General features: G+C 42.2%; 2 protein-coding genes across 2 annotated transcripts; one reads left to right on the forward strand and one right to left on the reverse strand.

Moving 5' to 3' along the window:
• Window positions 1-14,508: 14,508 nt before the first annotated feature.
• Window positions 14,509-19,693, forward strand: ETFBKMT (electron transfer flavoprotein subunit beta lysine methyltransferase). The gene is made up of 3 exons (XM_065658571.1): window positions 14,509-14,916; window positions 17,921-18,051; window positions 18,783-19,693. Exons 1-3 carry the CDS (start codon window positions 14,597-14,599, stop codon window positions 19,145-19,147), a joined length of 816 nt encoding a protein of 271 aa, XP_065514643.1. The 5' UTR covers window positions 14,509-14,596; the 3' UTR covers window positions 19,148-19,693.
• A 954-nt stretch (window positions 19,694-20,647) lies between these two features.
• On the reverse strand, window positions 20,648-44,696 carry AMN1 (antagonist of mitotic exit network 1 homolog). The gene is made up of 7 exons (XM_065642791.1): window positions 44,512-44,696; window positions 36,078-36,210; window positions 32,303-32,447; window positions 29,813-30,030; window positions 27,514-27,570; window positions 24,408-24,519; window positions 20,648-23,861 (listed from the first exon to the last, which is right to left on the reverse strand). Exons 1-7 carry the CDS (start codon window positions 44,679-44,681, stop codon window positions 23,788-23,790), a joined length of 909 nt encoding a protein of 302 aa, XP_065498863.1. The 5' UTR covers window positions 44,682-44,696; the 3' UTR covers window positions 20,648-23,787.
• Between the last annotated feature and the right edge of the window lie 27,393 nt (window positions 44,697-72,089).

The following is a 72,089-nucleotide window of genomic DNA, read 5'->3' on the forward strand; positions in this document are numbered from 1 at the left end:
TGTCCATAATTCCCTTTTCTCCATACTGAGATTTTTTTGCACTACTTTTTTTTTGTTGTGTTTTTTTGTTTGTTTGATTTGGGTTTTGTTGTTGCTGTTGTTTGGGGGTTTTTTGTGTGTTTGTGGTTTTTTGCTTGGTTGGTTGGTTTTGTTTGTTTGGTTTTTGTTTTTTTCCCCCCAGAATCTAGGCATTTCTGTCTTCTCACTATCCCAGCCTACCCTGTACTGGTCACCACTGCCTCTCTAGAGGGGCTACCCTGCTTTAGAGACATACCAAACACTTCTGTTCTGCTTGCGACATTGATTGCTTAAATTTCACAGCAGCCACAAGCAAGTCCACAAAGAGGCTGTGGAGCTTCTTTCAGGAGTGAGAGGATAACAAAAGATGAGGCCTCAAAGCATCATGAACTGCTGCACATACTCACTCATCAGCCAAATCCCATGGAAAAGCATTTGCACAGCCCAGGAAGAGGCAGTCACTGATAGGATTGTGCTGCGAGGCACATTTGGGATGATCAGCAGTAACTGGGCGGGATTATGAGTATTTTTTCCTTTCGCCAGCAAAGGATGTTAAAGCTCCAGAAGCAGCACGGATGGGCTGGATGTCCCCTATTCGAAGCATATTAACAATGGCCCTAGGGAGATAAGGCTTTTCCCTGGCACAGCGGAGCACAAAGCAGTGTCAGAGCTCTAGAAGCTTCTTACATGTGCCTCCAAGGAAAAGGGATAAGGTAAGATTGAGAATTTCAGACTGGGACAAGAACGAAAAACTTACTGGCATAGACTTGGGACCCTTCTCTTTGATCTGCTCTCCTGTGGCAGCAGCTTTGTCTCCAGCTGGATTGCCAGTGGCGCAACACAGCAGGAGAAGGTTTTTGGCTTGACAGATTTGTTCTTGTTCCTTAGGTACTTGTGTCTTCAGTTGCAGTGAATGTTTTTCTCAATATCAAGTCGGTTCAGCTTTCCCTCTCCTTAACCTCTTGGCCAGTCTTTGTTTCTCAGAACCCGTTAGTTTAAACTGGATCAAATGCTAACAAGCGTGTCAGCCCCCTCTGCCCTTAGGGTCTGCCATAAAAGATCAGACTAGAGGCCCGTCAAGCTCTTTGTCCTAATTCTGCAAGGAGCCAATGCCTGCTGCTTCCAAGAGGTGGTATAACCCTTCTATTTAAAGGTTACATCCCTTCTTCCTTGCTGTGACGCTCTTGCTTCACTTTTTATTTTCTTCAACGTTCTTCAATGAATTGGAAATCACGCTGCTGGTGAGGGATTGCTCAACTCCTTCACACAGCTCTACAGTTCCCCCTAGAAGATCTCTCACCAGCTGCCAAGACACATTGGTTTTCCATTCAAAGCCTCTCCTGTTCTGCTCTAATATCTATGTGGTCACGAGATCCTGTAGGGTGGAAGAGAGTGATAACAACTAAGATGCAATACAAATGCTTTATGATGCTCAGAAGAACAGTTTTCTACTTTTGGCTGACTTTCAGTTGAGCAGTTCAGTATCGTGAGCTATTTCACGAGAAGCTAAGTGTGAATAGTCAGCTGAAAGAAATGGGATAAGGATGGACTGTAAGGCTGAAAGTGAAGTCATTCTGGCATAAAGCAGAGAAGACTATATAGTGGAAGTGAGAAGAAAAACAACAGCAGAAGATTTTATAGCGAAGTTCATTTTAAAAAAAGGATTTTTATTCTCTGAGCTTATGCAAAAAGACTAGTTAAAGCATTGGAGGTGTTGGCTGCCTTGGGGTTTTAAACCAAGTAGACCAGATCACTAGCCATAAGACATAAAGCAAAGGACATTTCCTCCAGCGCAATTCACCATTGCTTAGAAAGCAGATACTGCAGGCACATATTCTAACCTTAAATCAAATTATAATACCATTAATGCAAGTAGCTCATCTTCCATACTGGCCTTATATCTATAAAGATTAAGGTTGAATAAAAGCACATGGCTTTGCTCTGTCACATTGTGTAATGATTAATCATGCAGCAGAATATAGATAACAAAGTGAAAGATGACTAGTTTCTTGCCACTCTGCCACAGGACCTCTGAAGCTGCTGTGATTTAAAATTTAAAGGTTTAAAATCTCTGATCTCCTATTGTAGCTCATTGCATTTTATTAATTTTATGTACATCCATCACGCACATGCCCTTGAATTGAAAACACATATAGACACATTCTGCTCTTATCTACTTTCAGTGAGGATCCTTGGGGGAGAGGTTTCATGAGACAACTGAAATGATTTAATAGCTAAGCGCACCTTCTTCCCTGTTCCCTCCCACAACAGGCCTGATGTTCCTGCTGCCCCTTTCACAAAAAAATCTGTAGTTTTGTCTGCCTCCTCGGTGACTGCATTCAGTTCACAACCAGGAAACTTATCCCACAACATGGGCAAGGATGGACATGGGACAGGACGGTTGCCAGTCTTCATTCGCATGGTCACCATGCTGCAAACCAAGCTTTGCAGTATGCAGCTGAGCCCTCTGCTGAGGAGGCACCTCCTCTTCAGGGCTGGCTTCATCTCCTGTGTTTCAAACTCTACCCAAGCCTGAATCAGCCTTCTCTGGGAGTTCAGATCTTGGAGAGGTGGGGAGGGAAGTGGCAATGACACCCCAGGCAGATAGAGCACATGGACTTTGAACATCACCTCAGAAATTACTCCCAGGCAAGTCCAGCAGTTGCTGTGCCAGGTTCCCGGAGGTTTGTGTCCTTTGCCACCCTGCCCTTTCCTCTCCACGTGTTCAGTGGCACAGAATGGCAAGAATCCGTGGTGACTCCTGCCATTTCACTCCACTTCCGTCTCTGATTTTCTACTGAGCTCATGAGATGTGCCTCCTCCTGCTGAGACACCAATTAGGTGGGTTTTCCTTCCCTCTCTCATGAAGTCAGGAGCAGGAGCAGAAGCAGCCATTACCTTTTGTATGATTCAGTGCCAAGACCCAGAGGTCAAAGACCATATTTTGCTCAGTGAGGTATGCCTTCTGCTCTTTGCTTGTAGGAGATGCACAGACTGTTCCAGCCGCTACTGAGATAAAAACCTAATCAGCAAAGTACGCTGCTTGGATAAATCATCAGCATGTCACGCACTAATGGAGGTGTTGCACCGGGATCATCAAGCTAAAGCACCCACACAGAGATTTCCATCCATCTCTGACAACATCACTCACTCACTGCATGACCTTGGCCAAATCACTCATAGCCTGACTTGCAGAAGCAACAGCATCCTGGAAATCAAGTCAGTGCACTCCCTGTGCTTCAACTGCCCCCAGGAAGAGAAAGCAAATGCCGCTTCTCCTCTGCCTGGACATCTGCCAGGCACAAAGCTCTATTGTTCCCAAAGGCAGCCCCGTTGGCGTCGCACCGGGAGGCAGATGCACTTCTAAGCTGGCAGCAGCCCTGACGCCGAGTCCTTCCAGCCCACGCGTCCCAACTCCATAGTCTGCTGACAGATGCTTTCCACACCGGGCTTGAGATGAAGCAGGTTTTCAGTGGGGACAGCAAAGCTCTATTCTTCATTTTGAAATGATTTTTGCTCTCTGCTGAGGGTGCTTTGTTTCCCTGCCTTTAAACTCTGATTTCTCTGTTTTCAGTGCTCCAAGACTCCAGTACCTTACAATCTGTCTGCTTTGGGAAAGACCTGAGGAGGTAAAAGAGTCTTGCAACATAATATACCTGCTCATGTAAAGCACAAGAAACGGGCTGTGACTTTAAAAAAAAAACAGAAAAAAACCACCCCCCCCCAAACCAAACCAAACCAAACAAAAAAAACCCCAAAACAAAACAAAAACAAAAAACAACCAAACAAACAAAAAAGAACAACAAAAAAAACCCAAACACAAAAAAACCAAGAGCTTCATAGGTATATATTGTGGCAAGGAGAAAGGCAGGAGGAGATCCTGGCGAGCTGCTTGGACTACATGCTCCCAGCAATATTGTCTGCAGTGGCAGGGGTTCGGGCACAGCTGTGCCAGTGGCCTGTGCTCCCAGTTAGCTGATTTCTGGCGCTGGGAAAGCATCCAAAGGAAATGACTGTCACATCTACCCAAGTAACAACATTTCATTCAAAGCCTAGTCACAAATACTGTTTTCCATTATCTTCGTTTCCAAAAATCAGGCAGTCCCCTGTCTGCTGATACCAGTGGGAGCGGGAACCAACCCTACGCTTTCATGCACTCTGGACAAAATCTGTGCGTGAACAGCAGGTAAGCTTTTCGTGAGAAGGCCTTTGGCCTCTGTACAAATGTAATTAGAGTGTGATTTCGACTTCCCCGATTTCAATTTCTTACTTCCCTTTGAAGCCTTGTTCAGTAAGAAGTGCCAGACACCCTGAATCTACATTACAATGCATCCCAGCACACTCGAAAGCCCAAGGGCGTGCTAAAGAAATCCAAATCCAACAAATCCATAGCCAATATACAACATGAGATCAAGGACAGATGAAAAGTATTTCCTGCAATGAATATGCATGGTGAATTGTTTTGTCATTTAGCAAAACTGCTGCTTTGCTGCCTGCTGTTATAATACATGTCCACATCATTGCAGTGATGTTACATTATGAATCTAAAAGCAGTTCTTGCTAATCAAAGCACTAAAGGATCTGTTTTGATTTCCCTATCAGTGTTTTTAGCAGAAGTCTAAACGTTTATGTCCATAGGTTCAGCCATATCTCTCTGCCTCTTATTATTCATGCCTGATAACAGCACATGGCCTTGAAGTACCTGCTGAGACTTGCTACTGATGACATCTGGATTGTAGCTTTTCTGCGTTGGCTTAATGCCCTTGTGCTTTAGCTTAGAAATACTGGAAATCAGCTCATATGGAACAGAAGGACAGAGATCAAAGCAATTCACTTCTCCTTGAGGATCGTGTTTCTTGGTGACTTCCTTGCAAACCAAGAGCCACAACCTAGTGAAGCCCGGATCCATGCTGAGCAATTCCAGCAGTTCACATCAAGCACATCCTTTGGAGGTGGGAAAATTTGACACGTTCTGATATGTCAAAGGGCTAGCTCAGCATCTACTTCGAGGCCAGAATTCTTGGACTATTACTGAGCAATCCTGGTAAACAGTATTTCCCAGGCTAAATCAGAGCCATTGACTTCCTGGTGCTCACGCCGGGGTGAAGGCAGGAGAGCACTAGCAGTTTTTTGGTGCCAGGTACCATCAGTGTGTCCAGCTGCTGTGACTCTGCTGTCAGCCCGTGGGTGGGGGCCAAGATCAGGCCCAGCCAGGGGAACCAGCCGGGGAATATGGTGCTAGGATGGCTATGGGCGGGGGTGGATGGCTTGGTGGGGCTCACGGACAAGCAGGGCTGCAGGGAGCTAGAGACTAGCCTTGCTGTGGTGTCCCTAGGACAGGGACTGGCAGTTCCAGGGGCTGAAATGAGCCATGGACAGGTTGGGAGGAGCCCTGGAGAGGCAGAGGTCAGGGCAATCGGGGCCCATTAGTGCTGAGCTGAGAAGTGCTGATTTCAGTAATGGAAGTGCTCAGTTTCTTGTTTAGAAGATGACAGAGCCTGTGTGCTGTGTTATCCTTGGACTGTTTATTCAGATAGAGGATTAGCCTGCCTGCAGATGCTCCTGCCCTGGCTCCCCCAGAGCCGGTTCACAGAGCCGCAGCTGCGGCAGCTGTGCTGCAGGGTCACAGCGATGCTGTTGCTTCCACTCGGGCTGGATGCAGCTGTTTGCATGAAGCCTGACGCCTCAGCTGATAAAACCCGAGATGCAAGATCACAGAGTGCAGGGTTGGGGGTCTCTAGCGCTGCCTTCACTATTAGGAGCCCTGGGGCTGCGACAAGGAGGCACCTGAGCAACTCCACATCCAACCTGCCCAGCCCTGAAGGTAACAGGTCCAGCTGGAAGCGAGACCCCTCCCACCCAAGCCACATGGGTGTCACTGTCCCACGTCCTCTGCCACGGTGAATGAAATTGCAGTGCACTGCCAATGCACCGAGCTTGGAGAAGCTTGAAAGGCACAAAGACATTACATATGGACTAATGTCAGTTTAAGTTGTTCTGTAGGAAAGCCCCATGGATCTTGTCATGTGTGTATTTGGAATTTGTTGATACAGAAGTGACAAAAGTTGCCTGTATCCTAAAGAAGAGGTGTGCCAAGTGCCCCCTTCAGAGAGTGTGCTGCATAAGTATGGGTAGGAAAGCCAGTGGAACTAACACTTTGTAGGATACCACTGAAAACCCATAAGAGGTCCAAGGACTGAATTATTTTTTTTCCCAGCCCCTTCTGACCTTCCCATGCCTCCATGTGCATAAATAGTAACTATTCTGTCCTTGGTCACATTGAACTTAAGCTCCAGCCTGTTCATCACATGAGGGAGCTGGCTGGTGTTTCCATTCCTCTGAGCACCCTTGCAGTGGTATCACTTGTTTTCTATGTCCTCTGGGTAGTAGTGCAAAATAGTGAAGAGCAGATGTCTTGACACAGCACGACCCTGACTCAGAACTAACTTGCTTGAGGACCTCAAAACCCTCCCAAGATGCAAGAGCACACATTAGCCAAAAGAAGAGGCTTACTGTATCAGGCTCTTGGCAAACAGCTTCCTCTAGGAGCTCTAGAGAGTAAGCACCACCTGCCTGTCTTGTGTCTGTCGCAGATCTCTATCATTTCCTTTGTCCCCAGGTCCCTGGAAGAGTCCAAATGTTTGGCAGACTACCATGCGGAAGGTGAAAGGAAGATTACAGCTGTTGCCAGACTGAGCACCAGTGGGAAAACAAGAAATTTGAATTGGAAAGTCAACTGGCTGCTGTGAACTGATGCAGCCCCTTGTAAACTTGATTTCTTTACCTTATCCCCATCATTCATGGCCATTAGCATGATTCTTAAAAATCAGATGACCAGCCAAACTATGGCTTCAGGCTTTATTTCCAGAGCAAGCTGAAGCAATTGCACTGCCTGGAGAAAACAGAAGGAATTAGTCAGAGGTTTAAACACAGCAGTGAATCCAGCCTACCTGGCAACAAAGAGTGTCAAGCTTGGGAAGCATCACTTGCATTAGGGCCCCAACCCACAGTTGTATTCTCATGCTCCAAACTAAATGTTGGCATAGCGCTGTTGTTTGAGAGTATTTCTGCCTGTCTGGGAAAAGCTAAGGTCTAACAAATATACTGAAGTAATGAGACTTGCGTATGACCCTTGGTACATCACATGTGGAGGGGATGCGGGACAAAGTCATGTGGGAAAGGCATCCAGGATGGATTTTCTTGTCATTGGAGGTCAACAGGGATGAGGGCATGGAGAACACCTTCATTTAATTCAGGAAAGCTTAGACAGCTACCAGTTGTATGGAGAGCAGACTGGAGAGGCTCCGTAGTGCCTAAGCAGCCCATTTTCTCTCAGCTTCCACTGTCTTTCTGTCTCAGGACTTTTCAGGAAAGCACAGAAAAAAACCCCAAAACAAGAACAAAAATACCCCAAACAAATGCTGCGACACCAAGCACTGCCATTGCTCAGCTCTACAGCCCTTCCTTCTTCCTGTTGTGCCTCCATCCCACCTTGGGCTGGCTCCAGAGCTGGCCCAGGCCTCAGGGATACCCAAAAGCTTCCTGCAGACAAGACAATGGCATCCAGAAAGCTATTACAGATGACTGTAGTAGCATCATGACAGTACAAAAAGTACAACAGGGATGGCTCAGTTTGTGGAAGATTGGAGGGAGCTACAAACCGTCGTGTCCCGCCCCTTTCTCTTTCAGTGCACTAATGCAGGTAGTTGTATCACCACAAGTGGCTGGGCCAACATGGTGGCTGGTGCCTGTGCTGCAAACTTCTTGCTGTGCAGCTAACATCACCGGGGCATCTGATTTTTCAGGGCATATCTCTAGATGTGTTTGTTAGGTACAAATACATTCATCAGGCTGGACTTCTTTCCATTTAGTTTTCCTTCACAGTGAGGTTTCACTCGTGCTAGCTGATTGTCACAAAATATTGCTGGGACCCAAACCTCAGGAGCCCAAGTATCGTTACTGTAAGAGATATGTGGGAGTTAAAATCCCACTAGTTCAAGTAGAGTTCAGCTGTTCAAATACAGGGCTTGAAGATATGTACCCTCTAATTTTAACATCAAAACAAGCATCCAAACAATACACCAAAGGGAAGCACAAACCATCTGACTCTGTGTGTCTTTCTAGTCCTTATCTCTGCTACAAAAATTCTCCCATGTCTGACTGTATATGAACACAAACAACCAGCTAAGGCCAAATGTGCTTTAATTACACACATGAACAAAAGACAAAAATGAGCTCAGGGATTATAGCTTTCAACTTCTTGGTCTTACTATGAAGGCTCTTGCAGGGACTCCTCATATCAGGAAGACTGAATGTGCAGTTGCATGAGGGTCAGATTAATACAGCTTCTCCTCATTTCATCATCCCATCTCCACCCCCAAAAAAGATGCATCTTGCAGATTCCCCTCCTTGCATCCACTGCCAGAAGTTACTTGATGCCCTTACCTCTGCCAGCTGCCGCTCCTAACCTAATGCAGCTGGTAAGGCAGCAGGGAAAGGTAATCCTATGAAAAACATATCTAATGCTTTTGGGACATATTACAGGTAATGTGTGGTTTGTTTTGTTAGGACATCTATTCTTCAACTGCCAGAAATGTACAGTGATTCTGAAATGAGTAGGCATGGATTATAGCTGGGGGCACAACAGAACAATTAAATTGCCTCTCCCTTACCTGGCCAGAGCTCTCATCTTTAATTTTACCTTAGCTACTAGCTAATGTGCCAGCTGTGTTTTGGTATTGACTTTCTTTCGCAGCCTCCAGGTGACCACAAATTGATCCTGATGTGCAAAAACCCCTGACTGTTGATATGTAGTTGTCAGGATGCTCTGAAGCCATCCTTCTTCCCTTCTGTGAATTTTGCTGCAGCAAATTGCAGCAGCTGGCCTTGCAAAAAAGAGGTCTGGAAATTGGGGCTGGAGCTTCAGCTGTGACAGCTAGAAGAGAAGGAGTGAACTGGAGTGATCACCTGGCTGCTGAGCCACAGACCTGCTTTCTTTTGAGTTTAGCCTTTCTATCTGTGAAGACTCATGAGTTGTGGGCTTGTTAATGTGAAGGTAGCTCCTCTCTGCCTTCCCCTTCTCTCTGTCCTTGTGCATTTCTGTTTCATTGCTGTTAATTGGCTCAAACAAGATTTCCCCTGAGACTTGGGCAGTGGTATCATCAGCTAGTAATCCACTAATTCCCTTGGACACATGGAAGTCTCTTGTGTGCTACTCTACAATGGCATTTTGCAAGTGTTGCACTCCTCTGTGATACATCAAATCAATATTATGTTGTGATCAAAGATGTCCTTGTCCTCAGAGTAAATTCCAACACAGTCATGGTAGTTGGTTACACAGTATACCATCCATTTAAGCAGCAGAAATTCTCAAGATGTCCCCATCTAAAGCAAAAAGCCTTTGGAAATGAAACATTTTTTTCTCACAGGGAATAGGCTTTGATACTTTGTTGAAGTAATCAGCACAAAGCACGTCCTGGAAGTCTGAGTGGTTTACTCAGGCTTTCACAAGAGGGCTGACAGCTATCATTGTTATCAGAGCTTTCTTATGTCATGCTAGGAATCTATACAATAATAATTAAATATTGGTAGTCAAATAAGAATGAGCAGATATATGGCTTTAACATCCCAGGCAGTGTTATCGGGAAGCGGGGACTTCACCCCTCCTTTTTTACCTAAGCAATCCCTGGGCTGGAAGCAGCCAGAGAAGGTTGTGGTGTTTGTTGAGGGTTTTTTGTTTGTTTGTTTGTGGTTTGTTATTGTTTTTGTTTGTTTGTGTTTGTTTGTTTGTTTGTTTTTTAACTGCCCCAGTGTGGTGTCGGTCTGTACTAGACAGAAGTGACTTCACTGAGGTTCACATAGCTACTGGGTAATATCATATATCAGTTCAGGAAAAAAAAAAACCAACAACAACAACAACAACAACAAAACCCAAACAACAAGACCTGAGAAGTTACTTGTTAAAATATCCAGTCGAAGAGGCTGAAGATCCACATGAAAAAAGCTTTCCTGTCAGATTTCTCTGGGAACCTTCTCAGGCATAAAATAAAATGTGCAAGGTAGAGGTGTATCATCACCTGTCAGTGTGCCTAAAGCTGCTACCATGTCCCACATGGCATCCTGAGCTGATGCTGATAAAGATTCTCCTATTACTGAGTTCTTTTTTCCTAGCATGATGGTGAGTATCTAGAGGACATAAGGACCTCTGTCCCGAATTGCACATCTTGTGCACAGTTTTGGGTATTACAAGTGCTTTTGGCATCTCACTCCTTGGAGAGGACTGGCAAGAACTGCAGAAAGACTCAAGACCTTTGAAACTCTAATGGTTCCTCTAAGTGCTCCAAGAAATAAAGTTCTTCCTGAGCCTAAACCACAAAGTTCCACACCTTTATAGAAAATTTGAGGATCATGTCTGAGAAGACCGAGCGTGAGTCCTGCTTTACAAGAGTAAAAAGCATATAAATATCCCTGTAGCTTAACCTGTCTGTGAACTTCAGGCTCCTTCATGTGGCAGGTGGACATCGGTTTCTGTCTGGATCCTGGCCTCCTCCCAGTGCATCGCCTCCATCCCGGCCTCTCTGCAGCCCAGCACGGAGGAACCACCTTCCTTCAGGACACTGGGGATCACCCACATTTAAAGAAAAAGACCGGTTTTATAAGCAGCTTTCGCACCCTGGAGAGCACAGTTCAATTGTACTAAGCCAGTAGATCACTAGATGGCCTCATAACCTCAGCGATTTGGGCAGATCCCGGCTTAGGCTGTGTAATCGCCAGATTTATTCTTAAAAACCTCTCATCCTAAGTGCTGTAGGACTTAACGATCATCACCCCAGGCGATGCACAAGAGCCTTTTCAAACCTCAGCGTGTGAAATTTGGGACACTTAGTCCCAAAGGGAAGCTAGAGAAAACCACGTTTGTCGCTCTCGCTGTCAGCAGCTACTTGTATTCCCAAAATCCGGGCAGGTGGGACTGGAGATAGGGTAGAGACCTGGTGGGACCTACTGGAGAGCCACTAATCAACACAGCAAAACCAGCTCCTGCAGGAAGAGCGACCATGGGATTGCAGCAGCGGACCCGCAAGGTGGGAATCCAGGAACCCCCTCGGCCCTCACCTGGGAGGGAGGTGAGCCCCCATCTGGGGGATCCCTCTGTGGAGGACAGAGGCCGGGGAAGGGGGGAGACGTGGGAGGGTTTGGTTCCTTGCCCAGCCACCGCGGTCGCTGCCTGGTGAAAATGCACTTCGTGGCCTCAGAGGAGACACCCCGTCGGCAGGTTGTCTGGTGCTCACAGCAGAGCTGTGCCCTCGGGAGTCGCAACAAAACAGCACTTTAAGGGGAGACCCCTCCTGCACGTCCATACTGGAGAGGGTTTGGGGAAGAGAGAAGCAACGGCATCTTTAAAGCAGCAGAAATGGAGAGTGTTTCACAGAATAATTTCAGTTGGAAGAGACCCGAAGGATCATTGAGTCCAGCCATAACCCAGCTTAACTCTAGCACTAAACCTCGTCTAAACGCCTTTGAAACACCTCCAGGGATGGTCACTCTACCACTTCCCAGGGCAGCCTGTTCCAATGCCTGACAGCCCTTTCCATGAAGAATTTTTTCCTAATATCCAATCTAAACCTCCCCTGGCACAACTTGAGGGCATTTCCTCTTGCCCTATCACTTGCGACTTGGGAGAAGAGACCAACCCCCTCCATGCTACAACCTCCTTTCAGGTAGTCGTAGACAGCGATAAGGTCTCCCCTCAGCCTCCTTCTCTCGGGGCTAAACAGCCCCAGTTCCCTCAGCTGCTCCTCAGCAGACTAGTTTCAAAAAATAGACCCGATTCCAAAGCAACATGATTTCAGATTGGGTCCATCTTTTTGAAACACCCTCTGTTAACAGGATAGATGGGGCACAGGGAAGAGAAACACGTGGAGGGAAGACAGAGGTTCGGCTTGCCCAAGGAGCAGACCCAGCACTGGCTGGCCGGCACCTTCAACAGCTGTTGCTGTTACAAAGAGGTTAGGAAACCTTGGTTAGGCCGTAGAGCATTTTACAGTGGCCTTGATCTGATGCGCTAAAATTTAAAAAAAAAAAAAAAAAAAAAAAAAAAAAAAAAAAAATCGAATTTTCACTGCTGTCAAATTTAGATGTGTGTTATTACTCCTCTTCCCTTGTGGATTTTTATTACCGTTTTAAAATACAGAGCTAGTTTACATTGCCGCAAGTCTTCTAAAAAGTATTTGAAAGGAAGCGGGACCAGAGCGAGCACATGACACTGATCAGTGACCTGCATTCAGAGAGGGGCAGGCCCGGGCGTCTGCCCCCAAGCGCTGCGGTATTGGAAAAAACCAACTCCCAGCAGCAGCGAACACTTCAGCGGGGGAAGCTGCCGCCACCGGAGCCAGGAGCTCACGCTCCGCGGCGCTGCGGCTTTAAGGGCGGGCGGGGATCCCGGCCCCGATCGGCCCGGCCCCCGCGCAGCGCAGCGCAGCGGGGCGGGACGAAGCGGCGGCGGCGGCCGGGAGCAGCGGGTAAGTGAGGGCCGGGCGCTCCCCGGCCCCGGTCCCGCCCCGACGGGGGCGGTGCGGTGTGGCCCCGGCCTTCTCTTCCCCTTCCCGCTGCCCTCCCGGAGGCTCAGCCCGAGGTGGCAAACCGGGGACGCCGGGCTGGGGGCGGTGTGTCCCGGCGGGTCGCCCCGGGCTGCGGGCGGGTCGCTGGTGACCGCGGGGCTGGGTGACCGGGAGCTGAAGCGGGCAGCCTTTGCCCTTGGTCGGGTCTGGCTTCCTCCGTCGGGAAGCGTGCGGTCTCTGTGGTTATACCTTGAACGGCACCTGCTCCTTTTTTTTTTCATTTTTTTTTCTTTTTTTTTTTTAAAAAAAGCTTAAATCGCACTTTCTTTCTTTCTTTCTTGTTTTGGTTTGTCCCCTTTTCCAAGTTCTGCTCACACACTGATTGTATTCCCAATAAGATGGCAAGGCCAGGAGCATTAAAACACAAGGATATCCATCCTGACGCCCTCCCACACCGAGTGCTTAAGCTCGGTTTGGCGTTTTGAGCAAAGAGCTCTTGGCAGATGTTTCTCTACAGACCATCAATTTTAAAAGAGTAACCACCATGACAGGCAATGCAAAATACACACTGTCGAATCGCAGCCCTGCTAATTTGCAGCAATTCATGGGGAAAAAACAGCATAAGGTATTAGCTGACAAGATTTATGTCTCTGATTGATCTCAGTTAACTTCATGTTGTAACCTGAAAGCTGGCCTTGCGTGGTGTCAGAAGGCCTTTGAGTGTGAGCTCATCTAGACTGAATGTGTCGCCTTTTACAAACTTGAGGGGTTTTTTTGTATTTTTTTAAAATGTTTCTGTCGCTTTAGACTGCTTGGAGCATGTTTATATAGTTTCTCACAGGAAGTGGGCTGCAGTGATGGAGGTCTGCTTTCTTCTACAGCTGAGAGCATCCACATGAGACTATTGCACCATAAGACTGACCGATCCTTTAAAATATAGACTCCTTTCAGTGGTGCCCAACGATAGGATGAGGGGCAACAGGCACAGACTGAAGCATGGGAGGTTCCATCTGAATATGAGGAGAAACTTCTTTACTTTGAGGGTGCCAGAGCACTGAACAGGCTGCCCAGAGATGATGTGGAGTCTCCTTCTCTGGAGAACATTCAAAACCTGCCTGGAGTATCCCTGTGCGATCTGCTTTGGGTGAACCTGCTTTAGCAGGTGGGTTGGACTAGATGATCTCCAGAGGTCCCTTCCAACCCCAACCATTCTGTGATTTTGTGAAATGCAACAAACTGGGAATATTCTGATTAAGACCAGTTCTTGGGTTTGTGTGTCTGGGATTTATTTTTGTTTGTTTTGATTTGTTTTTCATTTTAGAGCTGGCAGCCTGACAAATCAGAGGGAGAAAGAGGAAAGTCTTTTGAGTAAGTTCTTCAATTGCTTGCCTTTAAAAAGCTGCTTTCATATAAAAGACTCATCACGATTACAAAACTTGTAATGAATAGTGCCTCTCAAACAACCTGCTGATAACCTTTGCTGTGTCCACAGGCCCTGCAATGCCAGAGCCCTACTGCAAAAGCTAAATATTCAATTGAAGAACCTTAAACAGGAGTAGTTTGCTGTGTGTGTATCTTCAAGACAGATGGGGGGAAGGTGTTAAAAGGCTGCATGTTTAATTTTTAGCTCTGTCAGCTGTCCCACTAACTGGTTGTTTGTCATGGGATATGTTTATAGCACTCTCCTGAATGGGTCTCTTGATAGCTTCTTCCTTAAATACCACTCCTTTCAGACTTCAAAGGCTCTTCAGGCAGGGGCAAGGCACATATTCACGGTGACCCAACAGTACGTGGACCTCTTCTTCCTAAAGCCTTGGTGGGGCATAGCCTTGAAGTCACTGAAGAAACACCACTTACGTAGCGTTGTTCTCCTTTCAGGAATTGTCTGTCTTGCGTCGTCCGTCGCTATGAAAAACAATATCCTGTGAGTTAGTTTTGAGCCTTCTGCCTCATCCCCTGCTGTGCTCATCAGATAAGGTGTGCTCAGAGCTCTCCTAGGGAGGGTTTGTCCTTGGGGAGACATGGCCTTGTGCGGCTGGAAGCGGCTCCTTCTCTTGGGCAGGCAGAGCACCTTTGCCAAGGCTTGGAGGAGCAGGAGGGGAGGCCCCTCTCTGCGCTGGAAGCGCTGCTGCCATTGGAGCACCAGCAAGTCTCTGGACCCCGAGGTGAGAGCGTTTTTGGAGGAGAACACGGAGGTCACCAGCAGCGGGAACCTCACGCCAGAGATACGACTGCGCCTCCTCACTCCTCGCTGCAGGTTCTGGAGGGAAAAACCTGACCTGTGGCCTTACGGGGACCCATTCTGGGCAATTTACTGGCCAGGAGGCCAAGCCCTCTCCAGGTACGCACCATGCATCACCAAAAAGTCCAACCTGCTGCAGGCCATGATGTCAGACCTGGCTCTGCTTGTAGTAATTTGTAGCCATGTGTATTTGCCCTGTATGAGAGCACATTATCCATACTCTGCTCTGCTTACACCAGGCAGATGCAATCTCTGGTGCTTGGCGGGGAAGTTTCAGCACCTGCGGCATATAAAATAACTTATGGCTCTTTAAGTTGAAATCTGTTGTCTTCAGTGGTGATGCATGTGTTGACAACAGGGCTGAATTTGGATCTGTGGAAGGGCTGTGCAGTTGCCATCAAAACCTAGCGAGGTGTTTAACTCTATCACTCATTGTCACTCCAGACAGGAGGATTGCTCTTTGTCATACGCATGGTTTGGTGGTTTTTTTTGTAGGAGACAGGAATGCAGATGTGTGTCTGGTCTGTTGAGAAAAGCAGGTTTATGCTGATGCACTTGGAGCGCTGGTTAGCCTGAATCACTTTCCTCATTTAGGATTTCAGCAACCTCATTGTTGAGCCTTATTGTGGCTGTCTTTTAGTGACATCAGAACCCAATTTTCATTTTGGCCACTTCCTGTCAAAATATCTTTAATGTTCCTGATTTCCAGGAACTAGTTAAAAGTTCTTTTATCCTGTAAAATCCAGTCTCTCGCTTTGAACAGCAGAAAAAGTTTCTAATTGTTACAGCAAAGAACAAGCTGTCAGACATTCCCCACATGGATGAAAGGCAAGGATCTGAATTGGCGTTTGTTGTTTTTCTGCAAGAAAGCATAAAATAGGAAGGCATTTTTGAGCAGGAGAAAGACGAGTATTAAATTGCGAGCTTGCCATGTAGATGAACTAGAGTGCTCCTGAATGCTGCATAACTGAATTAGATATCTCTGCATTTTGTTATCATATGATTCATATCCCCAGATATTGGGGTAGCAATGATAATTATCTGGCATTTCACCACTTTGTTGACTTATCGTTTATGCACTTGTTTTGATGTATTGGGAATCTCAGAAATCAGCTGCGTCATCTGGAGAAGAAAAAGGGAGCATGAGAACACGCTGCTTCCATAACTGTGCTCATTTCACAGTTGGCATTGCCACACCATCAGGAGTCTCCTGTTTCAAGCTGTTCCTCTTGGTGTAATCCAAGACACCCCGTTAACCCAGCACGGCAGACAGCAGGCTCCAGCAGCAGCGTAATGCGCTGTGTCTGTGCCAGGGGGTACAGTCGGTTCCAGCTGTCCTAAGTCACCACCATCATTAGCGGTAACTTGAGAACCGCTCAGCTGGAAACACAGCACTTGCAGCATTGGGCCAGGTCATGCTCTACACAGGTTACTGCTGGAAGGTCATTGCAGATCCAGGCATAGCCCCTAGAAAGGGGAAATGGAACACTTTTTGTGGAGGTTGCGCCCCTGCCCTCTGCGCTGTTGCAAAGCTAGGGGCTGGCCTCAGAGGAATGGTGGCCTCAGGGGGAGAGTTGCCAAACATCTGAAATGCTGAGCCTCTGAACAAACATCCTGCCTGGGTACCCTCGAGAGCATCTGTAGGTCTTCAAAGTAGCAAATAATGCTGTAGACCTCATAGGAGAAGGTGCTTTTTCATTAACACTGAGCCAGTTTCGCTCACTGGATCCAAAACCACATACTCAAAAGCACCAAGCTGTGCATGTCCAAGCTGTCTGGTAGGATTCCATGTGATGACATGTAGGACAAGACGCATGGAATGTCAGGCCTTCCTCATGTCTCCTGGGTTTCTGATCTGGGTATTTTGTAGCTTCCGTCCTGGTCTCAACCTTCCTGCTATCATCTCTTAATGGCTCAAACTGGTTAGTTTGACAGTAAGTTGTCTTTTGTTCTCCCATACTGTGCTCCTAGGAATCTGTATACAGATGTGCTGGGATCTAGGTACCATTAACACTTGACGCTCTTATTAGGTCTCCTTCTGCCATTCCTGATGGTGCTGTCAGGCCCAGACTTTTCCACCCATCCGTTTGCCATTTACACCGATCTTCACATTTCCATTACAGTTCTCTGCATTGGAACCCACCTGCAAAAGCTCTGTTTACCAGTAGCCCAGCGTGAGGAGTCAGCCATCACCCTCCATGCCAGAAGACGACACAAACATAGAATCCTCTCCTGTTTCTACTCTATGGCAATTGGTAGTAAATTTATGGAAATTGCAGTAATTTATGTTACCTGGGGTCTTCCCCCTGTCACTTCGGGCCTTTCCCTTTGCAGAAGATTGAATTTCAAGGCAATTGTTAAAGTTCTGAACCCTCAATAACATTTATATGATTTGTAGCATTTAACAATAACTGCTGCTTGTCTTCTGTCAGTTCGTCTCGTTTCCCAGCCTAGAGGTTTTTGCTTGTTGATTTCTCAGGCAGATGTCAGCAACTAGATGAAGACGCTCTTTCTGCTCACTGCTGCTCTATTCTCATTTTCTTCTTGCTACTCAACATTAAACAGACTAGAAGAAATTGCATCTGTGTCTGCACGGCTCAGGAAAAGAAAGAGGAGAAATTCCTCTTTTTCCAAGCAGTTGCACAAGCAGTATTTTAGATCGATGGGTAGAAGCCTTGTATTTTGATGGGTGCAACATTCTCTGCGAATACATCTTCACATTTCTTCAGTTAGATTCCTTTTAATTTCTACAAATCTTTACATCCTTATTTCTGATACCAAGCGTTTTAGTCACCTTGCAGTTTGTGTCCATTTATTAGATAAGATCACCTGTCAGAGAAGGAGCTGATTGAAGTAAAATGTTGCCTACTTGGCTGGATTTTTTCTAGTTTGGGGAATGAGAACTAGGGAAGAAAGACAATGGTTCTTAATTTTTATATCAGCAGAGACAAATAAGGAGCTACATACCAGTTGCACACGTGGAACACGGTTTTTAAGATACCATGCTTCATTACATGTATGACGTGAATTCTTCTGCAGTGTAATGCAAAACTGAGAAATGTGCATAATCTTGTTAATTGCTTTAACAGTTTTTTCTTTTCAGGTACATTTTAGATAATCCACGTGTTGTTAAAGGACGGTCAGTTTTGGATCTTGGAAGTGGATGTGGAGCAACAGCAATAGCTGCTGTGATGAGTGGTGCATCACAAGTCCTTGCTAATGACATTGACCCTAGTAAGGCCTTTTTTTTTCATCTCTGTGTGAAGATATTTATTATTTTTTAAAGGACATTTACAGTGGCTTTTCTTTGCTGCATTTGTGAGAAATTCAAGTTCTAAACAGACTTCTAAGAATGCTAAAATGATAAATGGATTTTGCCAGTAGTAGAAGCTGGGTTATGCCAGCATCTCTCGCATCGAGTATATTTCCATAGCTCCTTAGAATGAAGAAAAAAGCAAAGGTTCTGTCAAATGTTTCCTCTACACCATCATGGCTGTTTTGGAAGAGAACTCTTAGGTGCAGGCAGCAAGTTGGCTTCTCTGCAGGACCATGGCATTCTCCTGCACTTTATTATGTTACGGCCTAGATTTTTGCCTTTTCCCCCCCTAGATTTTGTTTTCCCATAATTGACTTACGAATTCAGTTTATTGATAATTTAATTTTTCCTTGGTTAAGAAGGAAGTATATCCATAGATTAAGGCAGTTGGATATTTTGGTTTGATTCCATGATTGGTTTCCATTGGTATTGATGCCACAAATAGTTCTTTCCTGTGTCATGGTGCAATGAGGATAAAATTGCATCACTTCATGCCAGATTTTGACCAATAATGAAAACTGTGGAGTCCCTAGATAAGAGGAACAAAAATATTTAGATGAAACCGAAAGATTTGTAAAGGAAATCTGTAAGAAGGCTGAATGGCAGAATCCTAAAATGTAATTTTCATTTTACTTTGACTCTTCTTCAGTTGCAGGAATGGCAATGATCTTGAACTGTGAACTGAACCACCTGAATCCCTTCCCCATCACTATTAAGAACATCATTAATTCGGAGGCTGGAAACTGGGACCTCATTGTTCTAGGAGATATGTTTTATGATGAACAACTTGCTGATGGTCTCCATCACTGGCTGAGGAAATGCATCAGGATACAGCAAACCGAAGTGCTGATTGGTGACCCTGGCAGGCATCAGTTTTTAAGCCACAGTATTCACAGTCAATTGCACAAAGTTATTGAATATTCACTTCCCGAGTATACTAGACAAGAAAACAATGGATTAACATCAAGTATCGTCTGGAGTTATCAGCCCTCAAATAGCTTGGAAAGCTGTTGAAGCTGGTTTTCTTAATGAATTTTGTCTCACTTGGTTGGCTTTTTTGTAAGTATGTAAAATAAAAATGGGAATTAAACATGGGACGTACCTGTTGATGCCAAGTAGATTACCTTCACTGTACTGATTTCAGTCATACTCACTGAGGCTTTTGCTCCATTTGAGGTACAACCTACATGCAAACTGTATTCAAAGGGGCCTACACTGAGCTACATGTAAGAGGTTGCATGCTTGATGTTTTTCATGTATATTCATGTATCAGTCTTGCTCTCTGACATGATTGTGAAATGTTTGAAGCATCCAGCATACCGCTGTGGGGAGAGGAAGAAGATGCCTGGAAGATTAATGCACTGCTTTCACAGACTTTTTTAGCTTATTTACAGAGAAAATTATTGCTGTTCTTCATAAATCTCTCTGCTAGACTATTAGCTCATACTATACTCAACTGAAAGTGCCTTGCTCTTTTTCTGGATATCTCTTCTGAATGTCAAAGTAACTAATTTGAGTCTCCCACCTCCCCTCTATAATAAAAATTTACTATTTCTTGAAGCTGCCAGAGTGATTATTTAGGAGTTGCACACAAATCTAAAATACTCTTCTTGAACTCCAGCTAAAGTTTTTAGTAAGTGGAAAGTTACTAAATATTAATAGCTACAGGGTAACTTTATCCCCTAGAGCAGGGGTGTCCAACTCATTTTCACTGGTGGCCACATCAGCCTCGCGGCGGCTTTCAAAGGGCCAAATGTAATTTTATGACTGTAGAAATGTAACTACTCCTACAGTCACAAAATTACATTTGGCCCTTTGAAGGCCGCCGCGAGGCTGATGTGGCCTCCAGTGAAAATGATTTTGACAGCTCTGGTCAAGAGAGTAGGGTCAAATGATTTACATTCACTAACTCTGCAGGGGTACAAAAGGCAATCTATCATCATGGGAAGCTGGTGAGGGATGAAGAAATTTTTCCTTCCATTAGTGTTTCTGAACAGAAGGTAATTAAATAAAAAGTAGGGGATTAGAGTCGGATATAATTATTTTTCTCTTCTCTTGAGGACATGCTGGAGAACAAGCTACAGAATCATTCTCAGCTACATCTGTCAAGGAAGAACCATCTGCAGGGTAAAAAAAAAAAAACAAAACCAAAACCAAACTCATCCACAGGAAGGGCTGTAAATGCAGCCATTTGAAGAAACCAATGTTTTCAGAGCAGTCTTGCAGGAACTGTCACCTTTAGCAGTTAACTATTGAAGAAGCAGTGATGGGGAACTAACAACTACAGAATGGAACAAGCTGCACCAACAACGATCCAAATACCGGGTGACGTGGTGGAAGCTTATAAAAGTGAAAAAGTATGTGGTACTCACTCAGAAAACTATGGTGTTTACGAAATAGGAGGTTTAGGAGCACACTCAGCTGTACATGGTCATAAAATATAATTTAACAAGTTTTAAAAACAATCCAAATGGAAGACTTAAAAACTTTAATCTTCAGAACCATATGTGAATATTCTGTAGTGTTCACCCAACAATATACAACAATAACAATATTCAAACAATACAGAATATGAAGTGGTAAGTGGACACATTATGTTCTTCTCCCACTTCACCCAGCACTTGTAAACATTTGTGGGAAATAACTGATTTAACCTGAATGAAAAAATATTCCCGTAGATTTACGCTAGCAACAAACCCATGACAGCAGACTCAAGCTCTGGCACTGAAGGATTTATCATGACTTAGATTAAACTTTCAAACCTGAAAGTACAATGTTAATTCATTGCAGTGTTGTACATATTTTTAAGCACAAGATGAGGATACACCTCTAAGTTACACATTTAGAAGAGGCTATAGGAGAACATGGTCAATCTACACACATTTAAGGACACAGTATAAGCCGCATTTTCCTTCAACATGACAAATCCAAGGTTACATTAGCAAGGGGGAAAAGGACATCTTTGCAAGTCAGGTTGGGAGTAGCACTGTCTCCTTTGCTGTTACAGAGGTTAACCGTCTTCCACCTTTAGCTGCTTAACATTATCTCCATTTACAATTTTCTTTTTGGATGTAGCAGTTGAGAGTCTGACAACTATCACCACACTATGTTACAGTCACATGTCTTACAATAACAGACTAAGGGAACGAGGTTTGTTACGTTTGGAAAAAAGAAGGCTTCAAGGGAGCAGCCTGCCCACACCTATGAGGAGGCTGTCAAGATAACAGGCAGGCTCTTCCAGCGAGAAAGGGTGTAAATTGAAACAAAATAGGGTCAAACAAGACAGAAGAAAAACCTTTTTCTGCCATTAATATAGTCAAGCAGTGGGACAAGTTGCCTCAGAAGGTTGTGAAGGCTCTGTCCATCTCCAGTTTTTCAAGACTTGGCTGGATAAAACCCTCACTAAGCTGCTCTGAGCTGTCCCTGCTTTGGGCAAGAGGTTAGACTAGGAACCTCCCACGGCCCCTTCCCACTTGAGTTAGCTTACAATTCTACTTACTCTTTTTGTAACACCCTTCCTGAAACCAGGGCTGGCAGCCTGATCCTTATACTTATTTGACATGATCACTGAGCATGTCAGTGCTGCTTTCTCATCAGCTAGATGGATCAATATGAAAAACAGTGCAAAACAAATTTATTGCCAGCTCATGTCTAAGAGTTCAAGGGAATGATTGGCCTTGATTGACACCAGGCATCCCACATGGCAAAACAATACACTACTCTTCAGCCAAAAAAATAATAAAATATGGTTGATTAAAACAGGGACCTAGGTATATACTTAGGTTCTTAAGCCTCTATCTCAGGGGTATCAAACTCATTTTCACTGGGGGCCACATCAGCCTCACAGTAGGAGCAGTTACATTTATACAGCCCTAAAATTGCATTCGGCCCTTTGAAGGCAACCGCAAGGCTGATGTGACCCCTGGTGAAAATTAATTTGACGCCCCTGCTCTATCTAGTCCACAGATTTGCTGCAATTACAGCCTTCAAATGCTAGTTGCTAATGCAGCAAAACCAACTTCTGTTTGCGGAAATGGCTATACCAATAAGTATCATAGGAACACATACATCACTGACGTGAGCCGTGGTACTGCATGCAACAAGAATTACAGATTTAGGCACCAGAGTTTGAAAATTATGCTTTCAGTCACACTTGAACAAGTTTTCTAAATGGACTTGTTCTTCCATAAACCATATAATCAACAGAAGAACAGAGATTGTTGTCAGACAACATAATATTCTTTAATATTACTGGATGCAACACATATTCTTATCTTCCATGCAATTTGACCTGAACTTTAAATAGATTAGTAGAAGACTGGTTTATTTCTGCAACACTTAAAATGAGGGTGACAAGCGTTAAATTATAAAGTAAACATATTCCTTATGGTTGCCTAAACTCATGGGTTCCCAAGTGTCATCACATCCATGTAAGATCACCCTAGCTAAACCCTGCCACTTCCAGATGCAGAGTATCAACATAGTGTGCTACCTATCCTGCATAATGCTGAAATTGCTAGCACTTAAAGTTTCACGTAGAAATCATAGAAGGTTCAAGAAAGCCAATGAACATGACTTATAATTGTGGTAAGACCACTGCTCCGCCATGTAATAAACTCATTCTACACTTTGAATTTTTTTTTCTTTAACATGACTACAATTGAACAATACATAAATGGTTGCTATTTTCAGCTTCTGGAGGCCACTGGAGATATAACAAAATGCATACAGTAGAACACATACTCGGCTAAACTCTATCATCCTGAGATTCCTGTGCTCAGACACTAAGTTTGGTCCTATTTCACTCAAAGCTATGCTTATGAGGACCAACGTTTTGTTCCCTAAAAGGATTTTCATGCAGGAACATAGGCAAAAGCCAGAGCAAATACGTATCTGCCCATATACAAGATTCTCTTATTGGTCATAGCTACTATTTTGAAAATTGTTAACTCACCACAATACTTTAAAAAGCAATTTTATGTTTACATATTCACCGACTGTATTTTCAGATGTGTAAAAATCCAGCAAGTATTTGATTTCACTGTTGATGATAAATAAAATCAGAAACCTGCAGCATCAGTAACATCAAAAGAAAGGTACCTCCAGTTTTTCTTCCAGACCTAGCAAAAGTACATGGTGAAAGGAGACTGTTACTACTTAAAATACATTTGCATTGCTGTTAATGCCACCTCCTTTCACCAGTTCTGTCCGTTGACTTTTGTCAGATTAAAGGTCCAACTTTACTTTTAGCTGCAACTACCCTCTCAGACTGCAAACTCAGAACAGAGACTTACTTGAGTTTGTATATTACTTGAGTTTGTATATGTAGCTAAGGAGCTAAAAGATGCTAAGTAGTAGCCAAATCTGATACTTCAAAGAGGCTGAGCGATGTCAGTGTAATACTAACTACAGTTTAACTTTCCTCTTAATGAAGTATGATCAGTGATGCAAAGACAGACAGAGCTCTAAGCAGAGACAACTGGGAAGCTCAGACTCACAGGCAAGGAGTGGAATGGCGATGGAGGCCTCTGGTGGGAACAAGGAGGGATGCAATCCGGTGGTACCAAAGTTACCAGCTCTTTCTCCAAGGTGCTTGTTTTCTGAAAGAGCTCTCCCATCTGTAAACTTTACACTCATACGTACATGATAAATAATCAGTAAACAGTCCATGATACTTGCTTGATTTTGTTTGATATGATTAGCTGCTCTAAAACATCTCGGGAACGATCTGCAAAAGAACCAAGGAGCTTCTTGTTATTCATTCAGAATTGTGGTGTTTAGAAACAAGGTAAAGAGTAGAATGATTCCATAATATATCTGCATTTATGCTTATCTTGCTATTACAATATCACACTTCAGACATACCTGTAGTAATTCAAAACCACTCAGTTCTTTCTCCAATCACATAACTGTAAAGCATCACCAACCAACTGAATTTAAATTTAAGATAGATCATAATCTCTCTTAAGTTTTGTTTGGTTTGGTTTTGTTTTGTATTTTTGTTTGCTTGCTTGTTTGGTGGTTGTTGTTTTCCACATCCTAATCCTTTCCACTGTTTCTTGAATGGACACCGTTCCACACTTTCAGAAGGCTGCCATGTTTCAAAGCAAAACTCTCACCTTGCTTGGAAAATCTCAATGTATGATTATTATTTTATCTATTAAGCTATTATTTGTTTGAGATTATTTACGAAGTATAGTGTGCTTTTCCAGAGAGCAAGAAGATACTATCAGGAAGTAATTACTCTTCTTACTCCCTGCATGATTTGACCTACCTGTCACCAATGGGCACCCATGGAACAGAAAAATGTGTATCTTTGGACAACAAGTAAGGACAGCTTCCACAGCAACATCAGTCAGATTTACACAGCGTTCCATGTGGATCTCCTGTTACAAGAATAGTAGTAACACAAGCCTGTCAGAGCACTCATATTCTTGGAGGTAAAGCTTTCATTTGCCCATTGATTTTCAGAGATCCCCACCCAGAAAAAATTATGATCTCCTATTCCTCTGCGCATTGACCCTGAATGTGGTCCTTCCTCCAAGACTAGACTAAAACCTGTTCTCTTCTTCACTTCTGTGTAGTTCTGTAACTAGTACCCACTAGAGAAAGAATAAATTCAGAATACATTTTTTCCTCTAAACTGCCTTACATATCAATAAATATACCAGAGGAAATGCAGAAAAGAGACTATCAAATCTTATGAAAATAGGACTTGGGCATGCTAGGGTAAAAACAAAAAAAACCCCATTGTTTTACAGTGAAAGTGTCTTTCCAAATTATAAACTCCAAAGACCTTGAAAGAGCACAGAAATGAAAGGGACTTTTTGTAATAAGTGCAACTTTGTACATAATGATGACACAGAAAAGAACTGTATTCATAGAAGCAAGATATACAAAAGCTGATATATGTAGAGTTTTGAGTTCTTTTTAATAAGTGAAATGTGGAATCTGAATGCCTCTGAATGAAGTAAAAAGACTTACAAATCTGCCTGCTAGTTACAGTTTGAGAATTTTAAGACTCTACTTTTTTCACCGTGTACCTGACCTTAGATAACTGTCAACAAATTTGCACTTTGATGACATGAAACAGAGGTATGAAGATTGTAACACAGACAAGAAAAGGGGCTACACTGAAGAACAGATTGTAGCAAATAATTCCATATTCTCTACTAAATTTATTTTTCTTACTGCTTGTAAACCAAGAGACCTAAACCATTCTTGCTTTTTATACTGACAGAACCAACTTTTGTTTTTAAAATTGTCATTCCATGGAAAACAATTAAATTTTGCCTTATTAAAACTGCACAAACTGCCCTGCCCCACCCCAAAAAAACCAAATGCAAAAGCACTTAAATCCATGCCTTTTAAGAAAGTGGAAACAAGTATTAAGCACAGGAAAAGGAACAAGCAAAATCCATACTTCTATTCAGTCTGGCAAGACTGAAATTTCCCATTAGTTCTCCTGAAATCAAAGCTTACCACCTCAACATTACTTTCCTGAACATTTATAGGTGGAGCAGGTCTTAGGCAAGTGACCTGACTTGTTCTTCCTGATCTAGTACGGCTTCCATAGGCATCCACATGCAGCACACACAAAAGAAAACCCGTGCACTTTCTAAGAAATAGTAACTACAGTGATGTGATCAGGAAACACTAAAGGTCACAATCTGTATGCTGGAAATTTTTATTAAAAATAAATGGAACTGCATTTCTATGATTTGAAGAAAAAGGGCTTACACATGAAAATACAATTCCCTGCAAACTGTGGACAGCAATAATACAGAAGAGGGAGATAATACTGACTGAGTAATTATACCAATATTGCTGGAAAATAGTTCAAAACCATCTAGGAACTTTACAGAACCCTGCTCTACTCAATAGCAAACCCAAAACTTATTACAATATATGTGTTTTACGACATATGTACTGAAGACTTTTGAGAGTGACCTCGTCCAAATGACCTAACTCAAATCACCATAGTACACATTCCTTTACATTTCTAGGCTGGATACCAGAGGTGTCTTATGAAGAGTGTCTGCATAGTCTTAGAGTTGCTTAGAAAATCTGGAATCACTGTTTTGCTACAGCTAAAGATGTAACCAGCTACAAGACAAAGATAATTTCAAGTCACTTCTAGTATCTAAAATTTAAAAAGATCTCTCATTGCTATGGTCTGAAAAATAATAATTTCATCTTGTACCACAAGACTTCTTAAGACTAAAAAAATTGCCCAAAATAGATACCCTCCAAATAAAACAATAACAGTTTTATTTTTTCCAGGTTATTAATATTGTCAGTTGACCCAGATTTGGTCTTTTCCTTAGGGTCGTGGTGTGTGGTTTGTTTGGTTGGTTTTTTATTAAACACTATAAACTAGCAAAGTATGACTTGTTTCCCATCTTAGTTCCTATATGAATAGCTTGGATTCATGTGGGAGACTACGGTGGTTCTGTGGATTCCCTGACGGGGGGCATGGGAACACAGATTGGCCTTGAAGATATTAAGGTGTACCCGTGAGAAAGAAGGGAGTAAAGGAGTATCTGGAGATAAAGTGTACCCGTGAGAAAGAAGGGAGTAAAAGAGTAACATTGACGATAGCAAAATTAGCCAATGATATGTTACTATTGCAGCCTGTAATCAATAGTAAAAACACACTTGAGCTGGTAAAGACTACATAAAAAAGCGTTTGTGGCAATAAATGGAGACTGCTGTTTGTACTTAAGCTCTTGGTCTATGTTGTTTGTCCGTCTCAACCGCAACAGATTCAGAACCAGCCTTAATGGAAGTAAAGACACACAGAGATAAGAAATGTACTATACAGAAAAGTAGATCACTTATGGTAAGATGTATGGGATGCCTCTTCACCATTTTACCACTGTTTCAGTCCCTAGATAATCTTTACACAAAGACAACTTCAATTTCACAATTGCTTTCATGAGTTAGAGATTTACCTACGCAGAGGTGCTGATTTCTTAAATCTGTGAAATTATCTACATTACACATTCTGCCTCAGTGTTCAAAAGAATCAAGAAATAACTACCCAAAAAATCAAGGGAAAAAGTTAAGTATTCATTTGCATTGATTTTACAGCTCTCTAAAACAACATGAGTTAAAATAAGCATACAGAAGAAAACTCATTTTGAAAATACTGAGGTTCTCAAAAAGCTGGACTGGGGCACTGCTACAGAGAGCCAGAAAATATTCAATTCCTAACCAAAATCAGGGCAAGGGTGTACACAAACAAGGTAAAAGTCAGTCAAAAACAACCTCTCAGAAGTAACACTGATGATGATGATGATAATAATAATAATAATAATTTTTTAAAATGCAGGTGTTTTCTTTTGTTCATTTCTTTGTTGTTTGGCTAAATAAGTTACCTTTAAATTCTTTGAACATTTTCCACTCACTAGTGCTGTAACGCCATCATCTGTTACCTAGAGGAAAAAGATTGTTATTAACACAATGGACTAAAGCTCAATTTTTTCAAACACAGCTATTTGAGAGAAAGAAAAATATTCACTCCCTGCAGTCATTGAATACACTTAACATTACGATATTTTCTTCCCAAATAAATATGCAGAGAAAATTATCCAAGTATGGTTTTTTTCAGTCTATTAAACACTGTTGCATTTTACTGCCATGTGATCCAACCTGGCGTTCTACCAGGATGTTCCCAGCTGCCTAAGCGCTATTTCTGCAGCTTCCTTGTCTCATTTAACAGTGGGTGCACTACTATGGTCGGAGCACTGCTGGTGATGTTCCTGAAGGAAGATTCTTGGGTTGGGGAAAAAAAAAAGTAATCACAGTGGTCTTTTATCTGCTGTCTTACTTATCTTGAAGCAAACCAGTTACATAAGACAAATATCCCTCAAACAAGCAGTCTTACAGCAGTTGTCACACACTCGCACTAAAAAGTTTATCAAAGTGACGAGCTACAGACAACCAAGAAGCAACGATTACCTGCAAGAGAGAGGAGAAAGACAAAAGACACTACTTTCCTTAGAAAGGCAAGAAAGGCCAATTTATTTGTTTGCTTCTGGGAAGCAAATTCATTAAACTTCCTCCTCGCTTCAAAAGGTGCGTTGGACATCAGATCTGTCACACGGGTTTTTTCACTGAGCTTTTATTAGAAGGCAGGAATAGCCATCATCAAATATACACAGTAAGGCTCAGACAAATTTGTCAGCTAGAATCCAGAGACCACAAGCTCCATTTCTGTTTAAAGATTTGATTATTCCCATTGCACAAAATGTCTTATTGCCTTCTGACCCTCTAGCGCAAGTCTACTGGACAGAACTGTCACAGAAGGGTCAGATCAGTGCAAAAGGAAAATGGACAGGAACATCCCAGCATGGAGGCACACAAAAGCCTATAAGAATGGCAGGTATTGTCAGTACCTAGCTTTGCTGGTCATCAAGATGACAGCACATTTAGCTCCTCAAGACACCCAGACCAGGAGACGAAAGGCAGTAAATGAATAAATTCTAATAACTCCCATCAGTGGGAGAGAATGCAGAGATTAATTGCTGACATTTCGTAAAGGGTATAAAATAGCACATACAAAACCAGTGCTTGGTCACCAACCTAAGAGCAACCCAAGTAATGTCATGAAGATTTGACAGCCTGTGTCCTTATCCTCCATGTCATCAAAACAAACCTGGACCAGATTGCCGAGTTAGTCCCTGAACAGTGGAGAGACCATCTGAATGCTACTGACTTGATGCTTGTGAGTATATGGTTATGACAGCGTGAGAGCATGAAACCCATTTTGTATTGAAACAAAGTCCCCTCACTTCCCTGTATGAGCTCACAGCAACTACCGTGCTTGACTCATGTTCAACATAATTGCTCACCATCACAGTCAACTGAATGCTACACTTACCACAAGAAAATCCTTTACCCCAACTATCTTACTGTAATTATGAAGTATGTTACAGTATTGCTGTTGCAGTTGATTTCTGCCTTCTCATGCGAAATTCTAACTGTTGTTAAAACCTCCTACCCGCCTTTTCTGACATTTTAAATGTCAATTCTTTCCATGTTGACTCCATAACTTTGACAAGCCATTCAGAAAGCACAGTCACTCTTGAACTGGGAATAGTTATGGAGTATTGTGACGGATACACTCAATGCCCCCGCAACCAAACCAGCAGCAGTTTGGTCTAGGCTTCAAAGGAGGCAAAGGCCTGAGCTGCAGCTGTGCCAAGAACTCCTTTAGGAAACTCACAAGGAAACAGAAGGGTGCTGAACACCGATCAGTTGTGGGTGCAGGGAGTCTCGTGCAGACCTTTCCCACTGTATGCAATTTGACTATGAGTCAACCACTTTATTCCATAAATGTGACAGTCTGGGTGAGCCTACTTTGAGTTCTCTCTCTCTGCTAAACATACATGACTGTAAGGCGATTATAACTTCTATCACTCGCAAATCTCCAACATTAGGTAGATTCTAATAAAAGTTTGTTTGGTCCACAATATATGTTGTAATACCAAAATGTTCATTTTTCTGGTTACCAAGATGCAAAATATATTTCCTTTTCCTTGAGAGGAGGAAATTGGAAGTGAACTGCAGTCCTGAATCTTGTCAGGAGTAGAGCTAAAAGATCCCCTTTAAATTCTATCATGAAAACCTTAAAAAAGAAACAAAAGTCAATTAGCCAATTGCCACCATAGTTACCTGAGTAGATGAGAAGTCCACACTATGGAGAAATTTGCAGTTTTGTCCCAGTGCCTGCAGAGATGCATCCATGATGCCTGAACAGCTGCCCAAGTTCACTATTTGTAGGAACTGGCAGTTGAGCGCAAGAGCAAGAACTCCACTGTCAGTTATATCGCAGCACCTTTTAAAAGATGCTTCACGCAAGTAAGGACATGACAAGGCCAGCGCTATGACACCTGTCAAAGAAACAGTGAAATTTAAAGAATTATTTTTTTTTTAAAGGATTATTCATTTTTTTAAATAAGCAACATGTTGAATCCAATACGCTGTCCCCTGGTCATTGACTGTTCAACTTTCATCTCATGCAATGCTGACAAGATTCTGCACAATGTAGTAATTTTGTGGTTTGTTTCTTTTAATTCAAGGATGAAAAAAAAGAAAATGACAATGAACAATGCTAGAGTTGATAAAAATTTCTAAATGCTAAATACTCTTCCATACTGCAGAGGGATACCCAAGGGATATTATATATATATGAGGTATCACCTCAGTGACCGCATGAAGAAAAGCCGATGGCTTGAAAGGAGATAGATCGTCCCACTGATGGTACAGTGAATATCAGGCAAAAAGCAAGGTAAAAGGTCATGTCTGAGGTCAATTCAAGAAATCAAAATAATAATTCAGAAGCAGGACAGGGACCAGTTATACCTATGATACAGCTCAGGACAGCACTGAAGGTCCATGCGTAGCTGGTGTAGGTTGGCACAGCAGGTGAGACCAGTCATGGCCATGAGGGTCTGTTGGTGCCCTCAGAGCCCAGACAGTTAGTAATAACCAGAATATTTGCACAGAAGTGTCAGGAGCTAGTCAATAAAATAGAAGGACATGAACTACAGATGCAATTTGTGAAAGGAATTTATTTCAAAGATGATAGAAACATGATTACAGCAGTACAGAAAATTACATCACTTCTGGATAGACAGAAATATTAATAAAAAGTTGAATGTCATTAAGAGATGTTACTATGTAAGAACTTCAAAGAAAATGCATAAGATAGTACTTGCTTGGTTCAGAACCACTTTGCAAAGAATGACAGAAGAGGCAGTAGTGGCAGTTGAATTTGACAGAGAATTAAGTACTACTGGATATTGTATTAAACGACACTAAACATTCCACATGCAACCTCGAAAGCAAATGTTTCCTAGTAATGACAGGGCTCAGGTATTTCTGGATGTGGTAGCCAGCAGGTTTCTTAGGAAAACAAAACAAAACACTAGTCAAACAAAACAAACAGACTGACCAAAAAAACCAACAACAAAACCAACCAACCAAAGACTCCAACACTCAAACAAAACAAACAGAAAACCCTTTCCTATTAATGGACTAGTAAAATGCAACACTGCTTTATAATGGCATGGGTTTGGGTCTTTTTTCTGTTGTAATTTAGATGAGTGATAAAGAACTGTTCCAGCTTACATTAAAGGCTTCATAACTTATTCTCAGTTTATAAGTAGGAAAGTTAGTAAAGTTGGATAGACTAGGAACTTGCCAATAAAGAACTAGACTTCCCAGTTTTAACTGCAAAGTAATCAGGAATCTCTATCCAAATAGATGAAAAATATACATAAAGAGTTCTAGGCTTAGCTGGTACCTTAAGAACCATACTAGAAATCAGTGGCCAGATGAAGGCACAGAGGGAAGACCATCACAAACTATAACGTAGGGGTCAAAAAGTATAACAATGAGGCAACACTGAAAATAAATAAAATCGATTTTTAAAAGTTTAACCAATTACTTAAGTAGAAAGATAAGTGTATCACTATGCAGTGGTAAGAAAATACAAGCCAAGACTGATCTAAAGTATGGTATACTTTAGCTTAATACTAAATTAATATTTTGCCTCAATTTTCAATAAGGATGAGTTAATGATGGAACAAAGGAGTAAGTGTAATCAAAAGACAAATCAAAACTTATGGGAAATAAAACTCAGCAAGCTTAATTCTTTTATGCTAATAGCTCCTGATACAATTTGAAACTGGAGGTTAAAATTAATCCTAAAGAATCCTAAAGTCCTAAAGCAAGTGAAGTCTTTTAAGTCAGGGAAGAAGCTATAATCTTATTAAATAATAAATACATTTAATTAAAAAAGAGCAAAAAAGTAACTTAGGAAATCACGAGCCTGACACTTCAACCTCAGTGGTACTGATAAGACTCTGGAACAAGTTTTGACGAAGGAATAATTAAGATGAAGTGGAAAATACAATCAAATGTAGCATAGTTTTAACAGAAACCTAGCATGAGAGTAATCTGATAGCTCTCTTTTGTAAGATAATCAGTGCTCTAGGCCTATAATTTATACCACTGAAATGACTTTTAATTAGTATTTGTGTGGCATTGGGGATTTTTTTAAGCAATATTTACCCTAGATATTTTTCGCAATTTACTCCAATCTAACAAGAAAAATAAAACAGAAATAAGATCCCAGTTATCTGTGCACAGATAACATACCTTCCGAAGTGATTCCCAATCTGTTTTCTTTACAAGAATTTAAGTTGATTTTTTTCAGCTGCTTGCAGTTATAAAGCTGCAATAATGCATTATCTGAAATATCACAGTCTCGGAGGTCTAGAGACTCTACAGCAGGGTGCAATACCTGTAAACGAAAACCTACCATTTCAGTCAAATTCTGCTATGTCATCGAACATGCATATTTTTATCTAAAATACTTGCAACATTAGACATCACATAGAACTTCTACAAAATATTCCCTAGAGGATGGGGTTACCAGCCCTAGGAACTAAAGCCTCCTAAGGAAATATGGTATATTTGCTGCAGCAGTTCATCTCCTACAGCATAAACAGTTTCTGTGGTCAGATCTAGAGTAGGAGCACATTAACTCTACTATTCAAAGAGTGGAAGTACTATTTTGACGGTACAGCTGCTAACACTAGTGCTTCTGCCCACACAAATATGTTTACCAAGGATAATATCCTCAAACTTATTAGCACAATTTCGGTGGCAGAAACCTGAAGTGTAAAAAAAATACTGACTGATCAAAACCTAAATCTGCTGAACAGATAAGGGTAAGATTTGAAAGATATTTCGGCCCACAGTATTTCTCTCACTTACACACACACTCTTTTTCTCATAAACAAGCAATCTCACTATCACACCTTGAGGAGGTATCAAATCCTCATTAAATAGGCTCTTTCACTCTCACAAGACCATACATTGGAGTTTTTGTTAAATCTTCTCCAAAAGGACATTTATGAAACTTAGACAAGCAATAGAAGGCCTTCAATTTTAGCAGCAATAGCCATATATCTTACCTCTAATTCAATTTTCAAGGATTCTCACTGCTTTTTAATAAACACTGTTTATAGCCCCCTCTTGTGCAAACAATCTACACCTTTGCTGAGCTGTACTTCAGACCGACAGGCAAGTGTTTGATCAGGTTTTCACATTACCTTATATGATTCCCTTCATCTTGTCACTCTTCCTTAATTTATAAGGATTAAAACATACTGTGAATTTCCACACACAAGCAAAGATACCAGCCTAGCTGACAGGCTTGTTAAAGGCCTGTTCCTTTCTCAGGTTCACATTTCAAACTGGTACAATTACATTACAAGGAAAACTGTTTTTCTGTTTTGCAAACATATAAGATGCTAAGATCTTTACTGATAAAGTCAAATAAGACTTTGGAAAAAAAGCAAAAACTTCTTGTAGATTATAATTGCAACCTTTCTGCAAAATGAATGGCAGACCTCAGACAGCTTTGACAGCTTTTTCTCCCCATATGCTAAAAGCCTCAAATATGTCTCTCTATGCCACAAAACCACCAATATATCTCACAACACACTTGTGTAACAGTTTTTACAATGTAACATTCAGCTCTTATCTCACTCATATTTCTGAATTCATATCTAAGGAAGTAAAACAGCCAAACACAGAGATGACATGCTTAAAGCCAAAGTGACCATCGACCTTTGCTCAAGATGCTTTCCCTGACTGTTGGCTTTCTTTCACCATTCCAAATTGCCTAGGACACAACAAAAGTGAGCAAATTGCTGGTTTTGAAGCCACATGAGAAATCATATGAGAAAAAGAACTATTAGATGCAAGCAAATCTAAATGACAAGCAACGATACTATCAGAATGCTGTTTATTTAAAGTAGCTAGAATATTAAGCTTCCCTAGGTCATGATTCTTCACACGCTCAAGTATTACTTAAGAGGTTTGGGTTTTATTATTATTCACAGATTCATATTCACTGAATGCATATACTAAAATCTAATCTATCTCCAAGAAGATGGAATTTTAGACAGAGTAAGGATTGTCTGGATGCAGAATACAGGAGATTAAACTATAGACGTATCCTGTGGACACATGCTGAATGGCTTTATAGATCTTTATAGTAAAAGTGAGTTGGAATAAGGAGCTTAGGATGTGTGTCATGGAAGGCCGCTCTAAGCAGAAAGCAGAGTAAGGAAAAAAAATGCATGATAACATAAATCTGGGCAAGAACAGGGGGGTAAAATCTGAAATAGAAGTTTAAATGCAGGTTAACAGAATTTCAACTGGAAGAAACAACTTCAAGCAAAATGCTTAAACACCACCAAAGAAAGGACATGCATAAAAGCAAATGAAATAGCATAGCCAGGAAAATTCCAAGAGAATCGATCTAGCTGCAATACTGTGGACACTATGAAAGAAAAGGGCAGGACGAAGCAACAGCAAAGAAAAATTCCTTATCCATATGGAAAACTAACTGAGACACTGCAAATGTGTCACATGTAGAATACTTTGGTTATACATGATGTGAGGAAGGAATAGTAAGAAAAGCTAAACAACATAAGCCATTTTTGCTATGCCAAGCAAAAAAAAAATCTGCAAGATGAAAGAACAGGAAAACTGAATAGCGAAATGGCACAGAGAAATGGTCCCAATTCAGAATCCAAGAGGTGGCTAGCATTTTTTTTCAAATGCAAGTGAGATAAACCTGGAAACTGTTAGCAAAAAAAGCTAAAGTTTAACATGCCCAAGAAAAGTGATGACAGCTAAGGATAGAATTGCAGGAAATTGCAGGAACAGAGAAAGGAAAAACATATGAGAAAAAGAACCTGAACAGAATATCCCAGTGTCAGATGGAAAACAGGCTCCAAGAAAAGGCACTGATCAACTGCTGAATGAAGACGAAGACTGATGACATTTTACAAAGAGACAGAGGAAGAGACTGTAACTTAAACTGTAGTTTGTGTACAGACTAAAGATATCCTAATAGGTTTTGTGCATTTATACAGACACAATCATATGGTTTTAATCAAATAAATCTCTTAGGATGCTTAGAAAGGGTTACTTGCTGAAAAAATAGCCTAAACCAAATTTTGTCAACCCAAATTTTCCAAAATAATATAAATTAGTATGAGTGATTTTTACACAAAGTCTTATTTTGTACAATCAAAAAAATGGTGCATATTACAGATAATTTTTTCTTCTTTATAAGTTTTCCACAGTACTCCTGATTCTGCTTCTAATCTTGGCTTCACTATTCTGACGCTGAGAAACTGATACTATTTGCCTCATCTGAGTTACAGGTCAAAGCAGGAATGAACAGGGAGTCCTTCATTTTCTGTTTCATCAAGGCCAACCTTGAGCTTTCCTCAGTTCTCACACCTCCCTTTGAGGCTGAAGGAGATAACAGTAGGCAGATAACGCAATAGATGTATCCCTGAATTTACAGCTAAAGAAAAGTCATTAACTGATTTCATTTTGAAACACTGGCACACATCAGTGAGCAAAAGGGATGAGATAATTAGAACTACCAATTTCTAGCCCTAGCATCATCATATTTCAAAGAATCAAGATTTAAATAGTGCATAGTGTCAATAGAATGTAACAGAAATCTAACAGGTTCCTGAAATATTGTCATTACTAAATTATGCACTAGCTTCTTGAAACATACTACATTCAGGAAGAGAGGTTGGTTTGCAATAGATTCTAGTTTTCCATACTGAAAATGAATAATATAAGTCAGCCAATTACACAGAAGTCAATTATCACTGAAGGGAGTACATTTTAATTTGTCACTACAAACATAGTCTTATTACTACTAATACAGGACTATTAACATTATGAAGTTTAAGAAAAAAACCCAAACCTTAAAGTTACGGACAGAGTAAGCAGGCCTGAATTTATCTGTTGTCTCATGTAAACAGTTTTAGTTTAGTACATCCTTGTGTATTAACTATCACAGACAGAATAGTTTTGAATGGGTTCTTACCTCACTGATATTTGAATCTGTTATTTGCCCTTGACTACTCATTAATTTAATAAGTTTATCCTTTATGTTGGGTGGCAATGACTTAATATCTGCAGCATATCTGGAAAGGTTCTTTGTCAAACATTGAAGACATCTGAAATAAAGGAAAGTTACAGTGCAGTTAAAAACATGCATTATGCATTAGAACTAGAACGATCAAGCCATTAGGTGTCATCTTCTGCATCCACCTATGTTGCCTTCAAACTTTATCGGTTCCAGCTGTTCCATGCTACTACCAACTCAGTTATTGTCCCTTGGAGTCAATCAGCTGTTCCTTCTGTGCAAACATTCCCCAACCAACTGCAGGCAAAAATTTTAGCCTCATTCACTGCAATCACTGACCCAGCTCACAAAATGAGTTTGCTGGTAGTATATTCACGAGCTCTGAGAAAAGCCTTCTCACCAGCTAAGCCTCCACTCAGTAGGCATCTTTATTTGTGACAGCTGCTTCCAGAGGAAGGACACCTCTCTTTCACCTCAGTTAAAAACACTAAGGAGATATTTTCAGACGTAGTATTTTCTTTATTGTCTAGTTTGTAGTACTCTTTCAATATGAATTGTGCTGTGTAACCCTGTGCTCAGCCTTTCGAAACTTTTGCTTAAAACTAGATCTGATCACAGAGGATTGTCACCTGAGGAATAAATTTCATTGTCTTAGTGGAGTCCAAGAAATCACAGATCAACAGGTTCATGGTCCTACAAAGTAAATTAGACAACACAACCAGTGGACACATGGAAAATATAATACACAGGGAACAGTAAACCCAGTTGGATATTTACAAGGTATTCAGAAAGCCTCCTCAGCAATGGTTCTTCATGAAATTAAGGTGCCGTGGGAAAAGAAGGAAGGTTCTCACACAGCTGGTTGAAATCCTGTCACAATCAGAAACATTCATTGGCTTGATTCAGTATAGCCATTGTTTTTTTTTTAATAGCAGTATCTTAGGCCTCCTTGCCCCCACCACTTCCACATGCTTATTCGTCAGAATAATTTATCAACCTGAGGGAAACAGCCTGATTATCATACACACTGGGCTAGAGATTTTGAACTAATAATTACGGTAACACACGCTGCTTTTTCTATACACCATAAACGTCCTGCTCTCTGGACATATTTTGTATTCAGGGTCAAAATTGTTTCCCTGTTCCAATAAGTCTGTTGCCCTTGCCAGATACTGAAACTTGACTTAAAAGTTTCCATGGTGAGTTACTGCTGCATGAGAAATTGCAAACAAATCTTAAAGGCACAGAGGGCTTAAGTATTCATCTGAAAAGGCAGAAATAAATATTAGTAGGCCTACTAGTATCACACAATTCTGGGTGATGCTTTAAGACAGGATTTGAAATCCTAGAATTTTATCTGTGTGAATGCAAGAAAAAGGGATCATTTCAGTTAGAATATGCTGTTAAGAGACTCTAGATGGAACAGAGCTTTCTGGGAGAAAACATGAAGAACTTTACTTAAGCAAAATAAAATGGAGATTAGTATTATCCAGATATATGTGGAACAATACCCAAGTGGAACACTTGAAATAATGGTTTTAAAGGTCAAATATATAGAAGAGTGTTTACTTATCCAATATTGAGGACTATAGAGGGGCACTAGCAACGCAATCCTATTTTTTTAAGATTCCCAAGGCATTTCAGTGTATCACAGGATGCAAAAATGTTAATGTCCCAACCTCTGCAACTTATATCACAATCACAGGCTTACTGATACACCAGAGGCAAGTCCAGGAAGAGCTTATGAATAGCTTCTGAGCATCCTGAGCATGCCAACCTTTAGGTCAGGGGTGTCAAACTCATTTTCACCAGCAGCCACACAGGCCTCGCAGTTGCCTTCAAAGGGCCGAATGTAATTTTCAGACTGTATAAATGTAACTACTCCTACTGCTTTAGAGCAATCACCAACTGTTAATATGCTAAAAGACAACTGCTGGTCCTTAAGGAAGGAATTTAAACTCTCCAAAGCCAGATTGTATTATCACAAAACAAAGTCCCTAGGCAAATAAGGAACATAAACTAGAATGAAGCTGACCAACATCCAGAGGTAACTGAAAACTAAGACTCTGTCATCTAGGAAATGCCAAGACTTCAAAAAGGGTTACACTACAGCAAAACTAAAATGGAGGGAGTTGAAATGGGGGAGAAAGGGTAACTCCTGATTGTGCCCCTCTTCCTTAGAACCATGAGTCTATATGTTGCCAGATAGGCCAAAAGACCTGATCATGAGGCCTACTAGAAAGTTAATATTAGATGAATAACAGATTACATGTCTAGCATAGGTTAACTTTAATACGAATAATAAATGAGATGTCTAGCAGTAATTAACTTTTCATTGTAAAACAAAGCCTATCCCAGAATAGAGAAGTCAACCATGAACAGTTGATTGATTATCTAGTGATTATTGCCAAATTTTGTGGACATGCTGAACCTAAAGTAAACTTTGCTCATTATAATATCATTATAATGCTAAAAAACATGCCCCTGAAGGAAAGACCTCTGGCCCATCCAGGACCCTTCCTCAGGGAGCATGAGTAGTAAGAATAGTGTTATGTAACTTGTACGCAAATGTTGTAAACAATCAGCCCTACAGGACTGCCCTGAGGGGGTGTAAATGGTGATAAGATTTTGTATAAATGATCAAGACTTTTGTATGGCTGGTATGCTAGTTTGATTTTGTACACCTCTGTAATAAAATCAATATGTCATCTCTGAGTGTGACATTGGCTTTGCACTCCGGAAGCAAACTCACAATTCATGACAACATACGTAAGTGATGGAGTTCTTCAAATTGGAGGTTTTATTATCTATTGATCATAGCTATCTGAATTAGATTCCCTAGGCCAACCTTTCTTTTTAAATCCTATCCAAAATTTTGAAAGAAAACATTACTGTCCTACAAAACATTTTGCTTTTGTAGAATCAACATTTTTCCATTAACTCAACCTACTAGTAAACTCAGAGCAGCTACTCTAAGTGCACAGTAACTCTACTGTAGTTGGCTTGTCTACTTTTATGTGATCTGTATACACACAGCAATAACTAAGATTGGTACGTAAAGTGTATAATGCATTCACCTGGCAGACAGATTTTGTCCCAGTCTAACTTAATGAAAGAAATCATGAATCCTGCTTTTCATGGACAGGGAAAAACCGAGTAGTGCTTTATTCCTGTAATAACCTGATGAAAGGGCATTCCTCCTTGAAAGCCTCCCAACTGCTTTTTCCCTGGCTCCATATTATCAGGCTTGTTACACAAGCTGTTTATAATTCAGAGCTGCCTACAAAGTGTCAAACGGCTTACTGATTTGTTCCAAATGTGTAAAGAGGTGCAGAGCAAAAAAGGCCCACGATCTTTAACCTTAAGCTTCATGACAGGGTTAAGGCCTCATGACAGGACAAATGTGTACATTTCTAACAGAAATTAGATCTTTATGACTAATTATTCTACAAACAGTTTAACTACATCACGGTGCAGCATATTTTAAAGTTATGTCACATGAAATAGAATAGCAGAGCAGATGTTAGAAGTGGGACACATCAGAACAAGAAATGAACTAGAAGAACAGATAATAAAATAAATTTAATGGCAAATAACAAAATACATATATTTTCCTGCATTCTTCAGGGCTGCATCATTTATATACATAGTAAGACCATAAAAGGAAGAAGCTCTGTTTTGAAACTGATGCTCTACTTTCATCCTCAGTTTTTGTACACGCAGATGTAACCATCTGCAAATGTTCTGATGCCTTTATGAGACCTTAGTTTTCCAAGACACTGACAGGTGAGATAATGCATTAGTCTGCAGTAGGCTGGCCACCTGTTAATGACACCTGTTACACAGGAGGTATCTATCAACGAACCATGGAACAATCAAACCTAAGCAATACGCAACTATATACTCTTGTGACAACTTACACGTGCAGCACACTTCTTTATCGTGTAATGATGATCTTAATCAAAACACCTCTAAATTTGATGTTTCATTCGTGTTGCTCTAAGAGTCTCATTTTCAATGGCAGAAACTCCCTTGTCTCTGAGCTTATGTCTGGGCATTAACAGATCAGCTTAAAACACCTGCCGGGGCTCTGAGAGATTTGTAGCAGCAGCCTCCTCCAAGTATGACATCTAAAGCTACTGTCAGGCCCGGCTGCCTCCTCCACCTCTCCAACAAGCGTTGGTGCTGCCAGGCATCCTCTCTATTTGGCAAGCCCTGCAACTCCTACACCATCAATTTTCAACTAAGCATAATTATGTAAATGAACTAGTATACCAATTTGGTGTACCTCAGTATGCTGGCCTTAAAACTGCAGCAGCTAGGAGTGCGTGTGTAAGTTGTCATTTCACATCTTGGGAACAATAACTTCGGGAAACAGAAGCTAAGATAAGATATAACTTGAGCTCAAAAAAAAAGGAAAAAAAAAAAAAGAATGTTTGTATATATTTCCAATATAATGCTCTTGTGTATGTGACCTTTGGACTGCTAATTTGTCTTCTGGGGCACAGGGCAAAGGCCAAAAAGAGGCAAACAAGCAGCAGATATACCTTAATCAATGCACTTTCTGTTAGATTTGGAGATCTTAAAAAATAATGACCTTAGTAAAAGGACTACTCTACACCCTAGGAGATTTGTTTCAGTTTTTAGTTTCTGCTGTAAGTCCTGCTAGTTAAACAGTAAGCCTAAGCGTTAGCATAAATAAGAGGCTTAAAGTACAGCCGGGCATAGATGGCCATCACTTGATTGGTGTAAGACAAGAAACAATACACTAAAATTCCACACATCTGTTAAGAAGCTGTGTAATTATTAGTTTCAAGTACTAGTCTTACTGGTATAATAACTATCATTATATTAATATAGAAAATCACTGCAGCAGTACAAATACAGTAGTGTAAGGAAAAGATTAGTAACCAAAGAAAAGCAGAAATTGTTTATGGTATCAGGCGCTACAGCACATGTAAGGAAAAATTATTAGGTTTAAGATCTAAGGTTAATCACAAGAACATAAGCATGTAGTGTAATGCACGTCTTAATCATCATTTTAACAGATTAATCATGCACAACAACAAAGTATGGCTACTGTTTTAGCTTTGCAAAAAGAGAAAAGTTATTAGCAGACAGAACCCTCATAACTAATTTCTATTAGCAGTCCAGCTGTCATGACACACCACTAACCAAATGTAAGGTCAAACAGAGGCTGAAAAGGCTAGCTCCAGCACACCTTGTATCCTCAACCACTTTTCAGTGCACCCCACTCATGTTGGCTCTGAAATTCACAGTTACACAGTGAGTTGTTTGGCATCTGATCTGAACAAGAATTCCAGTGACTAAAACTGTGAGGTCACAGAAATAATACTGCCAAAACAAGTGGCTGAGGGCAGGGGGCAGCAACAGCCTAGAGTTAAGCCAAACTAGATTTAGCATATAGCCACAACTCCCAAGTCCCTATAGACAATGTTTTTGCAACAGAACATTGTTTGGCACCAGAATGCCATCAAATCAGAGCAAATTAAACTCATACCGATTAAAAACTCTAGAGAAGTCAAAATATTAAGGCTCTATAATCTGAAGTGAAGCAGATCTAAGCTAGGAAAGCAGCAAGACTTCCAGTGTGGAAGCACATTAAAAACACCTGTAAAGTCAGCACAGTGTAATAAGAGCATCTGTAGCAGGTCACTGCAGAAGACGCTGCAATGAGGAGATAGCAATTTCAAGCAGAATCTGGGCAGAATTTAACCACAGGCCTTGCTTGCAGAGACCCGAACGTCAGCAGGAGTGCCCATTACATAAGGTGAGCACACACCATGGTTGTCTTTAACTCGCTCCTCTAGAGGTGTGCAAAAATGAAATGCCTCCACTGAACCTTGGTGACTGCTGGATGAACTTGGCTGACTGCCTATACCAGAGAAGCCTGTACAAGGCTCCAACTCAATACACACACAAGTAGATTATACTATCCACATTCTTTGTTTAGTCTTGAGATTAAACAGCATAACTACATGCAATGTTCCTTTACTCGACTGCAGAAATGAAGAATAGTTGTTTACTTCTAAAAAAAAAATCTTCTCAAACCTCTAAAGGCCACAGGAGGGGCTTGTCTGACGCTGTGATAGCCAGGGTCCTCAGCATCAGATGTAAGATTGCTGTCACATTTTCCACTGCTACTGTTCTTTGTGCACCAAACCAGTTAACTAGCCTTGAGAGCCCACGCCTTTCCTACCAAGATCCCAAATGAACCAGCATGTCCCCAGTGCAAAACAGCACCCCACCTTTGGCTAAGGTGAGACCAATAGACTGTCTGAGCCTTTTGGGGGATGATGTGAGCGCCCACCATGTGACTTGGTTCTGCAATGGATGCCTCTTGAGTCATGTGAATGGGTGAGCAGTCCTTTGCCATACACCTCAGTTACGTGCTAAATACATATTTATCGTACAACACCAACATTTTGGACACTGGGTAAATGAACTTTTCTGGCAATTCATCCTGAAGGAGGCAGATATACCATATACATAGGAATAGTTGTATTGAAAAACTTAATACAAACTTAAGATTTTTTTTTTTCTCTTGAAGATACTAAGTGGCTAATGCAGCTGTGCTTGAATAGCAACCTGCAAATCTAGACTGACTACTTAGTTCAAAATTGCAGAAAATACTCCAAAACCAATGCAGATACATGGAAATCAATGTGAGCTATATAAAATCTAGTTACATTTAAATGTCCCTCGCCACAGAATTTTAAATTTCGTTTGAGATAAAAGCTTATTGAGATCAATCATATTATTTTCTCAGAGAAGATTACTGATCTGCAGTTTAAATGATCATCTAAAATATAGATGTTTTCACTGTTATTACACTTTATAAGAAACAATAAAACACTTAGTGCTACACCAGAGAAACCATAATCTTATCTTCAGTGCTTTAAAAGAAGAATAAAAAGTGTAAGACTAACTGCATTGTTTGCTAGCTATTTTCCTCCTAGCTGTCACATCAAATATTAACCCTGTGCTGTCTCTAACTCCCTCCTAAACACAAAGGAATTTAACATAATGAAAAACTCAAAGCAAAACACCATTCGGCAGATTCACTGTGGCTGCTGTCCCAAAAGCAGGGTTCTTTATCCAGTGTGCAAGCAGCCAAATATACACACAAGAGTCAAGATATCATTTTATTACAGACTGCACAATGTCAGGTGCTAGGTGATAACACCACAAAGCTACCACACCTTTTTCACAGTACTTATATCATTTACGCTTTCGATTTTGGTAAGTACCTCCCCACAATTCCACCCCCTTTTCCAGGACTGGTTAGTCATTTACATATGGTTACACAATCATTTTCTTGTACTCTGCATGCTCATGGGTTAGGGTCCTCACTTCGGGGGTTTTCCCACCTTCGGGTGTGATTTTTAGTATTATAATGAGCAAAGTTCACCTAAAGGACACTGTCTGACAGCCTCAATATACACGTTAAACGAACTTAACTAATTATGAATGTTCCAGGGTGTTCAAACTGCAAGGACAGCAGCTCCTGATAAGGAGTTCCTCAAATCACTCTTCGTTTAAGGATCCGACTGACCTGGTACTGTGCTGGTACCGCTTGCATATCCTTAGGTTAGTAATTGCTGACAGGATTCATATTGCCTACACATCCTTAGGTTAGTAATAGCTGACATGATTCATTCTATTAATTTGTGAACACTACGGGGCCAGGTGAAGCCAGGGATCCTCAACCATCCTTCCATATCCAGATCTGTCAGGGATCATCCTGTTGTCTGCCTGCCAAACCCTGCCACCCCCAAGCAAGCCCCGTCACTTTTGTGAAACCCTGCCACCTGTCCTGTAACTCCTCCCAAACTGTCACCTCTGCCAAACCCCGTCAACCACCCTGCCACCCCATCGAACCCTGTCACCCCACCGAACCCTGTCACCTACCCTGCCAAACCCTGTCACCCCATCGAACCCTGTCACCTACCCTGCCAAACCCTGTCACCCCATCGAACCCTGTCACCTACCCTGCCAAACCCTGTCACCCCATCGAACCCTGTCACCTACCCTGCCACCCCATCAAACCCTGTCACCTCTGCCAAACCCTGTCCCCTACCCTGCCACCCCGTCACCTCTCCTGTAGCTCTTGCTGAACTCTGCCAAACCCTGTCACCTACCTATCCTGTCACCACTAGGAAGTGCTGCCACCCCTGCCAAATCCTGTCCCCTGCCCTGTCACCCTGGACAAGCCCTTTCTCCGGGCTCCCCACAGGGCACCCCGCGGGTTGCCTCGCTGGGCTGCGTTTACTCGAGGTCTGACCCGCCCGGCCGGCCCGGAATCCACCGGGCTTCCCGAAGGGAAAAGGGGCCCGGCGGGCCCGGGGGAGGGTGTCGGGGCGGCACTCACAGGTCCAGGAGGAGCTGGACTTCCTCGCCGGTGCCGTCCCAAGCGCCGCTCAGGCGGCTCATGGCGGCGGCGGGGAGCGGGGAACGCGGCGCCGCCCCGACCCGACCCAACCCAACGGCTCCCGAGGAACGGTGCCGAAATGGCGGCGGCTGCCTGTCTCTGGCGGGCATGACGGGAGATGTAGTGCGGCTGCCGGCCCGCCCTGCGGTCGCCTCAGGGCTTGTGGCGGGAAGCGGCGGCAGCGCCTCATGAAATATTGTGACAACCCCCGAATCTCGCACAAAGGGCCGTCTCTTCCCCACTTCCGGCACTTAATATTTAGGATAAAGTACCTTCCAAAGGCTGGAAGCACAGGGGAGCTTGGGAGTCTTCAGGCAAGGGGCACAGTTCTAACTGCTGGTTCCCTCATGGCTGACATTGAAGAGAAGCTGCTAAATTAACCTATACTGTGATTAAGTTACGAAAGACACACCCATCATTAACCAATTGACATGAGATAAATGCTTTCTGACCACCTGCAAAATGAGGGGATGTTTTTCAAGTTTTAGATCCTTCTGCATGACAAGAGGGAGACAGAAAATTAAGTAATACATCGCTTAGAAGCAGAGTGCTTAGCTTATATTTAACTAACAATTAATAGATGTATTCTAAGTAAGAAACTAAACAATTATAACTAACATCATCAATTATTTCTTAGTATAGATGTATTGTATGTCAAAATTTTCAAAAATTGTAATGCATATGTAATAATTACGTGAATATGCATCCAGTCTTTGGAGCACTTGTGGAGGATGATCCTCAGTGTTCCCCAGCGCCGATAAAATAAACAATGCCACTTAACAGTATAATTGACTCTGCTGTTAAGTTTATTTCTTCGTTTCAACATCAGTGGAGTCATTCAACAGCACCAGTTCTCTTAATTTCCATTAATCTGCAGAGATGAGTGACTGCTGTCTGCCAGATCTTTCTACCTGCAGTTCATTTTCTCTCCCCCTCCCTTTTTTTTTTTCTGTCTTTTTATATTTCTGCCTGGTTAGTGTGATATAAATCAAGACCACACAGTTCTTGGGAACTAACAACCTTATTAGTGTATCGTTGCTGCATCATTATCTTAAGACGTAAGACCAATCACCTACCCCTACCAAAAAGAACAGGTGATTAACTAAGATAAGGAAACCTCTGTTCTCGCAACATTAACTGAAGGATCCGTATCTATGAGAAACATGGGTTGCTCACAGTGCCTGATAACTTTGCTGAAGTCAACGACTGAAACATCTGGATTAACAGATAAACCACAAGAATGCTGATAAATGATGATGCTGCAACACCTAAAAAATATACTTTTTTATGATTAGGTTATTAGAAATATGCATTACAGAATCACAGAATGTTAGGGATTGGAAGGGACCTCGAAAGATCATCTAGTCCAATCCCCCTGCCAGGGCAGGAACACCCAAATGAGGTTACACAGGAAGGCGTCCAGGCGGGTTTTGAATGTCTCCAGAGAAGGAGACTCCACAACCTCCCTGGGCAGCCTGTTCCAGTGTTCCGTCACCCTCACTGTGAAGAAGTTTCTTCTCAAATTTAAGTGGAACCTCTTGTGTTCCAGCTTGAACCCATTACCCCTTGTCTTACTGTTGGTTGTCACCGAGAAGAGCCTGGCTCCATCCTCGTGACACCCACCCTTTATATATTTATAAACATTGATAAGGTCACCCCTCAGTCTCCTCTTCTCCAAGCTAAAGAGCCCCAGCTCGCTCAGCCTTTCCTCATAAGGGAGATGCTCCACTCCCTTAATCATCTTTGTGGCCCTGCGCTGGACTGTCTCCAGCAGTTCCCTGTCCTTCTTGAACTGAGGGGCCCAGAACTGGACACAATATTCCAGATGAGGTCTCACCAGGACAGAGTAGAGGGGAAGGAGAACCTCTCTCAACCTGCTAACCACCCCCCTTCTAATACACCCCAGGATGCCATTGGCCTTCTTGGCCACAAGGGCACAGTGCTGGCTCATGGTCATCCTGCTGTCCGCCAGGACCCCCAGGTCCCTTTCCCCTACACTGCTCTCTAATAGGTCATTCCCCAACCTGTACTGGAACCTGGGGTTGTTCCTGCCCAGATGCAAGACTCTACATTTTCCCTTGTTATATTTCATTAAATTTTTCCCCGCCCAACTCTCTAGCCTGTCCAGATCTCGCTGGATGGCAGCACAGCCCTCTGGCTTGTCAGCCACTCCTCCCAGCTTGGTGTCATCAGCAAACTTGCTGATAGTACACTCAATTCCCTCATCCAAGTCGTTGATGAATATATTAAATAATACTGGCCCCAGAACTGACCCTTGAGGCACTCCACTAGATACAGGCCTCCAACCAGGCTCCGCCCCATTGACCACAACTCTCTGGCTTCTCTCCTTCAGCCAGTTTGCAGTCCACCTCACTACCCGAAATTAGCATTAGTAGTAGATGATTGGATGATTCATAACATACCCTTATAGTGTAAGCTATAAAATCCCGAAAGAAAAAACGCTCAGATCTGCCCAGTTTGGCTGGGACACCTCTGCACATTAGTAAGTGCTTACCTTTGTAATTCTATTCAATCAGCACAGTTGTGGATTTTATGACAAAAGCAGGAGGCACACGGAGCCAGCAGTACGAGCTTTGTTTTAGCTTTCCCATTGATGGCACAAGCGAGATGTCCCCGAGGAGCCCAAGCAGCAGGGAGGCTGCAGGAGCAGGCTGGCCTCAGCCACCATGGAAGGGTATTTGTCCCTAAGGAAACCCAGGAGAGAGACAGTTTTCCCAAGTGGCTGGTGGCTTGGACGGCTAATTCCCTGGAAGGATATGACATGGCCATGAACAAGAGGAAATATGGTACTTGCGAAGAAGGTGACAGGAAGGAGAAGTTTCATAGAGCACGTGTGGAGGCTGTGGCTTTTTACTGTATTACATCAAAATAATTCATGGGATTCTTGATAATTTAGGAAAACATTTTTTCAACAAAACATGTTTGCTAATAAACACGTTAAAAAATACTTATTTTAGCATTGAGAAGGCAGAAACCCCCATGCCGATGGGAGGTGCTGGGTTGAGCAGGGAGTGCTAGCAGGCCTCCCTTGAGATCCCTTTCCTGGTGTTCAGAGACATGACAAAGCTGCAGCAGGCTGTGTAGTGCAGGCAAATTCTGTGTGCCTGCATGATGGACCTAACCAGCAGACACCCCTGGCTGACAAGCAACAAATTCTCTTGCTGTTTTTCACGAGGTTCAGTTTACCACATTTGCTTTTCCTGAAAAAAGAAATGAACTTAACAGCAGAGTCAATTATACTGTTATGCAGGCATTCTTTATTTTATCAGCGCTGGGGAACACTGAGGTTCATCCTCTGTAAGTGCTCCAACGACTGGATGCTCTTGCATTGCTTATATTCACATAATTATTGCATATGCATTACAATTTTTGGAAATTTTTAACTCACAATATATCTATACTAAGAAATAATTGATTATGTTAGTTATAATGGTTTAGTTTCTTACTCAGAATACATCTATTAATTACTAGTCAAACATAAGCTAAGCACTCTGCTTCTAAACAATGTGTTACTTAATCTTCTGTTTCCCCTTGTCGTGCAGAAGGATCTAAAACTTGAAAAACACCCCCTCATTTTGCAGGTGGTTAGAAAGCATTTATCATGCCGGTTGGTTAATGATGGATATGTCTTTTGTAACTTAATCATTGTATACATTAATTTGGCAGCTTCTCTTCACTCCTATCAGCTAGGTGGTAACAGCTAGTGGGCAGCAGTGAGGCCAGAGCTGCATGTTTACTATTCCTCAGTTTGTGGGATGGAAATAATTACTAGCCCACTGACAGCCTTTAACTGTTTAACCTAAGGAGTTGCTTCTGAAACAGTTTCACATGCCCATGGTGTATGTCAAACTGAACCCAGGCTATCTCAGGGAGCAGTTATGTGCTGCTCTTACACCAACGTGACTGCAAGCAGCTGCAGAAAGGACTTCAGTTAACACCAGCCTAAACGTGGTGAAAAACTGCACTGCTAAAACACCAGGCTGTAAGTGGTGGTTTAGGAAGTGCTTGAACTTAGACTCACTGCAAAGCTGCTTTTAGTAAGTCCGGCCTCAGCTTTTACTGGTACATGGGGGTATTCCTCCCCTGGTGCAGGACAGCACTTCCCTTTACAGAACTTCATGAGGTTCTTCTCTGCTCATTTCTCCAACCTGTCAGTTGTCTCTTTTCAGACAGACATCATCAGGTACATCAACTGCTATTCCCAGTTTTGGGTCGTCTGCAAACTTGTAAGCATGTACTTCGCCCCATCATCAAGGTCATTAATGAAGATGTTAAGTGTTATGATTGTAATATATTGACAAGGGACTGGTATCCAGCTTGTCTTTGTGCTGCCGATCACAACCCTTTGAATTCAGAAGTTCAGGCTGTTTCCAGTCTACCTCACTATCCAACGCTCCAGCTCATACTGGGCTGGATAGCAACCCGACCTACTTGAATAGCAACCCGATCCAGTTGAAGATGTCCCTGCTCATTGCAGGGGTATTGGACTAGATGACCTTTAAAAGTCCCTTCTAACCCCAATTATTCTACGATTCTATGAAGACTAAGGCAAAGAAGGCATTGAGGATCTCAATCTTTTCTATGTCTGCTTTGCAGTGTGAGGTTCTGATTCTGCTTGATCTCAAGAAAAAGGCACAGGACGCTTAAGAGAAAAAGATGTTGACATGCGGAAAAAGAACTTTACAACCTGTAAGGTTATAAAGAAGGTATGTTTATTCAGTGCTGGGCGCATGGGGGATCCCTCCACCACAGACGTGCATGCCCCCAGCAGCAGCAAGCTTGGTTAAATGTAGTAAAGTATTACATATTCATGGTAATCCCAGGAACGCCTATACATATTCATAACCTTCCCCCGAAAAGGCGGTTCTTACTAAAATGAGTTCTGAGAAATCATTTCCATAGTCTCCACCTTCGGCTCCTCCCTGTTGCGCCTGCGCAGTGCCTCCTGGTGGTCGTGGGCTAGGGTCTTTTGGATGAAGGCTCCAGTCTACCTCGTTGTGCACTTTTTACCTTTGGCCTAGCATGCTGAGTTGGCCAAGCCTCAAACTGCTGAGCTGGTTATAACCGAATTGTCCCCCCACTCCATGCTGAAGACTTTCGTTATCTCGTCCACCCAAGGATGCAACTGGGCCCTTATCTTTGCAGAGTCTGCAAAGTCGTCCTGTTCCCTTCAGCTTTGAGTTAGACAATTGTTATTTTGTTAACCCTTCAAACGTTAGTCCCCTCTATCAATGTTTTTAAAAGTCACAATGAGAAGTCTTATATGTCTCTTCCAATGCTGGGAAACACGCAATGATATGGCATTGGACAGTCCTTTCTGGTAGAGGCACTGCTGTACAGGATTCCTCTGTGGTGAGATTCAATGGCCTCATTGTTTATCACATCTTCCAAGTAAAACAAAGCTGTCAGTCTCTTACTTGTACAATACTGAATGTTCTGGAGGGTACACTGAAATTTGCTGAAAACATTATGCTTTTACACATATCTGTGGAACAAGCTTTTACAAAGACTACATACAGGTTGCATTGTTAATGGCAGCATGTACTAATATCATGTTATATGCTCAGGTTTAGCAGCCACCGATAACATATCCATTTCTACAATCAAAATCTACAGTTAAGCTCTGCCTAAGTGTCCTGGTTTTGTTAAAAACAGGCTTCTCTTTTAGGGAATTTTCTTTTCAGCTAAAGTCTTCTTATTAACTGCACTTTTCTGAAAGCTAGATACATGTTTTGGTAGACATAGCAATGGAATGCAAGGTCGCAGATAAGGATGCACGTCCCACGAGAGGGGCGACGAGGTAGTGAACTGAAACAGGTGACTAAAACTGACCAACTAAGTATTCCATCCCATTCATATGATACATCATATAAAAGTGGGAGATCACGAGGATCTCGTCCCGCTTTTCCCTATGGCCGACATTGTGGGAGAACCTTGCGAGTCGTCCCTGTGAACTGAGGCCTAGTGACAGACTGAATCCAGTTCCAGTTGGCTGCAGAGTCCAGTCCAGGACTTCTGGGTGCAGGCTGTGCTGCGGCTGGAGCAGTGCTGATCTTTGCCAGGACTTTCAAGATTGGTTTTGTATATTTTGTATTATTTTCTCTATTTTATTGGTAGCATTAGTAAAACATTTTTAATTTTTTCCAACTCTCTCTCTCTCTTTGCTTTTTCTTTGCCCTCCTAGTGCCTTTCCTTAGTGGGAAGAGGGAAAGAGGGGGGGCTAAAAGGGGGACTGGGGGGGAGAGGGGGTTAACAAAATATCTGCCACGGTTTATTGTCACCCTGCAATCAAACCTTGACACTAAGTTCTCCTTGAAATCCATATCTCTTATTTATAATGCCTTCTATGGTGGCACAGTATTCTTCTTCACCAAGTCCCAGTCCCATTCAGGAGTGGGCCCACATCTTCTCTTATAGAAGCATTTCTTGTTGCCCTTCGCATCCCTCACCAGATTCAGCTCCAGATGGATTTGTCTTTCCTAACCCCCATCCTTGCACACTTGGACAGTGGCTCTATTCTTTCTGGGACACTTGTCCTTGCTTCCATCTCTTGTCTGCTTCCTTTTCATGCTTGAGTTGAGTCAGGAATCTCCTTGTTCATCCACGCAGGCCCTCCTGCCACCTCTGCAGGTTTTCCTGCACACAGCGATAGACTGTAGGAAAAAACAAACAAACAAAAAACCAGAACACACTGTCTCGCCTGCTCTCTTCAGGATCATATCAAATGGATTCAACCAAGTAGATCCCTCAACAGGGTAAGATCTGGCCTCTTGCAGTCCAGGACCATGATCCTGGTTTTTGCCTTCTTCCCTCTGTTCATGATCCTGAGCTCTGTTTCAAGGCTGCCCCAACCTTCACGTCCTTGACTGGGACTCCAGCTTGCTTGTAAGGATCACTCACTGCCATTAGAGCATCTCCCCTCACCAACTCCTCAATCTCCTGTGTCAAGAAGTTGTTAAAACACTGTGGAATAAGAACAGAAAACTGGTGAGAAGGATTATAAACATGTCCAAGACCTGCATCTGGGGTATAGAAAAATACATGTAACATACTAATTGTTGTTTATCCTTGTGTGCTTGACAAGTGTTTAGAAAATATAGGCGTATGATAAACTTGAAGCACCCTGTTGGACAGGCTTGAAATTGCTGCCCTGCTATGGAGAAGATCAAAGCACAGTGGTAAACTGCACCAATCCTTTATAAACAGGCAAAACCAACAGGGTTAGTGATCCTCTAGTATGGCTTAAGCTCAGTCAGTGGTGCCTGTGTCCCCACTTGTGGGCCTCTGCCGCAGTGCTGCTTTGGGCATCTCCTGGCTGGTGAGGTAATGAAAATAAATATACTTTTTTCATTTCATTTGTGGGTTTGTGATTGCTCCTGCATGCTGCCTGTACTGGCTCATGTATTTGGCAGAGTTGGCAGGATCCAGGAAGAGCCGTGCCATGGCCAGCAAAAAAGTCAGGGACCAGAGAGGCCATGACAGTGACTCCCTGTATTCTGGGATGGCCCAGTACTAAGCACTGGACCCCCATGGACACTCTCCTGGCTACACTGGCTTCACTGGAAGCATGGCCTGAAACAGATGACAGCATGGTGGCTGTCTCTCAGAGAACTGAAATGGCTATGTGTGGACTGCCATGGAATGAGCATTGGAGTCTTGTCACAAGTTTAGCAGGGACGCTGAGATCATTATTAGTTACTGGTCTTACACCTTTTGACAGTGAAGCTGTTGTATTACAGAGTAAAATAAGAGAGTTGGAAAGAGAAGCCAGGACTTCACAAGATGCAAAGGCAATTGTGCAAGAAGTTATTACTACTCAAGTAGAGTGCTGCCATGGGTTGCAAGGCACCATATAGTGGTTGATAGCACGTATTGCTAATAAACAAAGGGACAGATCTGGAAAGAGTAAGGCTTTGATTTCCCAAGTTTGTGCTCTCACCACAAAACATCTGTGGGATCCCGAGGAATGGGATGGAAATATCTAGAGTGAATCTTGGGACTCTGAGCTTGAGTTTGAGTCAGATTTAGAAGGTAGGGAGGTGGTAGAAGCACAACCCCTCCTACAAATGAAAGGGCAGCAAGAACAAGTGGATGGGGGAGTACAGGCCATGCGTACTTGCACCCTGAAAGAGTTAAGGGAATTTTTAGAGCTTTATTAGCAAAAGAATGGGGAAGGTATACTGTCGCGGTCGAGACGGACAAACGACATAGACCAGGTTCTTCCAGGATGAAAGCAGTAGATGCCATTTATTGCCACAAGTGCATTTTTATACGGTTTTACCAAATCATGTGTCTCTTCATTGTTGGTTACAAGTTACAACAGTAACATCTCATTGCCTAATTTTGCTATCATCAATGTTACTCTTCTTCTCCCTTCTCTGTCACGGGTACATCCCTTCTCTCTCACGGGTACACCTTAATATCTCCAGATACTCTTTTACTCCCATCTTTCTCATGGGTAGGCCTTAATATCTTCAAGACTGATCTCTGTTCCCATGCTCTCTGTCAGGGAATCCGTGGACCCACCATAGTCCTCCGCAGCATACTGGCATGGATTTTGCAAGCTTGGTATAGTGGAGCTACATCTGTGTGTTTATGAATGGGTGAAAAAGATTTATTAGGCCCTGTAGCCAGTGACGATCAGATACAATGAGGATACACTCAGCTGCAAAATAGAGATGCTGATGGGCAAGATGTTATTGCACCTACACTTTGTCAATGGTTGCATGCGGCAGTCTTAACAACATATGCTGAACCTGTCAAATTAGTGTTATCCCTCAGAAATGGGTGTACAATGGTAGAGGGTATTAATTTAGTGCAACATATGGGGATGGCTCATGCATTGATTACAGGATCCAATTCAGACAGGGTAGTAGTAACAAGAAGTATTCAAAACACAGCTTTTGAGAAGGGTGCCTGCTTCACTAAAATCCTTGATTTGGTTATACCAGTAGTCACAAATGCTACTGGTGATGTATATGACCTAGAAAATACCTTCAGGGAAATTTGGGCTGTAACTTTGGGACGATCTGTGCTGGTAGCAGATAAAGGAAAGCCAGTGAAACCAAAAGGAGTTACAGTACAGGTGATACGGAAACAAATTTGGAATGATTTTCTATGAGCCAGGATCCCACAAGCACAAATAAATGAGACCACGACATGAGAAATGTTTCGTCGATCGCAAAAGTTAGCTCCTACACAAAGGAACCATTAAATACCCTCAGCCCCACCTGCCACCTCAAGGCAAGGCACTAACTAGAAAATAACAAGACAGCAGAAATGAAGGTTTGGCAGGTTCCCCCCAAATTGCTGCCACTGTAGCCTCTTACTGTGAGGGGGACCAACACCACTGTGTTCCTTTAACTATAAAGTGGCGTTCTGGGGGGATTTTACATGTGTTAGCTCTGGTGGATACTGGAGGTGAAGTTACTGTATTGCAGAGTAATATTAATAATAAAGAAGCTACATCACAGATCTGCGGATTAGGGGGAAATCCAACACCTGCCCTCCAAGCTAAGATTACCTTAACAATAGGAAATACCACTCCACTTACCATGATGGTGTTAGTTGCCCCAATTAAAGAATATATCTTGTGTATTGATGTGTTGGCAGGACAAACAGTTGTGACAAACAGTCACTTCTGCTTCAGGACTTCGCAAGCGGGATTTGCTATTCAATCTGTCACTGTTTTATGTGGATTTCTGAAGCGGGATCCTGTTGTGCTGCCCATGTCTGCCAAGGTGGTAACTGCGAAACAACATCGTATTCCAGAGGGGAGGAGAAAACTACTCAAACCATTCAGGCTCTTCAACAAGTGAGAATCGTTAAGGAAACCTTGATGGCTTTTAATAGTCCTGTTTGGCCTGTTCAAAAACCAGACACTTGGAGAATGACTTTAGATTATAGAGAATTGAGTAAAATCACCCCCCACACTTGCATTTATGTACCAGACATGGTTACCCTTGTAGAAAAAATCAGCAAAAATTTATAAACCTGGAAGGTAGTGATAGATCTTGCTAATGTTTTCTTTTCTATAGGCTTTCTGAAGCAATGGCAAGACCAGTTTGACTTTGCCTGGCAACAAAAGCAACATACTTTCCAGGTGTTGCCTCAGGGATACAAACACAGTCCCTCCCTTTGCCTCCAAATGACACAGCTGATACAGCACTGTGGTCAGCTACTGTCTCCTTCTCTGGAGACATTCAAGACCCACCTGGACACATTCCTGTGTGATCTGCTCTAGGTGAACCTGCTTTAGCAGATGGGTTGGACTAAATGATCTCCAGAGGTCCCTTCCAACCGCAGCCATTCTGTCATTCTGTGATGATCTATCGATTATGGCAGAGTCACAAAAAACTGAAGTAGGTACCCAGTCTCTGAAAGCACATTTACAGGACCAAGGCTGGACAATTAATGTGAAGAAAGTACAGGGCCCTAGTGCTACTGCACAACTTTTGAGAATTATTTAGCATGGACAAATTAGACGAGTACCAAATAAGAGACAGCAAACAGACCAGCAGTTTCCTATACCAACCACAGTAAAACAGCTACAGACCTTCTTGGGACTTTTAGGGTATTGGAGAACTTTTATGCCACACTGGTGGTATTAATGGTGGTGGACTTGGCAGTATCAGGTTTACGGTTGGACTTGATGATCTTAAGGGTCTTTTCCAACCTAAATGATTATTTGACTGACTTACTGATGATTCCATTAGGTCCCACACCGGGGCAGCTCAGGCAGCCACAAGTAGGAGATGGAAACATTATTTACAGGAGTGTTTTCTACCAGGAAGACCACATGTAACCACTCCACATGCTTCTAGGAATTGAATCATTTAAATCTAATGCTCATGCTAGGAGGAACTCTTCCTTGTGGAGATAACCCTACATCTCCTATGGAGGAAGTTCCCCCTTATGACGAGTTAACAGAAGAGCACAAAGAAATGCCTGGTTTATGGATGGAAGTGTAACATCCACAGCAGCTGGACAAAGACTATGAAGAGCAGTTGCATATGCTCTGGTTCCAGGAATTATATTATGACAAACAGGTGTACAGGCATCTAGTCAGTAGGCTGAATTGATTATAGCATCTCTTGCCACCCTGGGAGGGAAGGCATATTACTTACACATTAACAGTTGGGTTGTATACAAAAGCCCCCAAATGTGTTTGCCCTACTTGGCCCAATAGAATTGGCATGTACAAAAATAGCCTATGTGGGGGACAGATATATAGCAACAAATTGGGCAATACGTACAAAGGTATCCTTCCAAAGTAAAGCATGTCTCAGCTCATAAAAAGATTATTTGCTTGATTCACAAAAAAAAAAAAAAAATAGGAGTAGATGGTATGACCTCTACCAAAGTACGTGCTCAAGGTATAAATCAGCATATAGCTTGTGGACATTGATCAGCTCATACTGTGCATGCACGGCATATTGATCACAATCAGACCTCTCTGCTATTACATATTTGTAAAACATGCACGTAATTGTACTATTTGAACACAGCTACATTTAAGGCCATTATATAGGCCATGGAGAAAGATAAAGTGGGGTCAGTGGGCCTTGAATACCTGGGAGGTTGATTACACGGGCCCCTTGCCCCCATCGAGGGGGTGGTGATATGTATTCACTGCTGTGGATGCAGCATCAGGACTGTTTTTTGCTAAACCCACCAAATATGCTAATCAGCATAGCACAATCAAAGCATTTTAAACAACTCATTCATCAATATAGACCTCATCACCAAATAAAAAGTGACCAAGGAACACAGTTCAGTGGACATAATGTCCAAGATTGAGCTCAAAGGCTAGGGATAGTTTGGATATTCTACATTGCCTACCATCCCCAAGCTAATGGCTTGACTGAAAAAATGAATGGGGTATTGAAAGAAAAATAAAAAAAGCTAACCAGCACTAGAACTTTACAACAATGGAGTCCACATCTTACTAAAGCAGTTTTTTGTTAAACTGCCAGAATATTTGTAATCAAACATCCTGTGATCATATTACAACACCTCCATTACGAAATATGGTGAAGATTTAAATTCGTCCAGATGGTGTCTCTCCCAAAATATTAACTACAGGGGAAACTGAGTTGTTTACACCAACAGATTGTGTGGTGGAACTGAGACCTATTAGCCTAGACACGAAGATTCATATAATAACCCCTGAGAACGCTGTATGTTTCTATATCCCAGCTTCTCTTATTTTACATCCTCTGGTGATATCAGATTCTTGAATCACAGAATCACAGAATCACAGAATGTTAGGGATTGGAAGGGACCTCGAAAGATCATCTAGTCCAATCCCCCTGCTGGAGCAGGAACACCCAGATGAGGTTACACAGGAAGGCGTCCAGGTGGGTTTTGAATGTCTCCAGAGAAGGAGACTCCACAGCCTCCCTGGGCAGCCTGTTCCAGCACTCTGTCACCCTCACTGAGAAGAAGTTTCTTCTCAAATTTAAGTGGAACCTCTTGTGTTCCAGCTTGAACCCATTACCCCTTGTCTTACTGTTGGTTGTCACCGAGAAGAGCCTGGCTCCATCCTCGTGACACTCACCCTTTACATATTTATAAACATTAATGAGGTCACCCCTCAGTCTCCTCTTCTCCAAGCTAAAGAGCCCCAGCTCGCTCAGCCTCTCCTCATAAGGGAGATGCTCCACTCCCTTAATCATCTTTGTGGCCCTGCGCTGGACTCTCTCCAGCAGTTCCCTGTCCTTCTTGAACTGAGGGGCCCAGAACTGGACACAATATTCCAGATGAGGTCTCACCAGGGCAGAGTAGAGGGGAAGGAGAACCTCTCTCGACCTACTAACCACCCCCCTTCTAATCCACCCCAGGATGCCATTGGCCTTCTTGGCCACAAGGGCACAGTGCTGGCTCATGGTCATCCTGCTGTCCACCAGGACCCCCAGGTCCCTTTCCCCTACACTGCTCTCTAATAGGTCATTCCCCAACCTGTACTGGAACCTGGGGTTGTTCCTGCCCAGATGCAAGACTCTGCACTTTCCCTTGTTATATTTCATTAAATTTTTCCCCGCCCAACTCTCCAGCCTGTCCAGATCTCGCTGGATGGCAGCACAGCCCTCTGGCGTGTCAGCCACTCCTCCCAGCTTGGTGTCATCAGCAAACTTGCTGATAGTACACTCAATTCCCTCATCCAAGTTGTTAATGAGTATATTGAATAATACTGGCCCCAGAACTGACCCTTGAGGCACTCCACTAGATACAGGCCTCCAACCAGACTCCGCCCCATTGACCACGACTCTCTGGCTTCTTTCCTTCAGCCAGTTCACAGTCCACCTCACTACCTGATTGTCCAATCCACACTTCCTCAATTTAGCTGTGAGGATGCTGTGGGAGACTGTGTCAAATGCTTTACTGAAGTCAAGGTAGACCACATCCACCACTCTGCCATCATCAATCCACCTTGTTATGTCTTCATAAAAGGCTATGAGGTTGGTCAAGCACGACTTCCCCTTGGTGAAGCCATGTTGACTGCCCATAACGACCCTCTTATCCTTGATATGCCCTAAGATGGCACCAAGGATAAGGTGTTCCATCACCTTCCCAGGGATGGAGGTGAGGCTGACCGGTCTATAGTTACCTGGGTCCTCCTTTTTGCCCTTTTTGAAGACCGGAGTGACATTTGCTTTCCTCCAGTCCTCAGGCACCTCTCCCGTTTCCCAAGACTTGGCAAAGATCATAGACAGTGGTCCAGCAATGACTTCAGCCAGCTCCCTCAGCACCCGCGGGTGCATCCCATCTGGACCCATGGATTTATGGATGTCCAGATTGCTTAACTGGTCCCTAACCCAGTCCTCATCAACTAAGACAAACTCCTCCATTGTCCTGCCTTCCTCTGGGGCCTTAGGGGTACGGGGCTCCTCAGGACAGCCTCCGGCAGAGTAGACAGAGACAAAGAAGGCATTCAGTAATTCTGCCTTCTCTGTATCTTCTGTCACCAGGGCACCCACCTCATTTGGCAGTGGGCCTACATTGCCTCTGGTGTTAGTTTTATCTGCCATGTATTTGAAGAAGCTCTTTCTGTTGTACTTGACCCTTCTTGCCAGGTTTAACTCTAAGGAGGCCTTAGCTTTCCTAGTTGCCTCCCTACATCCTCTGACAACAGCCTTATAATCTTCCCAAGTGGCCAGCCCCTCCTTCCATGACCTATAAACTCTCCTCTTCCACGTGAGCTTACCCAGCAGTTCCTTGTATAACCATGCAGGTCTCCTGGCTCCCTTCCTTGACTTCCTACGTGTCGGGATGCTCTGATCTTGAGCTTGGTAGAAGCAGTCCCTGAATGTTAACCAACTATCTTGGGCCCCTTTACCTTCGAGCAGCGTTGCCCACAGGATTTCCCCTAGCAATTGTTTGAAAAGGCCAAAGTTGGCCCTGCTGAAGTCCAGGGTTGCAATTCTGCTTGCTATTCTGCTCCCGCCACATGAGATCCTGAACTCCACTATTTCATGGTCGCTGCAACCAAGGCAGCCCTCCACCTTCACTGCTTCAACTAGAGTTCTTGCATTTCAGGTATCTCTGATGAATATTTGCACCATATCTAGAGGAGATAGCACTGAAACGGCGTTACTGGTGTTGAATTTCAATCAGACATTGAGTTTGCAATCTGAAAAAGTGCAAGCCATAGCTCTTCAATCTGTGTAGACAATTAACCCACATCAGGTTATCAAACGCAAAGTAATATTAGTGGTGGATGGGACTGATCTCAGGTGATGGGATGTGTGTTTGTGGTTCTGCATGTGACAGTAAGAGTGAGAAATTTTCCTTAGCACAGCCTGTCCATCTCTTGGTCTGCTGAATTAATTGAACTTGCCAGTTGTGTTGTTTGGTGTTCCTTTCCTCCTCCTGAGAAATAGGAACTTGATATTTTGTTTGACAGACTCATAAACAATTACCAGGCTTCCCTGCTCCACTAATCACAGAGATTTTTCTCCAGCTTTTATAAGATCAACTTTATTTGATTAAAACCTGTTTTCCAAAATCATTGCTATATTTCATTTTTTAAGAGACAGGTAACGACTCTGGAAGACTTTCTTAGATAAAACTGAAGATATCGGAACTCTATCTGTAAGAGAACATTTTCATCCATTGTGAAGCTATACCACAGTCCTGATGTATTGCAATCCAGTGTTGTACCCACATTGCAACAGGGCTTCAAGAGCTGGATATTAGATCCTACACAAACATTTGTAATTTGTTTTCTTTAATTATAGCAAGATAATTCTCGGAAGCAAAGTATTAAAGAGTGACAGTGATTGATTCTGCATACCTGGCTCTGAAACAATGGCACTCACATAACTAACTCATTTTGTTGCAGCCTTGTGCACAATATGAAGATCATGCTGTTTCCGTCAGTTGTTACACAATTCTTGTTCAAAATTTATGTAACTCTTGTACAGCAGTTGGCTGATTTTCCAACAAGCAGTTCCTTTTTTTCTTAGATGTCCTTCAGGATATCATTTTCTGATAACATAAACAGTGTTTTCCAGATGCAGCATCTTGACAACCATTGTGCATGCTACTTATGCACAGCATATATTCTTGTTTTAGGGTCAGTTAATAGGTTGTGTACCCATTCTTGTCCAAGGTTCATTGATTTTTTTTTTCTACAAAGCAATGGTTTGTTAAGATTATATATACAGGGTGTTTTAAAAAGATTGACCCAGTTTGAAATTGCTACTGCTTTCAAATTGGGTCCATCCTTTTGAAACACCCTGTATATATGTATATATATATATACACACACAAAATGCTTTTGCATTATACTTGTTATTACTATTTGTCTAATTATAGCAGTATTACCATCACATTGATCTATTTGGTTTAATTAGTGTTTTCGATTCCCTTCAGGTTATGACACCAGATGGACCTACGTTGAAGTGAGTAATCATAAATCTTACTTCACTAGCACTTCAGAGCTCTATTTAGTTCTTAAGGAGCTGGGAGGTCACTGAACTGTAAAAAAAGGAGGTAAACAATTGAAAATTCCCTTTGTTGTTCTTTTCTCAAAACAAATGGTGCTGTGCACAAAGCTACTACATCTCTCTTGTCTAAGACATAAGAAGAAGCAGAAAAGGAAGGGAGACTGCTTTAACCATAAAAAGGCCTGTTTGAGTTTAGAAATGTTAAGCAGTAGTGATGAATAAGTGGCATCTTTCCGAGTTGCAATTTGAACTTGATAAAATTTTGACTGGCTCCCACAACCGACCATAGCTATCCTCACCCACAACTCACTGTTTCGTATGAGGTTAGGATTTACCACAGCGCTTATGGTATTGTGCATGTATCCATGAACACGGGTGCTGCTGTTCGTTAGGCACTGAGGGGTGCTTCCTCTAGCAAGAACTGAACATGTTGTCTGCGAGTTACCTGGCAGCCTTCCCATTCTACATGCGGGAGTTCCTTACTAAAAATCCCATGACTCATTTCTCCCTGTCTTATGACCATATTTTTAAGAGGTGACACTGCTTTTAGCACTATGGAAGCACCAGCTGAGTCTCTGTTTCCCAGTAATTATTAGGAACACACAACATTTCCCTTAGTTTTCTCATCCTGTCTTCAAGTACCTGGTTTCTGTTGATCCTTCCATGGAAAGGAGGAGCAGGAAGAAAACAGAAATGGTTTCCAATGCAGATGTTCTGCCTTATGCTGCAGATCTTTAGCCAGGGGATCCAGCAAGTAGAGTAGGACTGTGAGGGTAAGAAAGATAGCAAGATTGCAGTCATGACCTGGATGCCTGAAAACAGCTATAATCTTAGTTCCCTCTTCTGAGTCTGATAAGAAAGAGAGGGGTCTTGAGAGGTGAGCTGTAGCCACTCCAGCACAGCTGCAGAGCCATCAGAATGACAGACATAATGACAGACCCATATAGATATCTCCATGTGGGAAACTGCAGGTTTTGGACATTGTTAATGCATTTCGTATACAGGGTGTCTTGAATACCTCATTGTAAAGGATGAAATATTTTTCTGTCTTAGAATAAGAAACACAGATAAGATCGTCTGTCTAAATAGCCTTGTAGCAAAGAAGATGCTTTCAGATATCCCAAAGTAATTTTCGAATGATTATTTATTTACAACTGGCAGAGTTTTATTACACTGCAGATTACATCTTATTCATCTATCATACTCAGCTCGAAACCTTCAGAATGACTTCCATTTATACTGCAGATCTTGTGACTGTTCACTATCTACATATTACAGTATTTTTCTTACATAGTGCCTTTTAGCCCGTAGCATGTACTAAGGGATTTCTAATTTCCCATGGAAGTCCACATTTTTCTCCAACTATCCCATATAAAACTACTCTTAGTTCTTCAACCTGAGCTCTTCAGTGCAGTGATGGAGAGTGACATGCACAGATTCACACACACGCACACAGTTCTTGTCAGCCAAAACCAGAGAGAGCAGAGCTCCCTTTAATCAACTCTTTCTTAATTTATGTCTTACAGATATGGGTCTGGACCAAGAGGTCAAACAGGATGTTTTTGTCAAAGGTTCTTTTTGGCACAACACGCTCCTCTTGTGACTGTTTTCAGTCAAATTCTTTCTCACGCATGCCTTGGGTAGTTTTCCAGTCCAACCTCTGCACTCCCCCATGCACACATTGCAGGCATCCTGTGTAACCTGTGCAAGACCGTTTTGTAATTAACTGGTTGCGGCGATTTAATCATGTTAGTATTAGTCTTCCTTGATCATCCAGGTGACTGGAGCCGTGTGTCCTCCCGCTCCCACACTTCAGAGTGATGCAGCCAGTTTAACATGTTCAATTATGTTCTCTGAGGTCAAGCAGAGTGGTCTCACTGCATAATTCCACCTTGAAAATAACATTCATGATGCTTCCATAGATAGTTCGTCACAGTTCTTGTCAATGCAAATCATATGGCTGCAGCTGTGTTGGCCTGATGAATCAATAAGGCAATCCTCACCATCCTTAGAAACATCATTTTAAGACAGTGCTTGAAGAACTAGTGGGAGTAGGCAGCTTAGTTTTACTTTTGCAATATAAACTACAAACAGGTCATCCTAGGCCTTACTACTTCCCATGAGCCTACAATTGGTTTCTTAGTATCAGTGTCCTTATTTGATCCATTATCACTTCTAATATCTTCCTAGCTCCACATGCTTTCTGGTCCAGGCAAAGCTACATTGGTTCTGATTACATTATATTACATACACTGAATCCACACTAATGACTTGGGCTTTGAGAAGGGTGTCACTCAACCAGGAAGTGATTTCAAAATGCGAGAACTATAATAAGGCCTTTTCCCTTTAGAGAAAGAAAAATGTTGATTACAGTTCCCTCTATTCTCCAGGAAAGTTCACGTGATATGAAGAGTGAAAGAGGGCAAACTAACCACGTCAAGTCCTTTCCAAAAGTACCTGCTTCTTTATTATTGCACCACGCAATGATACAGACATAGCATTAGTCCACTAGAATAATAGATATTACCATTGTGACAATGACAGTCCATAGGGATTTTGGAAGATGCTTCATTTTACATTTACTTAGAGAAGCTAAACACACATATAGGTTTATTGCTTTGACTTCCTAACAGAGATTTGCAGTACAAGAATTAAGATTTCTGTGAATATTAATAGATTATGAATGGAAATATTTGCATGTGAAAGCAGCAGGAAAAGCAATAAAGGAAGGGTTAATAGAATGCCTTGTGTTGGTCCCTAACTGGCAAGCACTGAGGAGCATGGTCTTTGTATCACATCCAAAGACCCGCACTCCAATGTGGCCATGACTGATACAGAAAAGCCTAAACTATAGGCCTCAAACTGAAGTTGTCTTCTGAGTGAACCTCCCGACCAGCATCATTTTAGCAAACCAAAGTTGACTTCTGAGCAGACTTATGTACATTTTGAAATATGGATTTGTTTGTTAAGCTGTGTATAAGCAGGACTCCCTCACAGCGAAGACAGAGACCTCATGTACGAGTGGATGCACTGTGCAGGATTTCCCAATTGCTGGGAAAGGTTCTCCGATCCTTTGCTGTGACAGGGGCTCCCCAGCTGAAGTACGGATCTGGGTGATGGTGAAGTATTAGGGCAATTGATGATGTGTCTTTCTTAATCACTATAATTAGTTCTGTGTAGTAATGATTAGGTGCTTTGCCTTGCTTCTTTTTCTGCTTTAAGCCAAAGTAAAAGTAAACTTCTCTTTCAGACTTGTTTTCTGCATCCTTTGGGCTGACCCGGTCCACTGGCAAAACAGTGACACATATGACTTGCAGAAGACCTGCAGTGTCAGGGCCCTGAGGACACTAATAAGCCTTAATAGACTTGACCAGCCTCACCTGAAACCTCCTCCCCACAGCACAGTCTCAGGAACTCTATTTAAGCTGAGCCCTAGGCCTTTATTCCCTGCCTGAGGTGTGTTGGAGGGGTACTGCTCTTTAGCTTGGCTCCAGTGGTGCCTATGCTCAGCTACGGAGTCCCTTGATCCAGCCTTCAACCTATGGACTGGCTTAACCCTGAACCTATATCATTGCTATGATGTTGTCTTATTTTCTGGACTCTTGGTTGGACTTGGTTGTCATTTCCAGACCTGGTCTGCTGCCCTTGCTCAGGTACTGTGGGCCCGGGCCCTGGCTGGTGAGAGCTGTAGACTGCTGGCTGTAGGATCCCTCTTGGGTGCCTGTCTGGGGGGGGTCACCTTGTTCTTGCTGCTTCCTGGTGTGCAGTCTGGCAGCAGGAGGATAGGAACCACTTTACAGCATGCTGTATTGTACTCCTTTTCTTTCTTTTAGACCAATATGAAGATAACCTATAGCCCTGACGACGTTCCTGGTTTTGTGAGGATAGGCCTGACAAAATAGGAAAACAAAGATGATGGGCAGTCACTTTACTAAAAGACTAAGGATGCTGAAGGGAGCAAGGTTCAAAGGCAATTAATTGCTCCTGCTAGAGTTACTGCTGACTCCTACAGGATCTGCCCCAAAAGTAAGTAAAACTCCTGTCATAATCAATCAAGAAGAACCTAGGAGATGCAGAGAAGACTCAGTAGCTGTTTTGTGTCCTCCAGGTGACATACAGGCGATCTTGGCGAGTCCAATCTGATACATACATCTTTGGTGCTTGAAGTACGAGAGAATGAATGGAAGTGAAATAACTTCTAAAGTGAAAGCACCTTTCCCCTTCCATCATGTGTCGTAGTGAGTTTAGTTGCATTTGTTTCTTGTATTAATAGCTTACAAGAGTTAGAGAATGTATTTGATCATCATCTCAGGTCCTGGACATTTCCATAAGCTGAGAATAGGTCAGCAATGTGTACCATATTTGATCAAGTGATTAGTTCTTGAAGATGTACTGCTTTGGAGCTCTGTTAGACTGGCTTGCACTGACTCCCAGTTACTGATAGTTAAAGGGTCTTATCATGTGTCTTATCTCTGATGCCAGAAGTCACTAACTGTTCCTGCTTTCTAGCTCATTAGCCTGCAGGAATTATGAGATCCTCTTTCCATGCCAACAAGCATAATATTTATCTTAGGACATGGTATCTTGTGGTGTTAGCCAGTGTAGTTTGTGTCTGATCAGTGGCCTCTGTCACTTGAAACTGGACTTGATGCATGTCAGTAAGAAAGTGAGCCTGTTTTGTCCCTTCAAAGGATGACCGTAAGGTATTAATACTACTCTAGGTGAATCTGCTTTAGCAGGTGGGTTGGACTTGATGATCTCCAGATGTCCCTTCCAGCCCTAACCATTCTGTGGTTAATACACTGATCTCCTGATTTGAGTATTGATGGACTCAAATCACAGATATTGGGCAGGTAAAGGGAAGATAGTTTGTACAGCCCTCCTTTGAGAGCTGGAGCCGAGGTGGTATTTATGTAGGAGACCACAAGCAATGCTGGGGTATAATGAATTCCGTAGTGGGTGAAGTAAAAACAACGATTCTGTTCTTTAGCAATTTAAGAAATGGTCCTACATGAAGTAGGCAGAACTATGTCAGTGAGCATATGAGGATCCCTCTAGTTTGTACAGAGAGGAAATGTGGAGAAGGAAAGTTTGCTGATACGGATTTTGAGGTGGAAGATAAGTGTTGAAGGCAGGCTGTGTTGTGTGTGTTGTCTTTGATCAGTGTGGAAGCTGGTTTGAATGACTAGTCACTGTTACTGAGGAGTGTCTCTACTCTTGAGTAGCACAGTTATTGGCTATCTGCATTCCAAAAAAAATGCTCAGCTGAAAATTGTAAATGGAATAAGCCTTTGAGAGATTGATAGACGTTCATAAATGGCAGACGGCTCCTGGAAGATGAAAGATGGTGAAGCAAGATGCGTTAGCTAAAAAGGTGGTTCTGCACAAGACTGCCAAGATCTAGATTGGAGGTGGCTTTGGACACCTGAAGGTAGAAGCTCAGAATCAGGAAGAATAAGTACAAACAACTTGCTAATTAGCAAGTATCTGAGATGCTTTGCCAGAGGACTAAGGCTTTAAGGAAAGGGCTTGCATTTTGGCAAGCTGCTGCATAGGGCTGGCTAGATGATTTCACTGCAGAGACTCAGTATGCTGGCAAGAATTTACGATCAGATTGAGTAAACAATATTTTGGTTTGCAATCCCAGTATAAAGCCACTGGGCCTCAAGTTTGAGTTTCTGCAAGTTTTTAAACTTGTGTAGAAGCCTGCAGTTTAAAAGTTCTCGTTGTTTAGTATTGTGAATTTTAAGCCGTATGTGCTTAACCCTAAAGGCACAGTCCACGCTTGCTTTGCAAGTTTACTTAAAGCAGCTTTATGAGAGTGGATTTATGCCAACATCACTGACTAGTAAATAGCAAACAATAAGGAAGCAAATACTGAGTCACTTAACCGTGGATTGCTTACAGTCCTAAGAGTTCTGGTATGAAGTTAGGGCAAGAACAGTTCAAGAAGTCAAAGAGCTGAGATTGGCCTGGAGAAGGTGCTGGGATGCGACCAGCAGCACTGTAAAGAAGTGTGAGACTGAGAGAGATCTTGGGCAGGGCTCAAGCAGACTGAGTGTAGGCTTTGCTAGAGCTGAAGCTGATCAGCCATCCTGAGGCAGCAAGTTGTGTCACTGTGGCAAAATGTTTCTGAAGTAGAGATGAGGCTCCTGGAGTAACTTTTCTCTCTTGTTTCCTTTTCACTCATTTTTTTCCCTGTGCTACCTGGGAGATGTGCTGCACTTGGACTCCTTTCTGCAGTGTTGTACTCACTCCAATAGTCCTGCACACATGCTGTGTTTTGTGTAGTTTCCTTGTAATGTCCAATCAACATTTATCGCCCTTGTGCATCCTTGACATTTTCTATCTGTTCTGGTTTCCTGTTATTTTACAGGTGTCTGACCTCTCATGCTGTAGCCCTCACTTCAAATGCTCTGCCTCCCTTGAACACCTGTGTTGGGTTCAGTCACAAAAAATAGCCAGAAGTGCTCAATTGCTTTGTCTAGGTAGGAATAAGTTATTACCATAATTTCAATGAGCATCCACTAATTCATGATCCCATTGATTGTTTTGTCTAACAGTGGACAGTATCTTGGAAAAGATGGTATGTAAGAAGACAACTGTCATCTCAGGGGTGGTCTGCATTGTAGATATTTATATTTTATTTGAACCTGTATGTTTAGGGTTGATCCATACAACCACTGGTAAATCTTGTGAATTATAACAAGAGGGTAGGAAGTAAGGCTTTACCACTGAGAATACTAATATAATTACCTGTACTGTAAAAAGAAATTTGAAGCAAAATGGTATAAATGGGACAAAGGGGAGAAGGGCTGACATGTAAAGATGAATATCTATGAACATTAGAAAATTCGTGATGTCCAGCGAGAGTTTGGAGCTGGTTGACATGTATCATCTTCCCTCTGTGTGGTGATGGAAATGCTGGGGCTGCAGTGCTCATCACCAGGAGAGCATAAGAGGGGCTGCTCCACAAGACACTCCTCTTCCTGGCTGTAGAAAGTGGCTTGGGTTATGGGCCCAGCTGGTGGAAGCAAGCTCTTGGTGCCAAGCCATAAACAAAGCTTTGTGTGCTGAACTGTGGTCTAGACATGCCTAGATGCTTCCTGATCTTTCCAGTGGAGTCACAACGTGTGTCTTGTTTGTTTTCTGAAGCAGGCTGGCTTAAGCTGAACAAGAATGTGCCTCCTGCTTGGATGTTTGTGAATGACAAGAGGCAGCAGTTAGGAAACTATTCATGACACAAATGTAGATCATCTGGGGGCTTTGCATGCCTCAAATACAAGTGATGGAATGTTGTTCACATTGTATGGAAAGTAAACATCCCCTGGGAAAGGACATAGGCTATTGCTAGGACCTGTGTAAGTGAAAGTTAGATAATTGAATAGTTCATACACTCAAATTAGTGTTTGTTCTCAAATGATCTAAAACTTGAAGGGCATACCATCATGTGAAGGAAGTGGAGAGTAATTGGAGCAATCCAGGTCTTTTTAAGACCTGTAATTATAGAGCAACATGGAAAAGCATGTCTAAGAACAATCTGAGGACCTGATATTGATTGAAATAACTCACCTGCAACCAAAATATTTGTAACAAAACACTTATTTATTCTGCACTTTGTACTGAATTTGTAGACTGTCAAAGATAACAAAACTTGAATATTCCTGCAAATGAAGTTCTGTTATTTAATTAAACTTAAGCTAAACTTTCACCAAACACCCTGTACTTTATAAGTGATTGCAAGGTAATCACTGGCAAATTCTGTTGGCTCACCAAGCCAGGGATCCTGGATGCGCATGTGAAGGAGAGAAACAAGCTCTTTAACTTCAGTGCTTGCTCTTTAATTTCAGTGCTAGTCTGAGGATGACATCCAGGCATCCATGAGGAGTTGCTGCACTTGTCTTGACTCCCCTGTCTTCTGCTTTGCCACAAGAGCATTTCCTTAGCTTAAGCTTAACCCTTTGAGACTGCTAGCCTATCTTGTCCTTGTCCTCCCCTTTAAAATCCAGTTAGCCCACACATTATATAATTGAGAGAAATTGTGTAAGTATCAATCATACTTTTGAAATGGAGAGATAAGCTTAACAGCAGGGTCAATTATACTGTTAAGCAGGCATTCTTTATTTTAATCAGTGCTGGGAAGCTCTGGGGAACATCCTCCATAAGTGCTCCAAGAACTAGATGCTCTTGCATTGCTGATATTCACATAATTTTTACATATGCATTACAATTTTGAAAATTGACATACAATATATCTATACTAAAAAATAATTGATGTTAGTTATAATTAATTTCTCACTTAAAATACATCTATTAATTGTTAAATATAAGCTAAGCACTCTGCTTCTAGACAATGTACTACTTAATCTTCTGTCTCCCTCTTGTCATGCAGGAGGATCTAAAACTTGAAAAATATCCTCTCATTTTGCAGGCGGTCAGAAAGCATTTATCTCATGTCAATTAGTTAATGATGGGTACATCTTTTGTGACTTGATCACAGTATACATTAATTTAGCAGCTTTTCTTCACTTCCAGATTTATTTCTATTAAGTTGGCACCAAACTTGTAACACTTGCTGCTAGGGAAATAACATACCAGCTAAGACAGGGAGAGGTGGATGATCCTGCCTGTTTATGCCATACAGAAGTATGTATTCTGTGCCAGATGTTAATATGAACATATTTAAGCATTGTCTAGTTTCTGGGATGTTCTCTTTAAAGCAAAATAAAAGCTGGCAGGAACAGCTTCCATGGGATGTTTCATTTGTGGTTGCTGTAGGAAAAGTAATTGGGACGCGTTTGCCAACAATTATGTGTCCTACTCCAGGTAGGAAACAAGAGAAGAGTGTGTCAAGGCAAGAAAGCTGGATATGTGAGGATGAAGGTCAGAAGATATGTTTTTGGCTGCTTAGTCATCACTGAGATCTGTAAGAGCTAGTATAATCTATTTTAGCTTAAATCTGGAGAAACTTCCTGTCAACTACAGAGTTATGCAATAGTCAAACTGTTCAGACAAATTTGTTTCAAGTGTCTTCCTCTTTGATGTGGGGGAAAAAAATGTAAATGTAGCTTACCAAAAACCAATTGCAAAAAAACCCCCACAAAAAACCAAAACAAACAAAAACCACGAAACCCCAAAACAAACAACAACAAAACAACAACAAAAAACCCCACCACAACAACAAAACCCAAACCAACCAAACAAAAAAACCCCAAAACAAACAGAATGGAAAAAGGCTACTTCTGTAATACTTCAGAGTGGATTCAGCCAACCTCATTTTAGAAGAGTCTAGTCTTATGACTTCAAACCACTCAGACTTCCACATGTTAAAAAATGTTCCTGGCCCTAGATTTCCCATAGCATGGTCTCAGACATCTGTGCTTGAAGCAATTTAAAGAAAAGATATAATAAAAAAATTAAATTGAAAAATGCAACACAGAAATAGACCATATTGGGTGCCTCCCAAGATGAGGGACTCTAAGACAAAAGAGGCTTGGGCTTTTAAACCCTCACAATCTGTGCACCTGCTCTTCATATGTCCTTCATGCATTGTACATGGACCTTGTGGTCCAATGGTAATTCTGGATTTGGGGGTTTCTTTGTTTCTTATGGGATTGTTTTGTCTTCCAGTTTTGGTGTGGTCTGTTTGTTTTTCTCTTATGTTCTTATCTAGAGGAGTTGCAGCCTCTGCTGACAGCCTTCCCTTTATCTCTTGGTACTGGTCTTCAAGGCCCACAGTAACCAAGCAACCAGGTCAATGTAAGTTCACAATACGCAGCCTGGAATTCCAGTGAGCCTGGCCACTCATGCCAAGATAGGTTATTCAAACAAAATAATATATTCAGAAGAATAGAATACAGCCAGAAAGTGTATTTGGTTAAACTTATTTTGTAAAACTCACACTTTGCTTTATCTGCTGCCTAGTTTTGTCTTGTGCGAAGGCACATTACTTGTGTTGTGTTGAGAGTGAGTCTGACACATGGCTGGGGAGGCCCTTCCATTAAGTCGCGAGGTTCAGAATGGACCCCCTTGCTTTCTAAACTTCTTCTCAGAAAGGAGTCTAGGTGCAGCTGGATCCAGTCTTATTCCTGAACTTAGTCAATGGCTCTTGCCTAAAGGATTATGTGTGCAGCCAGTTATCAGAGCCAACATTTGCCTGTCAGAGTCCTCTCAAGAACTTCCACTGAAACAGATTTGCAAAGTTGAAAAGATAAATAATTTATTGAAGTGACAGGTAAGACAAATTCAGAATTGCTGTTTATATATGCACTAACTGCAATAATATAATTAGGCTATTAACTATAATGTGGATACTAACCTAAATTAAATTTCCTGGGGTTACTTGACACAGCTGAGAGTGCAATCCTTACCAAGGAGGCATCACTGCTTGGAGAGGAGAGAAGAGAGCAAACCTGTCAATTTGTCCCACATACTGGAGTCAAATTCTCATCCTCAAAATGGAGGATTATAAATACTTGATTTATACTCTTGGTGAAGTGGGACTAAGTCCATTATTGTGTGTTGATTGGTCCTCAGCAAGGGTTGTTAATTCTGGAGGGCTGGTGAGGCCAAATGAGACAGCATGGGTGGGGAATTTGGTACAGATGTATGGAAATCTTGCTTGCTTTACTGAAGCAACATCAGGCTATGAGGCCTTTGACTCATGCCAGGTGTGACTCAGTTGATTTGACCATTATACCTCATCCGTTACGTTTGTTTTGCAAGATAAGGGTGTTGCTCCTACTTCGTGCTGTTTTGCATGATAAGACTTCCTACTGGTTTGCATAATATAACTTGGGTATTTGACACCAACAATTCTGGGTAAGTTCAGTGTCCCATACCCTGTTACAATGCTTTGTATAAAAATTGTATTCTTATGTTGCAGGAGCATAAATATAGTATACTTGGATATTAGGTTTACTCTGCAGCAGAAGAATGTGATGGACACACTTGACTCCTAGCCATACTTTGTTTCAAGGTGACCAAGAAGCAACAGGCCTCACATCCTTGGGGTGCACTTGTGAGCTGGAAAGCCCCTGGTTCACATACAAGGAAGTGAAGGTGTTTTGAAAAATATTTTGAAAGATGGTTTCAAAACCCAAAGGTACAATACAACCAAAAGTACAAAACAAGGTATTAGCACACTAGAACAAGACATCTGTCCTGTCTATACTATTGACTAGCAGCCAACTAGTTCACTCAACAAACATGGACAGCCTGTGGAAAGCTTTGAGCTTCTCCTTGCTGAAGCAGCTGGTTGCATGGCAGTGATCTCCTCTTGAGCGGGGACACCTCTCAAGGATACTTCTTGAGACTGAGATCTCTTACCCACAACAGATCCTTGTAAAGTGACTGATAGCACAAAGCATTACTAATCTATGTAGCTACTCAGGTGTTAAAAATTTGTGCTGAAATTGAGTCAGTTTTCCTCATAGTAGTTAGAATATTTTGTTTTTAGTAACTAGCACGGTCTTTTGTTTTGGATTTAATATGAGAATAATGTGATAACACACCGAACTTCCTATGGGAAAGAGTTAATCTTCCCTC

Source organism: Caloenas nicobarica, chromosome 1 (genome assembly GCF_036013445.1).
Source record: "Caloenas nicobarica isolate bCalNic1 chromosome 1, bCalNic1.hap1, whole genome shotgun sequence".
Lineage (NCBI taxonomy): Eukaryota > Metazoa > Chordata > Aves > Columbiformes > Columbidae > Caloenas > Caloenas nicobarica.

Coding starts and splice junctions, on each gene's coding strand:
- ETFBKMT (XM_065658571.1), top strand. CDS start 14,597: ATGGCCTTGTGCGGCTGGAAGCGGCTCCTTCTCTTGGGCAGGCAGAGC. Junction 14,917..17,920: donor GGAGGCCAAGCCCTCTCCAG/GTACGCACCATG, acceptor TTTTCTTTTCAG/GTACATTTTAGATAATCCAC. Junction 18,052..18,782: donor TGCTAATGACATTGACCCTA/GTAAGGCCTTTT, acceptor ACTCTTCTTCAG/TTGCAGGAATGGCAATGATC.
- AMN1 (XM_065642791.1), bottom strand. CDS start 44,681: ATGCCCGCCAGAGACAGGCAGCCGCCGCCATTTCGGCACCGTTCCTCG. Junction 36,211..44,511: donor GTCCAGCTCCTCCTGGACCT/GTGAGTGCCGCC, acceptor CCTTTATTTCAG/ATGTCTTCAATGTTTGACAA. Junction 23,862..24,407: donor TGGGTGCCCATTGGTGACAG/GTAGGTCAAATC, acceptor GTTCTTTTGCAG/ATCGTTCCCGAGATGTTTTA.